Source organism: Oreochromis aureus, linkage group 4 (genome assembly GCF_013358895.1).
Source record: "Oreochromis aureus strain Israel breed Guangdong linkage group 4, ZZ_aureus, whole genome shotgun sequence".
NCBI classification, from domain to species: domain Eukaryota; kingdom Metazoa; phylum Chordata; class Actinopteri; order Cichliformes; family Cichlidae; genus Oreochromis; species Oreochromis aureus.
This window is the reverse complement of record NC_052945.1, coordinates 21,004,239-21,076,327: the sequence shown is the minus strand read 5'-3', so window position 1 is coordinate 21,076,327 and position 72,089 is coordinate 21,004,239. Positions and strand designations below refer to the sequence as shown.

Here is a 72,089-nt window from a genome sequence, read left to right as displayed (position 1 = left end):
GTATACATATTCCCAGAATTCTTTCACAGTTACACTGATGCTTTAGATGTTCCTGTTATTCATAAAGACATGACATCAGACTGTGGAGTGGAGATCGCACCACATCATATGAATTGAGAATTTATGACAAAACATTTTGTTTTTCAACATGTGTGAAGTGTGAATAGTTGACACAGCCAGTCTGTGTCTTAGTGCAGCCAGGTCATCATCTGACCATCACCTGTCAGGTCTCTTGTTCTGTTCTGAAGATTCTACACAGCTTGGATCAGACAGCCTGCAGGGAAAGGACTGGAGTGGATGAGTCAGGACTGTGTTCAGAGTTCAAAGTTCAGTTTTGAATTAGATTCTTCCAACAACACAATGACTTTAAAAGGACAAAATCTGTAGCCTGAAGACACAGCTGGGTATTACTGTGCCAGACAGCCACAGTAACACAAACCATCAGCAGATCTGTACAAAAACCTTTCAGAGTCTAAGCAGCAGCAACATGACACCTTTCTACATGTATCTGCTAATATATCTCACCAGTAGCACCTACACTTGTTCAAAGTCTACTATCTGTAATACTGATGATAAGTAGTTGTTAATCCTGTGTTCATCTCATTCAGTCCTCTAAGAAAACAATTATAATTAATTTTATCTTTGCCCCTGGAACAACATTTTAGTCCAAGTGAATCCTTGTGGAACGCTCACTACAAACAACAACTGCAAACAATATCCATGTGCATGATTTCAACATCCTTTGTGATCAATTAATTTGATTGCAGTTGCAGTTTATCTTGTTGAATAGTTATTCTCACACTGCAGCCACGACCAGACAGATTCACATCTGTACAAGCATTAAAGAGACATGTGTATGTGTAGTAAAGAACAAAAGTGCACCATCCTGTTTACATAAGAAACTGCAAATCAAATTTCCTTTTCCCAAACAGACACCAGGAACATGCTCATAACTGAAGTGTGTGACTGCGTCAATGACAGATAAACTCTGACACTTTAGAATTGTATATTTTGTGTCTTTTTGATTTCTCTTGTGGCTGACAAGAGTAACCAATTAACACAGTGTAATTTTTTTATCTGGATTCACCTTCAGCAGCTACTATATGGCCTCAGACAGGCTCCTGGAAAACGACTGGGGTGGCTTACAAGCCATTATGACAGTGGCAACATCTTTTATTCTCAGTCATTTCAAGGCCATTTTATCATCTCCAGAGACAACAGCAAACAGCAGCTGTATCTGCAGATGAACAGTCTGAGGACTGAAGATTCTGATGTTTATCATCTTTCTGCTCCCAATGCCAGACAAAAGTGAAACTGGAACAAAAGTGCATTTTTCTTCCCCATATGAAGATTGTGTAGTCATACAGAGTATGAATATAAAAAAAATATCAGAGTCAATAAACAGTTATTTCAAGACAAAACCTTAAATTTGAAGAACAGCTCATTTTCAAATCATTTGTTTAAAAGTTAATTCTGTACCAAGTGCACCTTTGCATTTTACAGTCCTGTTTCATTTCCCGAGTTTTTTTTTGCTCTTGGGGCTCCATATTTCTCTGTATGTCTGTGGTTTAAATGCATTTTGAATTCCAAATTTCTTATTCAAGATTAAATTAGATTAGACTGATTAGCCAGCGTGTCAGTTCAGCTTCAGCATAAACCATATTCTCTGTAGTTCTGGAGTGAGCTGGACCTTGGCTCATGTAATTAAATACATGGAATAGTGAAATTAATTACATAGACAAGTGTGATCTAATTCAGAATTAAATGGTCATGTATATTAGTTAGAGTAAGATGAGTGCAGTGTAATATTTATACATAGAATTAAACCATTTATCTTGAGTCAAAACATATAAACAGGTTTGCTGTTTTATGTCCTTGTTTGTTGACCACCTCATTTAAAACAGAGAATAATAAGCATAAATGATAATCAAGTACAGCCTAACTATATCCATTTTCTGAAAACTTATCTGCCCTGATTCTCTCTTGTGTATACATTGTCTTAAACCCACTTTTGGGACTCCAGGGTAAAGAAGAGGAGTCAACTCATAGCTTTAAATGGCATCAGGAGGTGACTGTTGCCTTGTAGTCATTTATTTATTTATTTTTTCTGGGAAAGCGAGGAGTTTCAATGATGTTGAGTCGTGCTTGTTTTCAGTGATTTACAAACATTTACAGCGGACTTACAAACTTACAATGATCAAAAATCCTTGAGTATCCCACACATTGTACTGTAGAGACTCTGAATTCACATTTAGCAGTTGCCATATAGAAAGGAGTTCTACTGTGATGTAGGGATAATAGTGCATAATAGACATCTATTATTCTCAATCAAAACAAGGCTGGATCACCATTTCCAAAGACAACAAAAAACAGCTGCTATATCTACAGGTGAATAGCATGAAAACTAAAAAAAAATAAAACAAAAAAAAAAAACAGTTCAATGATCAACGATCAATTAAGAATAACAAATACTGTAAATTAGAAAGAAACTGACAAAAAAAGCAACAAAATATGTCAAATCTTTCATCTGTCACTGAACCATTTGTGCAAATGCAAAGTTGCTTTATTCAAATGAGAAATGAGGATCAAGAATTTCCTCATAACTGAAGTGAGTGAGAGGAAAGAGGAGCTCCCTGATCCAACGCAGCTGATTTAAATGGCTAAATTACCTCCTCAACATGGCTTGAAGTTCTCCAGAGGCCGGGTAATGAACTAATCATTTGTTTCAGGTGTGTTGAAACAGGGTGACATCTAAAACCTGCAGGACACCGGCCCTCGAGGCCTGGAGTTTGACACCCCTGGGCTATGCCCTCTCTATTTTTGATAATTCCACGCCGGTGGAAACCCAAACAAAACACGCATTAAGAGGCTCTAATGCCTGTGTCTCAATCTCGCGGCCCATTTCACCCCTATTTGGGGCCCGCACAAGCAAGAAATATTTTTAAAAATTATTGTTTAAAAAATTATCTAATATGAAGGCAAAGGCAGAGTGTTACAGGCATAGCCCTAAAGAATGTAGCCTCATGGGCAGTGTAGTCCGTGCTGCAGGGAGACTGGACTGCCATACCCGTTATGTGTCTGTGAGCGAGGGAGGGAGAAAAAGGAGAGTTGAAAAGTATGAGTTGTCACCGAGCAGAAATGGGAGATGGAAGCATGTAAATATAATAACCACTGCAGCCAAAAAGAGTGCCTGATGAGCCCAGTTGCAAGTAAGCTATTAAGACTCAACTGTACACTGTGTTTGTGTTTTACTCCAAAACAATTAGCCAGAGGAATATTATGCACGCTATGGTTTTCTATAGGATATTGGTGCAAAAAGTGCAGCCTTACCTAATGTCCACCCTACTGTTCCTCATTTTATAATAAGATTGGAAAATCTAGTTGGTATTGGTATGGCGAGTATCCTTCAGTATTAGTAATAAATCACACAGCAATAGCACATTCATGTTGTTGTAAAAAGCATGATGATATATTAAGTAATCCAAAGTCTTCAGAATACGTTACTCTCATTGAATAACGTAATGGAATACGTTACAAAATACATTTTGGGGCATGTAATCTGTAATCTGTAGTGGAATACATTTTGATAATAATAATAAGAAGAAGAATAAAAAATAATCATGTCATAAATTCTGTTCAGACTCTTTACTCTTCCTTTTGTCAAAGAACTTTCATATCTCACCAGTGATTAAGAGATTCCTCTGGAATCACATTCAGCAGCTCCTGGATGGTCTGGATTAGACAGTAACCTGGTAAAGGACTGGAATGGATTGCAAGCCATTATGACAGTGCTAGGATCTTTTATTCTCATTCAGTCTGAGGACAGTTCACCATGTCCAGAGTCAACAGCAAACAGCAGCTGTATCTGCAGATAAACAATCTGAGAACTGAAGATTCTGCTGTTTATTATTGTTCTCTACACTCACAGTGACTGAAGTTGTCATGATCCTGGGTCCTTTTGACCCAGCGTTTTGTGTTTTCTATTATTGTAATATTGGTTCTGTTCCTCCTTGGTTAGTGTTCATTCTGTTCTGCCCATCTATCCCTGTGTTCAGTCTGCGTTTTTGAGTCTGTGTCATTACGTGTATGTAGTTCCTGTTTTTTGTGAAGGTCCACGTCTTATGTGAGTGTTTTCAGTTTGCCTCCCTAGTCTCGTCACGTTACCTCCCAGCTGTGTCCCCCACCTGTGTGTAATCCCCCTGTGTTCTCTGAGTGTTTTTAAGTCGGGTCTTCTGTCTTAGTCATTGCTGGTTCGTCTGTGTTGTTTCCCCTCGGTCTTCCTGCGTCTCTCCATGTATATTTCCCCGGACCTCCCTGCATCTACGTTTCTGGTTTGTTTTTTAGTTTGCCCAGTTTAGGTTTTCCTGTTTCACCTTCACCCACGTCAGTGCTGTTTGTATTTGCTTTTGTTAAATAAACACTCACCTGCACCTGAGCTGCCGCTCCCTGGTCCTAAATAATTCCCACACGGCTTGCCCCGGCAGACCGTGACAGAAGTTGTTTGAGCCACTGTACAAAATCCCACAGTCCTCTGCATATTTTATGTATCTGGCATTATAATTTAGTAAAATTAGCATTCCAAATATTAATATTACTGCTAATACTATTACTATTCCTAATAAGAAGTCATTTTTTGTACTTGTCTGAGAAGTAATGACACATTCTTTATCTTTCTTTCAGATATTCTCTACATTCTTGTCTCCTCAAGCAATCATGTACAGCAAGTGATGTCATCATACTATTTTCAGTTAACATGAATATATATATATATATATATATATATATATATATATATATATATATATATATATATATATATATATTGTATTGTCCACTATGTTAATTATTTCACGGTTCATGTTTATAGTGAGTAAGATAAAATAAGATAAGATAAGAAGAACTTTATTTATCCTGAGGGAAATTCTTTTGTCATACACATGCTCAATGCAGCAAGAGAGACAGAGGAGCAGAGGAATAAGATATACAATATGTACAATAGAATACAAGTATACAGTAATATACAGTAGGAATTAAGTTAAGTTAACCATCATGGTTACATTCAATAACACAACCTTTGTCATAAAAATGTTGGTCACGAAAAACATTTACTATTGGATTTAAATGTGACCTATTTAAAATATGCAAATGAAAAAGTTACTTAAAAGGGAGTGGTGTGTGTGGCTGTTCAGTGTGAGGACAAAGGCGCTCACATCATTTCAACATCAATCATGTTCGCTCTGATACTGCTGCTGGCTGCAGGATCCTGTGAGAAACTTTTCGTGGATTCACTCTAAAAACTCTTCTAACACCGGTTAATTAAATTAATAATGGCAATAATGTTAATATCTGTTTCCACAGGTGTGTACAGTATCGATCTTATCCAGCCAGAATCAAGGGTCGTGCAGCCTGGACAGCCTTTGACCATCACCTGTCAGGTCTCTGGTTATTCTCTGACTAGTTATGGAACATGTTGGATCAGACAGCGTGAAGGAAAGCAACTGGACTGGATTAACTGCATGTGGACTGGTGGGAGCACTGACAACAATGATGCTTTAAAGAACAAGTTCAGCGTCAGCAGAGACACTTCTGCTCAAACAGTGACAATAACAGGACAGAATCTGCAGCCTGAGGACACAGCTGTTTATTACTGTGCACGTGACCACACAGTGATACAAACCACTGACAGACCTGCACAAATAGTCTGTTTTGTTTGTTGATAGTGAAGATACTGAAAACCTTCCAAAATATGGGAAACAATAAACAGAAAATTGTTCAAGGTCAGTTTACCATGTCCCAAAACAACAGTAAATCTATATTTAAATAGTCATGCAAACACTGCTTTTTGCCAACAGAAAAAAACAAATTAAAAAAAAACAAAAAACTGACTCACATACTGTACATGTCTCTCTGTCTGCAGCGGTGCCACCTGAAGCTGTAAATCAGGTGGATGAGGGGAAAAGGGCACTGCTGGTAGTAATTCTGGTCCACTAGTATCTCATACTATTTTTTTAGAATCTAACATCAACACTCTAACATCAATTTAGCTGTTCTTAGCAGCTGGGTGTGACTCTAAAAATATCCTATACTAACTAGAAACTCTTGTTTCTTCTTCTTTCTTAATGTCACTTTTATAAAAACGTGTGTTGTGGAAGTTTTCCATTTAAATAAAGCCTGCAGACGAGCGGTGAGCGGTAGCTAACATTCTTTAATCAAAACACAAAGAACAGACAACCAAGCTTGGTGGAGAGCCTACATGACCGCGGGACAGACGGTCAGCAGAGTCTCACTGAGCCTAGAATGGCTCTCAGTTAAATACCTTCTTCAGGAACAAAAGGCAGTACACAGTTGTTTCACACCTTAAGGTTCACACTCCCTTGCTACCTCCCAGAGTCCTCGAAGAGACAAAAGATTCTTCCTGTGGAGTTGTCTGCTTCCCCCCAACTTCCTTACCAGACCTCCACCATATGTCTAACTGTATGAGTTTGAGTCATGTTAAGTCATGTTAAAATCCAGTGGCACCAAGGCATCATACTATAAAATAATGTGATTAATACATAAATAAAAGAAATTCCTACACACATGTCATTAAATTATTTTTTAAACTCTTTTTAAACTTTTCGTAGCAGCTACTTAAAGGCTTTTTTGAAATAGACTACACTATCAACAAGCTGACCTTTAAAAGGGCAGAATCTGCAACTTGCAGACACTGCTGTGTATAACTGTGCCAGACAGCCACAGTAACACAAAGTGCCTGTGTACTTGTAGCATGAAGTCACCAGAGGAGGTGCTCTCAGATCATGATAGATTTTAAAGAATAGTAATGAGAAACCAAATTTAACACAGTTTCAGATGTAAAGCTTTTGAAAGCCTCCATCAGATGGAAATGAGTTTCTTTGCCTTTCTCAAGGGCAGTGTTAATTTAAACATTCATATAGAGGACAAAAGCACAATTTAATATTGTGATATACTTTCTCCACATAAATATACTGGAATTTTTCCCCCTTTTTTTACATTAAGTTATTTACAGTCCTACACTTCAAAATTACATTTGTTGTATAGTGAACTTAATGCACCTCTTCCTTCAGCATCATGAACTCAGGTATGCTGTCAAATAAATGTGGAATCAATTGGCTTAGTCGGATTAGCAGTGCATCCAAAAGGGTGACACTGTGAGTTTTCATCACTTGGGTGGTGTCTAAGCATCTCGTGCCGACATTTAAGTCATATCAGGAAATAAGTTTAACTTTCATTTTGAAACTATTTTTCAATCATGACTAGCAGCCAATGGTTATCTGACGTTAACATGTTGGCTGTGAACAAAGTCAAACAGCCATTATTTCAGAGGTGTCTGCACAATCCGTTTACTTGTTCATGTACATTTAATGGAAGCCAGTACTTGGATGTAGACAGTCTAGTGTGTCTCTGGAAATTCTTGTGACTTCTTCATATATGTCTGAGGTGAAGGTGATCACATGAGCATCAGCACCCACACTTAATAAACTACTGTGGTTGGGTAGGCGGATGGTAATTAGATGTTTTTTTTATGTGAATCATTTGGGGTCACTCTTCTGACGAGTGAGTTTAGTACAGTGTAAAAATCACTGAACGACACAGAGATGCCAACAGTTTGAATTAATTTCTCCACATCTGTCGAGAACTTTTTTTCATCCTGTTGAATTCTTGAAGAAAGAGCAATGCAAATAGCTGTAAAAAGAATCACTTTACATCTGATGCAGGATTTAAAGTCCATTACAGCTTTGAAAAGCTTAAATTGTAGCTTCAGTTACCCTATTAGTGTAAAGTAGCAAACAAAAAGGGACCTGAGATCTATACTAATTTTTTAATTTCTCTAGATCTATGTAGTGTGGATCTGTACAGATCTATATAGTCTGCTCTAGTTTTTTCATCAGAATTGATGAGACTGAAAATGAGAGATCAAGTTTAAAAAGAAAAATCACACTTTTTACACCAGAGAAAATGTAGCATATAAAATAGTAACTGAAAAAATAGGAACAGTAGACAGTTTTCCATTTCCACTGAATCTTCACATTGAATTTTTCAAATGCAAATGCAAAGCCCCTTTATTTAAATAACCACCATGAACTTTCTCATAATTGTGACGCCTGTGACTGCTTCAATATTTGGACAGAAGAGCTTCATCTTCAACCATGTTCTCAGTAAGTCTGATCCTGCTGCTGCATCCTGTGAGAAGATTTCCTGAATTCACAACACTAAATACAATAGAAATGCTAAATACTTCAGTGAATAATAGTTTAAATGGTGATTTCTGTCTCCACAGGTGTGTACAGTATTGATCTCATCCAGCCAGATTCAATGATTGTGCAGCCTGGATGGTCTTTGACCATCACCTGTTGAGTCTCTGGTTATTCTTTGACTGATAGCAGCTATGCAACAAGCTGGATCAGACAGCGGGATGGAAAACAAATGGACTGGATTTTGACCATATGGTATGATGGGAGCACAAGCAAAAATGACGCTTTAAAGAACAAGTTCAGCATCAGCAGAGACACTTCTGCTCAAACAGTGACAATCTGCAGCCTGAGGACACAGCTGTTTATTACTGTGTGCGATACTGCACGGTGATGCAAACCACTGACAGACCTGCACAAATACTCAGCAACAAGCAACAAGCTCCTCTTCTTCATATTTAACCAAACCCTGTGGTCAGGTACACTGATAAGAAGCAGTTCTTCATCTTGCGTTCATCTCACTCGGGGCTCTAGGAAAACACACAACATTACGTATTTTGTAAATATGGATATAAATAGAGATACCATAAGATAGAATGTTTGTTTAGTATATAAACGTATTTAAATAACTTTGGTTCAAACTATCAATTGACCTGTAGCATGCACTGGCTTTTGCAGAAAAGCAAACAAAGACAACAAGCTCCCACCTCGCAGCGTCACTCTAAAAACAAAACAAAAAATAAATAAATACATAAATAAAATAAAATAAAATAAAATAAAATAAAATAAAATAAAATAAAATAATTAACAGTATGAACTGGGCCACATTAAAATATGCTGATCTGCCTGTTTATGCACTTTCCTCTGACCCTTGATTGCCTTTTTTTTTCATTTAGTAAAAGGAGCAATAAAGTACTATAAAACACTTCACTATACATAAAACTGTGTTGCACGTAACTTTTTTATTGTCATTGTATGACAAATAAACGTTCCGGAGAGAAATATCCTCCGTCAGTCTTGAATGGATCACTATCACTGCTGCAGATATTTAAGGTTGAGCTAGTTTTAAGCACTTTATATTGTCTGTAATCTACAGTTATGCACCATATTCTATAAAATCATAGCCTTGTAATATCTGTCCTGTGATTAACACAGCAGCTCAGAAACACACGTCTACATCTTGATTTGAAAACAAAATGTTTTCAATATAATCATAAAATATCACAACTGAATAAAAAGGTTTGAGCATGTGACATGGTTAACTGCCAACATCTAGAGCAGGATTAAAAATTAATGACAATTTAAATGTGTTTATTAGCAAAACAGATAGTTAAACTGTGTAGACTAGTTTGACCAAGTTATTTCTCAGATCGTTGGTGAAGCCTGAACGCGTTCAACTTCCTTGTTTTCTTGAACCAGACATAGCAGGAGTTTCGCTTTATATCATCAAAGCTACTAAGTTTCTAAATTAGTTATTAAATGTTTTGTGTATCACATAATTTGGCTGAGGTGGATACTAAGAGAAAACCCACCTGCAATGATAAATCATTGAGTTTGTATAATGCATGTATAGAACATGCTTTATTCAGCCATTCATTTCTACACTACAATGCATCTGATTAGTAGATGACCTGCTCTACCTTCTGAAATTCTTCTGGGCAGGAAAATGTTAAAAACTCACCTATTATAAAAAAATAACTGACATGTTGTATAAATTTTAGTGACAATTGGAATTTTCCTTTTGTCATAGTCAGTGACGTGGAGTAATCAGAGCAGTTTAATTGTGATCAGATACTGTTGTTGGCTGCTAGAATTACAGTAATTAGAAAAGACCAAGACCAATAATTCATTCATTAAATCCTCACAGAGGTTTCATTGCTGACTCACTGTAGGGGCAGCGATGATATGTCTTTTTTTTGTTTTAGTACAGTGTAAAAATCACTGTGTAGACTTCAACCAGGAAGATATTTTTGCCCATATTTTAAAATCATTTTTATGCCAATTTCTGTCAATAAACTTGTTAGTACAGAGTGTCCATGTTTAAGAAAACTCTGACACTCATTACATAACTCAAGAATTGTATATTTAGTGTGTTTTTGATTTTTCTGTTTCCTGTCTTTTTGCATGTACTTGACAGAAATGAGTACATTATGAAAACAGTTTGATTTTCAGCATATGCATTGCAAACGCAATGTACACTCATTTTTAGCTCAGTCTGTGCAGTGAAGAGGAGCCAATGCAAAACTGAGGTGTCTTTCACTTCTACTTATCTGCCTGTAAAGACAATGACAGATCAGTGGACTCACAATCTGAATGATGGACTGCAGGACAGGGTTGCTGCTTTTAACTCTCTGCTGGGCAGGTCGAGACTTCTTTTGTGTTAATACAGTCAGAGATTTTGAACTAAAAGCCTGTATTAAAAGATTATTTTCTTTTTGATTTTATAGGTATTGATGGTCAGACTCTGACTGAGTCTGAATCAGTGATTAAAAGGCCTGGAGAATCCCACACACTGACCTGTACAGGCTCTGGCTTCACATTCAGAGATTACTATATGGCTTGGGTCAGACAGGCTCGTGGTAAAGGGCTGGAGTGGATTGCAAGCAATTATGACAGTAGCAGCATCCATTATTCTCAGTCATTTTGAGGCCGGTTCACCATCTCCAGACACTCTCCTCTTGTGCCATCATTAAAGTGATATCATTATCAAAGATATCCAAAATTAATAAAACATGGCAGTCAGTTAAAATGATCACAAGCAGTTCCTCTATATTTGTGAGGATACTTTCAGGCCTCATCAGACATCCCAGCTGTTCAAATGGAAGCTCTAATAGCATTTAAACTATGATGAAAAGTGACCGAATCATAACAACAGATGATAGTTGATCATTACAGGTAACGAATAAAGTAAGGGATTACTATTGCAGAAAAAGTAATTAAATTACTGTTACTTTCCCATAAGCAAGCTGTGTTACTGGGTTACTAAACCGTGCTTTTGTTTGCGAGAGTGTCTCATGACAATGACGTGAGCTCGTACGACGTTTGTGGTAACAGACATGTGCAGATCAACAATGGATAATATATCACTTTTGGGAGAGAGTACGACCGTGCAGCGTTTAAAGCCTGGAAGTGACCTTACTTTGAGTTTGATTCCGTGGAAAGTGACAAAAACATTAGCGCCCTCTGTACACTGGGAAGAAAACTTAGTGCTGAAAAATACATTTCAGTGTCAGAAAAAATGACTGTAGTGGTTTACTGCTGTCACATGTGACAGGACGTACTAACATCCATTACTTTCCCAACACTGACACTTATCAAAATGACAGTTTGGTTGCTAAAATTACTGTTGAGATTTCACTATCAGAAATAATCACACATTTTGGGAGCTGGACTGAAAACTATTGTTGCCAATTATTGGAACACTAGAGGGCAGTCAGTGTCAAGTCTCACCCTTTAAATAACTGCTAAATCAACAAAGACTGACATTTAGCTGTGGTTCAAAATTTCAAAGAAAATCGGGAAGAATGAAGTGACAAAGTAGCTTCTGACTGGCTGTCATTTTGAGGCTTCAGAATTGAAGAGAATTTTAGATTTATCTGTTTAGGTAAAATTTAGTGATAGCACCTTTTGTCTGTATGACATTTATTTTATGCTGAAAATCTGATAGCTTTGTTGCCCTAATTAGTTCAAAAGGTTACCTTTAAAAAAAAGATTAGTACCCAAGATACAGTTAAATCTCCATTCATCCTATTAAAAAAAAAAAAAAAAACATACAGTGGGGCAGTTGATACTAATCTGGTCAGTGACACATTTTACCTTTGACAATAATGGCACAGACTTTCTGGTATTGCTGACTGATAAGTTTTGTTAGTTCAGTTTAATAGAATTTTTAATTTTTAGGTTTTTGTTAATAGACTCCAAGAAAACAAGAAGACAAGAAAACTCTATAAGTAGCTTTTCAGTTTTTTCAATATAATTTTATTTACCATTTTTAATATTAACTACTAACTGTGAAAGTAATAGCCACATTCATTTCTGCTCAGTCTGTCAAATGAGGAGGAGTTAATGCAAACTCAGATGTCTTTTACTTCTACTTATCTGACTGTAGTGACAATGACAGATCAGTTGAGTCACATGTTGATATGATGGACTGTAAGACAGGACTGCTGTTTTTAACTCTCTGCTGGGCAGGTGAAGATTTTCACTTATTTTTAACTGATTTGTCTTCATAAAATTGCTACTTATTATAATACACTGTTTGTTTGCTTTTGGTTTATTTGATAGGTGTTGATGGTCAGACTCTGACTGAGTCTGAACCAGTGGTTAAAAGGCCTGGAGAATCCCACACACTGACCTGTACAGCCTCTGGATTCACCTTCAGTAGCTACTGGATGGCCTGGGTCAGACAGGCACCTGGAAAAGCACTGGAGTGGGTTGCAAGCCATTATAACAGTGCTAACATCCACTACTCTCAGTCAGTCCAAGGCCGGTTCACCATCTCCAGAGACAACAGCAAACAGCAGGTGTATCTGCAGATGAACAGACTGAAGCCTGAAGATTCTGCTGTTTATTATTGTGCTCGAGAGTCACAGTGACTGAAGTTGTTTGAGCAGCTGTACAAAATCCTGCAATCATTATTCTACTTAATTTTTTTTTGCAGGGCAATTGTAGTATAACGAGGATTTTACTAATACTTCCAACAAGTTCATATTGCAGATGTCTGAGAACCTTCTTTATAGTACTTTCAGCCATGGTCTCCTCCAGTGGCATCATGTAAACGATCTCATTATCAGAGGTACCCACAGTTCAGACGGTGTGGTGATTAGATGGTGGTGAGTTAACAAGCAGTTGTTCATATGTGTGGAGATCGTTTCAGTTTGCAGTTTGTTCCTGTGTAGAACTTTGAAATGTTAAGACTTCTCAACATTTTACATTAAGCAATAAATCTAAATCATAAAAGTCTTGATATGGATATTTATGAGACAGACAACCAGTTCTTTGTATGACAAATTCTATACATTTCCTCACTAAATAAATTAAACAATGTTAAAAAGGAGAAAAACTGAATACTGTAACACAGCAAATGTCCGCACATTTACATTTTCCTTCTTCACCCCAACCGGTCGCAGCAGATGGCCGCCCCTCCCTGAGCCTGGTTCTGCCGGAGGTTTCTTCCTGTTAAAAGGGAGTTTTTCCTTCCCACTGTCGCCAAAGTGCTTGCTCATAGGGGGTCATATGATATGATTGTTGGGGTTTTCTCTGTATTTATTATTGTGCGATCTATTGTACAATATAAAGCGCCTTGAGACGACTTTTGTTGTGATTTGGCGCTATATAAATAAAATTGAATTGAATTGAATTGAATTGAACATTTTAATATATCCATACATCTGGCATCTGGAGTCAGATTCAGCGTTGTGATTCCATCCACTCTTCAATAAAAAGACAGATACAGTGGTTTCTGCCAGGTTGCCTGGCCCACACGGTAAGGATTAAATAACAAAACTGGCCCTTCCATGGCCCTACAGCACATTGCAGTCAGATTCACTGTAGCTGAATTTGTTTTTGGACTGCAGTGGCATAAATAGTACAGTGCTCTGCAAAGGTCTTCAGATACTTGTCATTTCTTCATGTTTTGCTTTCAAGGAGCCACATGTTCTTCCGTTTCCTTCTTAACTTTATTGATTTTCAAAATGTGTTTGCTTATCAAAGTTAAGGAGTTTATGAAAAAGAAGAAAAGAAAAAAAATCGTTTTAAACCCGAGAATATTATGAATACAACAAAGTAGTAGAGAACATTCACATATTTCCAGTCTGTATTCAGTCAGTAGATTTCATTATTACATTTTTAAATTGCAGATGTACAGTCCCTTTATTCAAATGGACATAATGCATTTCCTCATAACTGTGATGTATAAGAGGGCAGAAGAGCTCACATTGGTTCAATTCAACTTCATAATCAACCATGTTCTCTGTAGCTCTGACACTGCTCCTGACTGCTGCGTTATGTAAGACGCTTTGGTCAATTGACGCTACTGAACACAATAGAAATCCTAAATAATTACATAAATCATTTAGATAATATTAATTTCTGTTTCCACATGTGTGTATTGTCTTGATCACATCCAGCCAAACTCACTGGTTATACAGACTGAACAGCCTTTAACCATCACCTGTCAGGTCTCTGGTTACCACACAGTGATACAAACCACTGACAGACCTGTGCAAATACTCAGCAACAACGCTTGTGCTTTAATTGTCTATAGAAATAAAAACAGTGTGAGATAGAAAGCTTACGGTGTGGCACAGGGTGGGTATAGCTCAGGAGGGAGAGCACATTGGTTGCTAATTGGAAGGTTGGTGGTTCAATCTCTGACTGCTTCAGGCTGTGAGACAAAGTATCCCTGGGCAAGATACTGAATCCCAAATTGGTTCTGATTCTTTCATTGGAGTATGAATGTTCAATAGAAAGCACTTATATTTAGAAAACATGCTTGGGTAAATGAGAAATGTCATACAAAGTAAAAAAAAGTGCTATATAAGAAACAGCTTGTTTATATGTGGTTAACTTTGTAAAATAAACTACTGTGTAATACTGTGCAAAAGTTGGCTAAAGGAAATTCTATCAATATGCCTGATGAAATAAAACTCTTCCTACTTAACCACCGATAATAAATGGAAATACAAATAATTATCTTTGTGTTTATAGAATTGTATATATATATATATATAAAAAAAACACCCAGCATGCCCCTGCGGGCGGTTTATCCTTCAAGCTCGAGATATTGCTGATATCCTTCAGCAATATCAGGAAGAAGGAACACGAGAAGCTGGAGAAATACCAAGGGCTCAGAGAAGAGCTCGAGAGGATGTGGAGGGTGAAGGTAACGGTGGTCCCCGTGGTAATCGGAGCACTAGGTGCGGTGACTCCCAAGCTAGGCGAGTGGCTCCAGCAGATCCCGGGAACAACATCGGACATCTCTGTCCAGAAGAGCGCAGTCCTGGGAACAGCTAAGATACTGTGCAGGACCCTCAAGCTCCCAGGCCTCTGGTAGAAGACCCGAGCTTGAAGGATAAACCGCCCACAGGAGCGTGCTGGGTGTTTTTTTTATATTTTATTTATTTTTTTACTTTTGTTTTTCAGTCTGTATCAGGACTTTCAGAATGCCGCTGACTGAACTGTATGACCTTTGGATTCACAGTCAGTAAATCCTAGATGTCTAATAATACATGACCATAATAAAACAAAAAATGCACATTATTTTCGTAACAAATACATAAATAAATAATAGTAATTTATATAGTCAGTACAATCAGGACAATCAATGTATGCAGCATTGTTTGATGCAAAAATCCATTTGCAAATAACATATTTCTGAATACAGCTGACAATTTACTTTTTTCTATAAACTCTCTAAATGTGTTTCTGTGAAGAAATCAATGAAAAGACGATGGACTTCATGTAAGTGAATGTAAAGAAAAAAAATCATCATTAATGATTCAACACTACGTTCCTAGTTTTAAGGAGGAGCCAATGCAAATATTTTAATGTCTTTCATTTATACTTAACTGACTGCTTAGAGCATGACAAAACAATGAGCAGTTGTAGTTAAACAAGATGGACTATTGGACAGCACTGCTACTTTTAACTGTCTGCTGGACAGGTGAAACTCTTCACTGATGTTCTTCTGTTTCTTTAATTTACAATGATAGTTTATTTTGTTATAGGGTCCATTTTTATTTCTGTTGACAGGTGTTGTTGGTCAGACTCTGACACAATCTGAAGCAGCTCTTAAAAGACCAGGAGAATCCCACAGACTGACCTGTACAGCATCTGGATATAACTTCGGTGGCTCCAGCCTTGTCTGGGTCAGACAGGCTTCTGGAAAAGGACTTGAGTGGATTGCTTACATTTATTATGGTGGAAGCACTACTTCCTATTCTCAGTCAGTTCAAGGCCGGTTCACCATCTCTAAAGACAACAGCAGACAGCAGCTGTATCTGCAGATGAACAGTCTGAAGACTGAAGATTCTGCTGTTTATTATTGTGCTCGAGACTTACAGTGACTGAAGTTGTTGAGGCAGCTGTACAAAATCCTACATTCCTCATTATGCCACATTTATCTTGCATGAAAAGTGAACTATAATGGCAATACTATCACTTTAAGAAAGTTACTTTTGGACAAGTTCTTTATAAATCACCAACTCTCCATTGGTGTCTTCTCTGCCATCATGTCAATGACTTCTTTATTAAAGTTAATCAAACTTTTAAACAGGTGCAATAATAATCTTTCTAGCTGTTTAAGTGCACAGTCCAAGCTGTAACAGTGTTTTGCCCAGATAAAAAGAAAAAGAATATAAATGCATTTTTAAGAGGACACAATAAATGCAAGTTTTCAGAATCCTTGCTTCATCAGTTCATCAGGCTTATTAACTTTTACTTTATTCTACTGATTATAATCACATAGGAGTCATAGATGAGAAGAGACTGTTTATCTAACACCTAAATAAGCATAATTGTGTGACTGCACACACAAACACACACAGTTTTTATTTTATTTTAAAATTAAAATTAAATAAAATAAAATAAAAAATTACTCATGTAGCTGCCTTAAGACCTCCCTTTTATCATAGCTTGGCACCTCTGTCATCTCAGAGAGGGGCAGAAAGAGAAGGTCAAATCTCAGCTAATAAAGTAATCACTGCTGACCTCATTCTTTGAAAACTTTGCTAAGTTACTCCTATAAAATCACTACATCGCTTGTCACTGCATACTAACTTTTTGTTTCACGAGTAAAAAGTTTTCCCAAAAAGATAGCACATTAATCTTTAGCCTTGGCCGAGGGTGATGCAGAGGTTTTGGGATGACAGCCAAGACCACTGGTGCAGCCTCCTCAAGTCCAAAGCAAGCAACTTGACATGAACTTAAGTTTGAACTCAGTTCATGCTGCTTTTAACTCATTTTTATCTTCATATAATTACCAACTTACAGCAAATTAGTTTTCTTTAACATGCAATGACAGCTGACAGTCAACCTTGGTTTTCCTGGGTCTGACAGGTTCCTGAAATATGATGCTGCAATCTAACCTGACTATCACAGCCAGTGGATTCACATTAAGTAAATCCTGGATGGTAAATGGTAAATAGACTGGTTCTTATATAGTGCTTTTCTACTCCATCTGAGCACTCAAATCGCTTAACACAACTTGCCTCAGTCACCCATTCACACCCATTTGCACAAGCCCTTTTCTCAATGTTCGTTCTAAGTGCTTTCTATCTGACATTCACACGCATTCATACTCCGATGGATGCAGCCACATCCCACTGTTGGGGGGTGGTTTGGGGTCAGGTTACTGTAAAAGGACTAAAATAGTTTGCTGCTGTCCCATGTGACAGTGATTACATCCATTACACTCTCTCAGTGCTGAGCCTTGTTCACAAAAATGATGCAAGTCATTTTGGAACACTAGAGAGCAGTCAGTGTGAAGTCACCCTTTACATAACAGCTAGATGAGCAGACTGTGAATTTAGCTGTGATTGCAAAAGTGTCTTCCTACAGAGCCCCTCAACGGACATTGTAGAAAAAAACTGAAGATGTAGTTTTGCGAGTTCATCCTGAGGAAGACTTTTTTCTCTCTTTTTATTGTACTTCCATTGGTATCTGTGGAGATGTCCAGAGTACTGCAGGATACTGCAGTACTGACCCAGGATAAAGAGACCCTCCTCTAAAACACTCCCAAGGCCAGCAAGCCACTGCTGCAGCAATGAAAAAAGGCCAGCTAGCCTGGAACAGCCAAGCCACAGGTGCTGCAGTGTTTCCTCTATCAGACAGAAGAAACAGTGGCTTCCTGTTCTTGGATCTATATGTGCCACTGTTCGTAGCCACGGCCCCATGCACTATTCTCCACTGGAGATCAGCACTGCGTTTCTCTATGGGAGGTTTGTACAGGGACCTCCAGCTCCCCCTTGGAGATGACCCCGGAGCCAACACACCTGACCACCTCGACTCCAGAACACCAGCCAATAATCCCCTGTTCGACACTTTTACAGCCACCTCATATATAGCCTTCTTTGAAACCTTTGACAGGTCACCCAGAACAGATGTTCGAAAGGAAAGAAGAGATCTTCCCTCCTCGTCATGCTCCCCAACTGCGGCACAAACAGACAGCGAAAGAAAGGCAGCTGCACTTGGTTGACCATCTGCAGAGTGAGTCCCCAGCGCAGCCCTTACAAGTCCAGGAAGACCACCCATGACCTCTTCCACCAGCTTCTCCAGAAAGTGCAGAGATCTGATTCCAGTCTCCTGAGTCAGCTTGGCAGCCATTTTCCACTGCCCTGCTGTCCTCAGGCCCGCCAGCTTGGTTAGACCAGCATTTATGAGGAACCTCTGCACACTAGCAGTGCTGAGCATCCTACTTGGTACCAAGGGATTGTAAAAAAGAGGCTCCTCACCAACATCACCATAAAATTGAGAACAGTCTCTCTGTACTTTAAAAAGTACAGAGAGACTGTTCCAAGCAGTTAAAACAGACTGGTAAAAAACGGAGGTCTGCAAAGGTCTATGCCAGTTAAGTCTATAAGAAACAGGTGCTTGTCATATGCAAGGTCCTTTATTCTGTGAAGCAGCATAGATGCAGTCTTGAACCAGGGTGGTTGTTGTTTTTGTTCAAACACTTTCTAGTACAAATAATGTCCAATTTTAAGAGTACTTCGAAACTGATAAAGTAACTTTCAAATGTTAGAACTGTTGTTTTTCACTCCCTGCTGGGCAGATGAAGGTTTTAACTATTTGGTGGGTTTTTTGTGCCCTTAAACAGGTGAAATATTGAGGGAAGATGAATGAAGACACTGAAACGCAGCTCTCACCTTCACTTGTCTGTACAGATTGACTGAGGGAAGAGAGGCGTGAATCCCCATATTTGAGCCCAAAGACATTACCAATAGATTAACTCACAATCATCCAAGGCCAAACTCTTGACACTCATTTCCTTTTAGATTCCCACTGCATTTTCCCTACAGCAACACAGTCAAAACAACAATGAAGTTATTTTATTCGATATAAAGAATTGAATTTCTTACTCAGAAAGGAATTACATTTCTAACCCACCAAATTCTGTCTTGAAAAAATTAAAACTTGCTTTGTAACTCTGTTATTTCCATTTTCTTTGCTTTTTTCTTTTTCTTAATTTATCTGATAGGTGCCGATGTTTAGACTCTGACTGAGTCTGAACCAGTGTTTAAAAGGCCTGAAGAATCCCACAGACTGATTTGTAAAGCCTCTGGATTCACATTTAGTGACTACCAGATCATTACTGTGCTTGAGCCACAGTGACTGAGGCTGCTTGGGCATCTTTGCATAATTCTAATTACAGTTTATTTATTTTACATCTTAATTTTAATGCAATGGGGATATTACTAAAAATAATGTTATTGTTACTAATACTACTAAGAAGTCTCTTTTGGACTTGTCTGAGAAGTTCTGGAAGCTTTTTTTTTTTTTTTTTTTAGTTCTTTCAGCTATGCTCTTCATTCTTGTCTCCTTCAATGTCATCAAGAAGATGATTTCATTATGAGCAGTATCCATCCTTCATAAAACATGGTGATCAGTTAATAATAAACTTTTCATATCTGTGCAGATTTCAGGCCTCATTAGACATTCCAGCTATTTAAATGGATTTTCCAGGTCCAGCTGTAACAACTTTTCCAACCAAATGAAAAGAAACAAAACTACAACACACTTATCAGACTTATCATTGCATCTGTAGTAATCTTGAAAGAGGGGGTTTTATGGAAATCTTCTCACTGACACTCTCACACATCCCAGAGTGAAGCACCTTTAAGAAGCATAATGGCACAGAACTCAGACGGTCATTAAACTGTTAGTCTGAACAACAACTGCTATCTGACATAATTTCCTTAGGGAGTAGTATTAAATTCACTTCAATTCAATTCAATTTTCTGATTACAATTCTGTTTATTTGTGATCATGATACAAGATTATTCATTATTATTATTAGCAGTAGTAGTAGTAGTACTTGTACTTGTACTTTGGATTTTATTTGAGAGCCACAGTGACTGGAGCTAATTTAACAGTTACACAAATCCCATCAAAATCAATGCTGATTATGTGGGTTTTATTGAAACTGATAATATTTAATCTTAGAAAGATGAGGCAAAAAGAAAAAGGAAACAAAAACATCCAACTTTTGTACAGTAAATTGAATTGCTTAATGCATTGTCCAAGTATGAGAAAAAAAACCAACAAAAACAAAACAAACAAACAAAAATGAAAACCCCACTAGAGGGCAGTCAATGTCAAGTTTCTCCCTTTAGAGAACAGTGTGTAGCTCAGAAAGCCGGTTTATTAAACCACAATGACTGCGACATTTACAAAGATGCAATAGCCTATATGAGAATGGAGTGTCGAATGAAATGTGTAATAGGCTGTTTGTTTTCTTTTTTATAGAAAAAAAAAATCTGTATCAAATCAAAATAAAAATGATTTAAAAAACAAATATGAACCATAATAAATGCATGTGCTCTAACAGAAGTTTGGAGAGTTAAATGAAATGTTGAAAAGACCCCAAAATATCATATCTGTGTTTGCTACAACAGAAAAATTCAGTGTATGGCCGAGGCCAGGAAAGTGTTTTGAATGGATACAGGTGGACCAGCATTCCCCTCACTGTCAAATCTACTCCCTCCACTGAATCTTTTAAAACAAGGCTCACAAAACTTTTTTTCATTGGCATTTGAGACTGTCCTATTTGCTCACCGTCTCTTTTGCGGCTTTATTGCCACTATATGTTTCATTTCGTCAGAACTAAAGATGTCCTCAGAAGCACCCAGTACCTGAAAGTCAAACATGTTACAGCAGATTCTTCAGTTTAACTCAAATAAGCTCAAACAATTTTTATAAAAAATTACAAATAACATATTTCTGAATCTAATTGATAGCTTTACGTTGTAATTGTGTTTTTGAGTTGAAAAACTTTAAAAACTGCTGGTTTCACACTGAAGTTTTTGAAACTTCATAATATTATTATAAAATTATTAATGACTCACCAGTTCTTTCCAGTTTTTAAGGAGGAGTCAATGCAAATGTTTCATTGTCTTCTACATTTATTTGTCTGACTGCTTAGAATATGACAGCATAGTGGGCAGAAGCAGTTGTACAAGATGGACTATTGGACAGCACTGCTACTTTTAACTGTCTGCTGGGCAGGTGACTCTCCCTTTACTGATGTCCTTATGTTTCCTTTCTCTTTCCATTTTTAAATATTTCTCTATTTTTTTCTTGTTGCCAGGTGTTGATGGTCAGACTCTGACAGAATCTGAACCTGCAGTTAAAAGACCAGAAGAATCCCACAGACTGACCTGTACAGCATCTGGATTTAACTTTGGAGACTACTGGATGCACTGGATTAGACAGGCCCCTGGCAAAGGGCTGGAGTGGATTGCTTGCATTTCTTATTGGGCTGGTAGCACTATTAACTATTCTCAGTCAGTCAGAGGCCGTTTTACCATCTCCAGGGACAACAGCAAACAGCAGGTGTATCTCCAGATGAACAGTCTGAAGACTGAAGATTCTGCTGTTTATTATTGTGCTCGAGACGCACAGTAACTGAAGTTGTTTAAGCAGCTGTACAAAATCCTGCAGTCCTCATTATGATACTTTTATCTTGCATCATAAATGTAGTATAATGCAAACATCATCCATACTAATACTGATACAATTAATACTATTTCTGCTGTAAGTCTATTGCACTTGTCTGAGAAGTTCATTACATTCCTCTCACTTCACCATTCAGGTCTTCTGTAATTCCGTGAAGACATCAATGGAAAGTTTAGCTGAGAGAAATGTAATTTTGATAATGGAAGGTGATTCCATTATTAAAGGTGTGGCGTTTGGTTAAAAATGATTTCAACTGCAGCAGCTGGAAAGTCTGGAATATGCTCTCTGTTTAAAAAGTCTGAGTCTCTGATCCTATGGGTATCACACAGTAGGAAATGAGTAGTTTGGATGGATCCTTCAGTCACATCCTTTATCAGTAGCTCGCACCTATATCAGTGCACTTGGTAACTGTGTTAAGATTTAGTATAAAAATAAGGCCCAAGAATCTGCTAACCTTCAAGGCTAGAGTATCCTGTAAGAGCCCTCTGAGTAATAATATACGGGGTTTCACCTGGTTGTAAAGGAATGTTAACAATTTGGTACAATTTTACTAAATTATTTATTAAAACAATTTTTAGGGAGCCAAATCCTTGGAAGCTATAATGTAGCAGGAGGCTATAGTCCAAGATGGGAAAGAAGAGCAGAGAAAAAGACAAAATATATAAATCCAGTATGTGAGTCCACAGTGCTTGTCAGTGGTTGATCCTCTCGTGTTTCTTGGTTTAATCTAAGAGATGGATCTTAGGAAGCTATTGTCTGCCCATCGAGGGAAATTAGAGGAAGAATAACATATTCCTCTAGTCAGCAATCCACAGTCATGTCACTCTCTGTCCCTCTCAACACTCATATTGTTGAATATGTAAGGATCTGACGTCTTCAAATGTCTGACTTGCTCCAGTTAAACTGCAAGATCAGAAACTAACTTAAACGGGGCTTCACCAAAGAGGTCAGGGCAAACTCTGGATTGAACTGGGAAGATTAATCAGGGGTCAAACTTTGTGAGTGATGCGAATTTTCTGCAGAGCTTTGACTTAACATGTGTCAACCAGTACTTTTTACCTTCAGGTCAAACACTGGAAGAAGAACTTGCTGCTATTCCTCTGTACAAACCTCCAGAGCACCGCCATATTCTAGATTCATTTTTAAACAGCTCCTGATTACTAATGTTATTATCAGCAAATATTACTCTCAGTAGCAGTCACTCACTTCAACAGCTCCACCTCCAGAGTTGACAGCAGATAGCAGCTGTTTTTGCAGGTGCAGTGGAGAAAAGTGAGATTAACAAATTTAACAGTTTCACTTCTGCAAAATCCAAAGAGCAAATTAGAGTATTAAACACTCTTGCAATAATAAGTCAGTTAGCATTTTTAACATAAAGCCATAAGCTTAAAAAAGCAGTATTTTTATTTTTATTGTTATATTTTTGCACTCAGTCACACCTGTTTCATTTCCTGAGTTATTATTTTCTGTGGTGCAGTATTTCCTGGTATTTCTGTGACTGAAAACACAATTTCAATACTGAAGCATTCTTGACTTTTGGTGTCATGAAGTTTTAACTTTCAGTAGCACAAAGGTATGAAAAAAGAACTAACTGGCTTACTAACTAGTTAGCTCCATAGTTGGTCAGAATTAGTTAGAATTAGTTAAAGTTTCAACAAATTAATCAAATTTCATTAGAAGACATTTCTAAAGACATTCTTTAAAAATATATATTTATACATTTATACATTTCTTTTTTTTTCGTTTTTCTCTCTGCTGTACTTTTGAGTTTCAGTTTAATAAATGTATGTAGGAGGAGCAAACTAGGAACACATTCTCACAGGAATCCAGTTTGAATCCAGTTTATATCTTACTTAAAGGGAATTCACGGATTTGAAAACATACCAGGCACTCTCTTATCACGAGTTACACAAAGTTAACACTCCTGTTGTTTATTCTCTTTGTTTTCCATGTTGCTGAAAGTGGGACCATAACAGAGTCTGAACCAACTGTTAAAAGACCTGGAGAGTCACATAGACTCACCTGTACAACATCTGGATTTAACTTTGGAAGCTCAGAGTGGAGCTGGATCAGACAGACTCCAGGAAAAGAGCTGGAGTGGATTGCTTATATAGATATACCTAGTACTATTTCTTGTTACAGCAATGCAAATTTGACTTTTATTGTATAAAATTTATAGCTGTGTTTATTTCAGTGAACATATTTAGTTATTAAAATAATAATCCCTACTATTCCTAAAAAGCTTCACTGACAAAGTCTGGTTGTTAAGTTGAAAATTATTTCGAACTCCGTTAATCATGAAACTCAAAACTAATGTATCCCTGCTGGGCAAATGAAGGGCGAGTTTGAAAATAACCAACTTCATTAGCTGCTCTTTGTTTGTTCACATCCTCACTGTATAACAAGGAGCATGACACTCTTCAGTTACAGGCATACAGCTGACTGAATGTCTTATATTAAGAATTCCTTTACAGCAAAAAATATTCAAGGGATGTTCGGGCTAACCACACGAGAGGCAAAAACAGCTGACAGGTTCATTCCAAGTGAATCCTTTGGCTGGGAGGTGTAAATCCTTTTCTTTCTTTTTTTTTCTACACCTTATAGGAAAAATCTGCACAGTTATTTGATTTGGTAGACTGTAGGACAATGTTTCTACTTTTGACTGTCTGCTGTACAGATAAAACCCTTTACTGAAACTTTTAGTTTTTTTAAATTTATGACGAAAAACATTTCACTTCTGTTTATTTTCTGTCTTCTATTGAAAGGCGTAAAAAGTCAGAATCCAAACCAGTAGTTAAAAACCCAGGAGATTCGCACAGATTGACCTTTACAGGATCTGGATAAAACTGGGTCACACAGGCTACTGGAAAAGGGCTGGAGTGGATTGCTCACATCTGGAACAGTGCTGGCACCCTGGCACTCTCAGTCAGTTCAAGGCCGGTTTACCATCTCCAGAGACAACAGCAGACAGCAGGTGTATCTGAAGATGAACAGCCTGAAGATTCTGCTGTTAACACTCACAGTAACTAAAGTTCTTTAAGCATCTGCAGAAAGTCCTACTATTCTCACCTCCACTGTCAGTCTTAATAATAATAATAATAAAGGTTAAAATCATTGGGAGGGGAAGATTGCCAGCACAAAGATATCTCCATTATCAATAACCACTAGAAAATCTGTGGAGAGCGTGTGCTATAGTTTGCTCTGAAATCTGATGGGAACCTTACAAAAACTTCACTTCTGTTCAAAAATAAAAAAAAAAAATAAAAAGAAACAATCAACTGTTCAGCCACACCCTCTTCTAAACCCTTTGGAGACAATAGCAAGATTTTTGAGCTGGAAAAGCAACATTTTTTTCTAAATTCTTGTTGTTAATCTGATTTCACAACTTCAAATTTGATTTTAGAAACAGAATTTGAATGTGATAGGTGATGTGACATTGTGTTTAGCTTAATGTAAACACAATGTCAGTGATGTAGTGAGAATCGCATTACATGATCATATTTAAAGGAGTTCTGCAGAGTTGTAAACATACCCAACACACTGCCAGTATGGCTTACAGAAAGCTAACACTCCTGTTGGTTTCTCTCTTTGTTTTGAGCTGTATTAAAGGTCAGACCATAACAGAGTCTGAACCAGTTGTTAACTTTGGAAGCTCAGTGTGGAGCTTGATCAGACAGGTTCCTGGAAAAGGACTGGAGTGGATTGCATTTATACACACAGATAGTACTCCTATCTATTACTCCCAGTCAGTCAGGGGTAGATTCACCATCTCCAGAGATGACGCCAGCAGTAAAGTCTATCTACAGATGAACAATCTGAAGACCGAGGACACAGCAGTGTATTACTGTGCCAGATAGTACACAGTGAAGTGAGTACTCAAGGAGTCAAACAAAAAATACTTCCTCAATTTATCACAGTGACACAGAGCATTTGGCTTTTTCTGTGTAATCCTCATTTCAGTGAATATGCCATATCATATTTTAATGTTTAGTCCAAAAGACATTTTCTCCACAACTATTTATGCATTTGTTGTGTTATTTCTTGTGAAATAACATTAATATATAAATATATATAACCTTATTATGTTATAGTCATTACCTTCAATGGTAATTTCCCATACATTCTTATACAGCACAAACCTAAAAGACAAAGCTTTTAGAATAATTTGTCCAGGTTAAAGACAATAAAGATGACTGCCAAGTTCATTCCAATTTATCTGACAGCATAATAGAAAGCAGAGAAGAATACATTTCTCTACAATTCATTCATAGTTTTAGTACCAACTACAAGATAGTGCTTTGAAATCTCTACTTGCAAGGGGAAGATTTTCACTTATATTTTGTGTAAGAAAAACTACCAGCTTACCTAAAGGACAGGAGCAGGTTGTGAGAACTTATGACATTGTTAACGTCTATTATTCTAAGTAAAACAAAACTGAATTAAACATAGAAAGTCAAAATGGAATAAAATTAAAAAACTAATTAGAAAATGCAAACCTATAAGAACTCTAGTTGCAAGCATCAGATGTAACAGTGTTTGTGTTTATTTTTCTTCTCATGCAGCCGTAGCCAGAGACAACAAGAGAAAGCAGTTGTATCAGCAGACGAAGATTCTGCAGACTGTTTTTGATCTCGACACCCACAGTTTAGCAGCTGTAATTATCTCAGACAATATTTTAGTTTTATTGGTTGTGATGAAAACCACTAAGGTAAGGAGAATAAACAGAAATTTAAAAACAAGCTGACACATGGATTTTATAAGGACCAGTTTTGTAGTTTATACTCATCAGAGCATTAGAGGGCAGTCGCTGCAGTCTAGAAAACAGGCAGATCAATGATGACTCGACCTTTGTGTGTGATTTAAGGTGGCATCCATTTCAAACTTGTAGTTTTAGGAGACAACTGTGTGCTTTTGTTAAAAAAAAGGGTTAATAAAGCAAAGAGCAACAAAGAAGGCCAAACAAAATTAAAAATTAAACTAAAGCAAAACAGAAGTGGAAAACAAAGCAAAAAATTAATCAGTGTCTCCCCACTGAAAACAAACATATGTCAGTGTTTGACCAAACTCACTGTCTTTAGTGTACATCAGTGTACAGAAACACAAAGCAAAACACCTAGTCATATAAAAAGTTAAAAGAAGAAAATTTTCAAATTTTAGTCCAATTTTAACAAAATCTTTCAATAACATCATTTTGGATGATAATTTATCTTTCTACGTCTTTTGTTGTTTCGTTGACTCACACAAAGATTTGTTTATTTATCACAATGACAAAGTACATTTGGCTTTATCTGCACTGTATCAGGTAGAGTGCTTGTAATTTTTTATATATCTTATTATATTTTGATTTTTTTAAATCGTTATTTAATTATTTGTTGACAAGTGGAACTCAGATAAGTAAAAAAAACAGGCACTTTACAACTGTGAAAGTAAGCAAAATTAACCACAAGAATGTAATATTTAATATATTATATTATGTGCTGACACAAGTAAAAACTCTTTTAACTGTCAGCTTCATTTAGTCAGAGTTGATTTGTTAATTCATATTTCTTGGCTGTTTTTCACTTGTAATGGCCAAGTTCTTAATTTACCCATGTCTGTTTTTTACTTTAGATTTTTCTCTTTTACATTTAAAGGCAATTTCCTGTACACTGCTGCCTCAGAGACAAAACATAGTTTCAGAAAAGTTCATAGTAAATTACATTAATTCATAGCTGTAATCCAACATTAAAATGCAGCTTAACTGTCCAGGTTCAACACAATAGAGATGACTGCTAATTCCATTCTAGTTCTACTTGTGTGAAAAGAGAGAAGAATGTGCACAAATTAACAGTTCACAGTTTTTGGCAGAGTATTTTTTTCTTTTTTTGTGGGGCGGGGTAATTTATTCTGAGCAAAAACTTTTTAATCATTCAACTTTTCTGTCATGGGTTTGAAGAGGTGCAAATGCAAATATTCTTTCTTCTCCTTCCTCTACTTATGAGACTGCTGAAACCATCCAGAGCTGGTGGACCAACAATACAGTTAAACAAGATGGACTGTAGGACAGTGCTGCTGCTTTTGACTGTCTGCTGTGCAGGTAAAACTTTTTACAAAATAAATAAATACAAAAAAGAAAAAACTATTTTTATGTTCTTTTAATTTATGATTAAGATCTTTTTCTTCTTTTATTATCTGCCTGTTTATTTCTTGACAGGTGTTGATGGTCAGACTCTGACTCAGTCTGAACCTGTGGTTAAAAGGCCCAGAGAATCCCACAGACTGACCTGTACAACCTCTGGATTCACATTCAGCAGCCACTGGATGCATTGGATCAGACAGGCTCCTGGAAAAGGGCTGGAGTGGATTGCCCTCATTTATACTGATAGTAGTGGCATGTTCTACTCTGATTCTGTCAGAGGCCGGTTTACCATCTCCAGAGACAACAGCAAACAGCAGCTGTATCTGCAGATGAACAGTCTGAAGACTGAAGATTCTGCCGTTTATTATTGTGCTCGAGACTCACAGTGACTGGAGCTGGTTTGGCAGCTGTACAAAATCCTACATCTGTCAGGAGAAATAAGAATACACAATTTTTAGAGCAAAATACCAACAGAATTTGGAATTAAAAGCATACATTACAGCTGTCATCAGATGACCGTTGTCAGGCTTCAGGGTCAAAGGGGGGACTGCAGCTTATCCCACCTGCCATAGGGTGAGAGATTGGGTACACCCTGGACAGTTCATGAGGCTGTTGCAGGGGTAACATACAAGAATGAAAACCATTTACACCTATGGGCAATTTAAAATCACCAACTGACCTAACTCCACTAACTGCATGTCATTGGGTTGTGGGAGGAAGCCTGAATACCCAAAGAGAACATGATGAAAGAGAACATTGATGCCATCTGAGGCATCAATACTCAACTCAAGGGTTGTGCAGCCTGGACAGTCTTTGACCATCACCTTTCAGGTCTCTTGTTATTCTTTGACTGATAGCAGCTTTGCAACAGGTTGGCTCAGACAGGAAAATCAATGGACTTGGACTTTTAATGGAATTCTTTTCACTTACCCTTACACACACATAAAAATAAAAACTAACTAAATAAATGAATGAATGACTAAATGCATTAAAAAATAAACACACAAATGAAAAACAGTCTCACACAGCCTTTACAATGTGATTGTTAAAATCACTGTCCAGATAAAATAGAAATAACCATGTGCTAGAATTTAGACTTAAAACTCCTGTGGCAGATCTTCTCAGGACACTAGAGGGCAGTCAGTGTTAAGTCTCTGTCTTTAGGACACTAGATCAACAATCACTCCACCATCGTATGTGAGTGACTGTGCTTTTGTCACAGGGTGCTTTCTTACAAAAAAACAAAAAAACAAACAAAAAAAAAAATAGACTGAATGAGCTGATCTTTTTCCAGCTCAACAACTCTGAAGGAATGGGATTGTTTATCAGTCAGAATAAAATGTATTTTCAGGCTACTCATATTAACAGATGTTAAAAAGGAGAAACACTGAATGCAACTTTATACTAATGCATTGATTCTAGCAGCTAGTGCATACACCTGTAAACTTGATCACGGAGTCAAATGTGCAACATGTCTTCCTGTTATTTCGAGCAAGTGAGTTTAGATTTCAGCAGAATAAGAAAAACAGATCTTTGTTGTCTCTTTTTTCACTCTCATCTTAAACTCTGTCTGTTATAGCTAGTGGTCACTATAGCAGGAGAAACAGTCATGATGTTGAATATTTAAGAGCCTGAAGCATCTGAAGTACAAAGACTAGCTCCAATTAAGTTGTGCCAAACTGACCAGAAATTAACTTCAACAGGGCAGAGAAAATGAAGTATCCATCTGTAGTGGATTACAGTAAAAACATCCTTTAAAACATTATTTATCATAAAACATTTAGTTTACCGCAAAAATATACTAACTACATATGATTTAAGACAGATTTCTAAAGTACATTTAATAGATGAATGCCTTAGAAGAAAAATAAAACATGTTGCAAAAAATGCAAATAAAAGTTTAAAAAATGGCCCCTGGGTTTGGAATTTTTCTGTGATTTTGATGTATTCTTTTGGATTCATGTGCTTTATGTTCAAGCCTTACAGTTAGTCCACTGAATATACTCTTATTGCTCAATGATACTGAATTTGTTTTCTTTGCTTCTAGTCCTTGTTTCCTCATTCTGAGTTCTGCATGTGGGCCTGACTCCTGCCTGCTACACAGCAAATCTTTATGGTCAGTAGTAATCTTTTAATTACATACTTTTTATAAATCTCATCAGCAGGATATCAAGGCAATAAAAGGAGGGCTTCATTTTTTTAATTACATTGGTGACTCTCCACAGATACTGCTCCAGAACTTGAAGTCAACATTAAAAAAACAACATTTAACATAAAGTTAAAGTTAGACAAAACATCATTTGAATCAATGAAAGAAAAGAAATATTCATCAGTTCCCGCTCTACTGAGAACAAATATATTTCAGTGCTGTGATAAAACTTACTGCCTTTAGGTACTTGGTAACAGCACAGCATCGCAAGACAGAAGATAGCTGTAATCAAAAGTAAAAGAAAAAACACCAAAGAATTTCTAGTGAGGGCCTTTTGACACCTTTTAAAACCCTCAGATTTGAATTTAAACACAGAATTTGAATGTAACAGGAGGAGCTTGATGTAAACAAATTATCAATGATCTTTTCCATGATCATATTTAAAGGAGTGAAAACATACCCGAATACCCGACACACTGTCAACATGGCTTACAGAAAGTTAACACTCCTGTTGGTTGTTCTCTTTGTTTCAAGTTGTGTTAAAGGTTGGACCATAACAGAGTCTGAACCAGCTGTCAAAAGACCTGGAGAGTCACACAGACTCACATGTACAACATCTGGATTTAGCTTTAGTAGCTCAGCGTGGAACTGGATCAGACAGGCTCCTGGAAAAGGACTGGAGTGGATTGCTTATATAGATACAGCTAGTACTCCTATCTATTACTCCCAGTCAGTCCAGGGTAGATTCACCATCTCCAGAGATGACTCCAGCAGTAAAGTCTATCTACAGATGAACAATCTGAAGACTGAGGACACAGCAGTTTATTACTGTGCCAGTGATACACAGTGAGAGACAGTAACAGAGCACTCACACAAAAACTACTTCCTCTATTTATTATAACTACATAGAACATCTGACTTTGTATGTATTATATCTGGTTACGTCTGGTTTAATGAAGAAGTCTTTTCACATTTAAATGGTTAAAACAAAGTATATTTATATTTATATATTTATTGCTTAGCATCCAAATAAACATAAAATAATCATTTTAAAACTTTGAAAGCAGGTTAAAATTCAGTACATTACAACCAGGAATATATACAATAAAGCTTATGAGGTGTTGATCCTACACCGAAGATACAATTTCAACAGTGAAATCCATTTAGTTTTTTGCAATAAGTGTTAAAATCTTTGTCAGGCGTCGCTGTGTGGATGTGAGGAAGCGAGAACCCAAATGCAGGTCTCACGGCTTGGTGAAGGCTGGTGTTTATTATAATGAACGGAACAGAACATGGGAGATGTGGCTGACTGGCTGAAAAGACTGGCTGACTGAACTGAAGCACACATGCAGAGTAGATGATGACAAGACAGTGAAGAGGGAGAAACTAAGGACTTAAATACACAGGCTGATGATAATGATGATGAGAGATCGGTGAGTACTCAGCTGAACATAATCTGACTAACGATACACAGGAAGCGAACTAGAACATAATGCACATAGGCAGACGGCTGGCACAGGAAAACAGGAAACATGAAAACTATGTCCAAAACTGAAAACACTGGGACAACGACCCAGGAACCCTGACAATCTTCAGTTAGTATGCCTTGTGGTTTGAGCCCATGTGTATTTAAATGCGTACACACATGCAAAAACACAATACAGTTTGTTTTTTCTTGAAAAAACACTAAGGATGTGTAAAAAACAGCATTGCACTTCATATTATCAGAACTGTCAAGGGCAGTCACTGTGAAGTCTCTACTTTTAAAAACAAGGTTAATAATGACTCTTCCTTTATGTGTGAAATAATCTGTGGTTTACCTTTAAATTCGAAAAGAGCCAAAAGACTAGAGGACCTTGCTTTTTTAAATCTTAGTTTCTTAAATTCATACATTTGTCATTTATTTGTGAACTTTAGTTAAACAACTACATAGTACTCCCCAATACTTCACGGGAGTTTGAAGAGAGATAAAATTGGAGTCTTCTTCTATAATGGAAATACAGTAAATCATTGAATATATTGGATTTTTATGCCTGGATTCAGAAAAGTCAATATTTATTTGGTATGACATAAGCAGGCAGATGGGTAGAGGATTGACTCAGGCAGCTTCTCTGTCAGCTGTGCTCAAGAACCTCACATGTTTATTTTCATCATATCAGGGATAATTTAATGGCAAAGGGTCTGTAAATTGTTTTAATGTATGTTTGGGAAAATATTTAAATGTTTGAACCCAGATTTTTAGAAAAATGAACTTTTTAAAAAAATTACCTGTTCTTTTCTACTGTTCAGGAGAAGTTAATGATAATATTTCAGATGCCTTCCACCTGTGTTTAATTGACAGCTGAAGTGTGGAAAAAATAGTCGACAGACACACAAAATTAAGCAAGCTGGACTGTAGGGTGATGTTGCTACTTTTGACTGTGTTCTATAGATAAAAATCCTCAATGAAAATCTTGGCGAGACCAGTGAACTTCACTGGAAGCCACTGAAGGGATGCAAGAATAGTTGTAATATGTCACTGCGACACAAATGGACAGAAGGTGCTGAGAAAGAATATTTAAAGCAAAAAAGAAGTTACAAATACCTGACATGAATCAACCCTTACATACTGTTACTCTTTCTGTGTCACAAAATAAACTTTTATGATATTTTAGGGCGAGAATGTAGCTGTGTAAACTTCAAATATCTGCTCGGTTGATCAAGACATGTATATTTGCAAAAGTGCTCCGACGTTTTCAGAGACATCTGTTAGCCACCAGTTTGAAGTTTTGCGAGATCCTGAGTTACTTTTGCGAGATGTCGCAAAACTTCATCTTCTTTTTTTTTTCTCCCATGTCCCTTGTGGGGCTCCGTAAAAAATAAATTGTGCAGTTGCTACAAATGTACATTGTACATCAGTGTACATCAATTTACATTGTCAATATACATTGAGGCAGTTCTGGGTAAGAATTCATTTATAATTCATTTTGTATCTATTGTATCTATTGAAATAGATTTTAGATGCCAGGAGAGAAAGGGATCATGAGTCCACAATTCAGGCAGCAGTTGATCCCTCTGGTATCTCTGCTGTGATTTCCAAGTGTGAACTTGTTAATCTTCTGTACTGCTTATCTCACAGGAGATCAAGGGATGAAAAACTTTTCTCTTCTGCACAAACCGTTTATGCATTCTTTTAGATTAGGCACTCCTTAGTGTCTCATTCATTCCCCCTCCCATCATTGTCGCACAAATACACACAGCGTCCAATGCTAGCTTTACCTGAACAGGGCACACCATACAGAATCTCAGTGTATCTCTGTCTTATGTTGGTTAAACCTATATACTTAATTAAATTCTGATTAGTATTAAAAGCAATTGAGCAATTGATTAACCGTGAACAAAATTAAAAAGATTTCTCTTATTAAAATTCATGCATAATGATGAGCTGCAGAGACACATTTTTTATCTTTCACCTTCCTGCTGCCAGTATCAAACACAGAGAGACACTAATCTGCCAAGGTAAAACCTGAATCATGTCTTCAGACACAGAATTAAAGGAGACATTTTCATAAGTGCAACTGATTCAACATATTATTAAGACTTTGATTATACTACTACTACTACTACTACTTTGATTATATGTTTGAGAATAAAGTTGATTTACTATTAGCAAAAGCACATATAGATAAACTCAGTATCATTTTACACATAAAAGTCTAGATATCAAGTCCATTTACCCTCTCACAGATATGAAAGGTAAGTCCACCTGGATACAGTATAATTTATAACTCCTGTATAAACAGTTACTCTCCATTTGATGCTACATCACATCACCTTTTTCAGATGTTAAGGGATAATTTAATGCAAAATTTTCTGTAAATTTTATAAATATGTTTTTGATGAGAAATTGGCAAAAATGTTGCATTGGATGATTTCAGATTAATTTGAAATGTAAAGTATTTGAATACTCCTTTGCTTGAGGTCCTCACAATATGCAAATATTTACATGTCTTCCACCTACTTATCTGACTTCTTAGAGTCTGGAGAGAATAGTGGACTGACTAAGTTAAACAAGATGGACGGTAGCATAGTGCTACTAATTCTGACTGTCTGCTGTACAGGTAAAACTCTTCACAAATTCTTATGTTATTATTGAAAATTATTTATTTTCCTAATGGCCTATTTATATCTGTTGTTAGGTGTTGATGCTCAGACTCTGAGAGAATCTGAACCTGCTGTTAAAAGGTCTGGAGAATCCCATAAATTGACATGTACAGCCTCTGGATTCACATTCAGCAGCTACGGTATGGACTGGATCAGACAGGCCCCTGGAAAAGGGCTCGAGTGGATAGCTCATATATGGGACAATGGTAACAGAGCATTCTACTCTCAGTCAGTCCAAGGACGTTTTACCACCTCTAGAGACAACGGCAAACAGCAGCTGTATCTGCAGATGAACAGTCTGAAGACTGAAGATTCTGCTGTTTATTATTGTGCTCGATACTCACAGTGACTGGAACTGTTTAAGCAGCTGTACGAAATCCTACACTCTTACATTATGTTACATTTATCTTTCATCATAAATGTAGTATAATGAAAGTATTACTAATACTAAATCTATTAAGGCTAATACTGTAAGAAAGTCTTTTTTGCACGTTTCTGAAAGGTTCATTACATTTCACACTAGTTGAGAGTTAAACTCTCAACTAGTGTCTCCTCCAGTGTCACCATGAAGGTCACTTCAATATCAAAGGTATTCAAAGGTAATAAAATATTATGGTAAGTTAAAATGGTCACAGGAAGTTGTTCATATATGAGAGGATCATTTAAGGCCTCAACAGACATCCCAGCTGTATAAAAAGATTAAATGGAAGAGAAACCACCGCCTATACCTACTGCAAAAACATTTAAACTGCTTTAAAAAGGGAAAGAAAAACAGAGAGAAAATGAACACTCTACTCAATCACCATTTTAAATTGAAATAATTAGATGCAAAAATATTAAAATTAGCATCAAGCCTTTCCTCATATTTAAAATCAGGCATGAACAGGCTCACATCTCTTGAGCTTAAAGAGCAACCATGCCCTCTGTAGCTCTGCTACTAATGCTGGCTGCTGCATCTTTTGTGGTGCTTTTTTGTATTCACTCTAACAAACACCCTAGAAACAGCATGGTATACACCCTGGTATACAGATGGCTCTTTTCTGGTTATGACATGTTCTTCTGCTACTACCACTTTGCCATAAATAGAACAATGTTAAAGACGAAAAAGACTAAATAGGAATGCACATTTATGTGAATGCACATTTATATTTTAACAAATAAAGGAAGTTTTTTTTTTTTTTTTAAATTATTAAATGTGCCTTCCTGTGTCTTCCTGTACTTTTAAGTGAATGGATATGGTTTCCAAAAAAGTTAAGAGACTCAAACACACACACACATATATATATAAATAATAAACTTTATTTATAAAGCACACTTAAAACCAAGGGTATACCAAGGTGCTTAACAAGTAACATAGAGAATAAAAGAAAGATAATAGAAATAGAAATAGGACCAAAGCAAGAACCAGGTATGCAAGCAGATAACTGTCACTGATACATAGGAGAAGCAGCAAATACAGAACAAACAAGGAATTAAATGAGCATAAAAGTGCATAATGTAAAATCATAAGTGAAATGTTAACTAGAAGGAAAGGCAAGATTGAATAAGTGGGTCTTTAGTCGTGATTTAAACAGTGCAAAGGTGCAGACAGCAAGAGGGAGGTTACTCTACAGTACCGGGGCAGCCAAAACAAACATACAGTCACCCCGAGACTTCAGCCTCGGGGTGACCGTGGTTCAGCCAGAACCTGTGCAGGTCAATTATATATAATTGACCTGCAAAGGTTCTGGATTCACTTTCAGCAGCTACTGGATACACTGGATCAGACAGGCTCCTGGAAAAGGACTGGAGAGGTGGAGTGGATTGCTCTAATTCATACTGATAGTAGCAAAGCTTTCTACTGTCCCTCAGTCCAAGGCCAGTTTATAATCTCCAGAGACAACAGCAAACAGCAGCTGTATCTGAAGATGAACAGTCTGAAGACTGAAGACTCTGCTGTTTATTATTGTGCTCGACACTCACAGTGATAGGAGTTGGTTCAACAGATGTACAATATCTTCAATGGGTCAGGACAAGTATGAAATAAATTGTTGAGGAAAATATGAGTTGATCTTGGAATGAAAACTTTTGCGGTGCTCATGAGAACACTGTCATGTTTAGATGATAATGGATGATGATGAAGACTAAGTATTCTTATTTTATTTTGTGTTTGTCACACACAGTGACTGAAGTACTTCAGAATTTAGCAAATTTGACCTATTTTGGCATTTGATGACAGCTAAAATATATCCCAAAATATGATCATTTTATGTCTTGAAATTCTGAAATGACTTTTTCTTAAAATGACCCAATATGCACAAGTCTCAGTTTATCCATTTTACAATTTTATACTGTTGAAAAGGTGCTAAAGGTCTTTGTACATTGAGCCTGTTCCAATGGTGGGTTTATTAGTTTGAAACTATGAAACTGTAACTTCTCATGTCTAACTGTATTATTTATGCAACAGTGGTGACAGAGTTAAGGGAGGGGGTCTTGACACTGTCATGAGAACTGTCCATGTTCCCACTATACTTCCTCAGGGCAGGAGTAATTACATATTAGGTATATAAGAAACAGAGGTAATACATAGGTCACTGAGGACAGTCTTAGACACTTTTAGTGGTTATACATATCCAAACACTTACAGGATTTTCTTTTGTTTTTTCAATTTTATTATTATGATCAAAGTTAGAAAAAAAAAACAGAAAACAAAGAAAATTTTAAGTTTACTTAATCATCATCAAGCATATCTACAGTACAATAAATGCACAAACAAACAAACAACAAACTGTATATTTAAATGTAATTAATCAAATGCAAGTATAATGAGGATTTAGAGCTTCCTGTCAATTGAAATGAAGGTTATGCGTATAAGGGAGCTCTGTGATCACTCATCTGCCTGCTTTCCTGGGTGTTTGGCTTCTCTTCTGTTTACATGTCTACTGCTTTCCCTGACATCACTCAGTACTGATCATCACTACTCTGGTCCAGTCACGTTTTTGCCCTGTCCTAAATTCTATCACTGCTGTGATTCCTTTCTGCCATGATGGGTCATTAGAGTCTAATTCCCAAATACATTGATTTCTCTATCTCAATAAATTATGTTAAATTCTTCCAAATGATCTCTCCTTATTGAAATGAAGTGTGTGACTGCATCAGTGGGGGAACAGAAGAGCCCACATTAGTTCAGCTTGAAAAACCTAACATGTTTTCTGTAGCTCTGATCTTACAGCTGCATCCAATCTCACTGGATTCACTCAAATAAACATGTTAGAATCACTAAGTGACCAGATGAATGATGGATACAATATTGATTTATGCTTTCACAGGTGTGTACAGTATTGATTTCATCAGCCAGACTCAATACTTGTGCAGCCATGACAAGTCTTTGCCCATCATCTCTCAGGTCTCTGGTTATTCTTTGACTGATGGCAGCTATGCAACAGATTGGATTTGAAAGACAAACCATTGGACTGGAATTTTGATCAGGGTTAGAAGTGCACTTTACATACATACTCCAACAGATCTGCACAAATGCTTAGCAACAAGGATGGTTCACCATCTCTAGAGACAACATTTATAGTCTGGTTTTAATGGAATTTGTTTCACTGACCCTTACATGCCAAGAAAAATAAAAACAAATACATTTAAAAAGAAAACACAAATTAAAAAAACAGTCTCAGACAGCAGTCTTTACAATTTGATGATTAAAATTATGGTTAAAAATTTAGACTCAAACTGATGTGACAGATCTTATCAGTACACTAGAGGGCAGTCAGTGTTAAGTCTGTTCATTTAGGATCAGCAAGGAAATGACTGCAGCTTCATGTGTGAACCAGGACCGTTTCACATTAGTTTTTTTAAGAAAAAAAAAAGTTAGTAGACCGAAGAAGCAGTTTTTCTTCTGTGCATTAAGAAGAAAGTGTGTTGTTTATGAATCAGATTATGATTTATTTTCTACCTGGTCATGTTACATGCTTTGCTCCGCTTTTAAATAAAAATAGGTTTTAAAAGGGAACAAGATTTATTTTTTTTTTTTTTCTGAAGCAATCTTGATATTTAATGGAGCCATTCTGCCAACTAATGCATACATAGTTACAAACTTGGTCTCAAAGTCAAATATGCAATATGTCTCCCTGTAGCGTGTCATTTCAAGCAAGTAAGTTTGCTTTCCAGCACAGGAAGAAAAACTAATCTTTGGACGCCTGCTTTTTCACTCAACCAAATAACAACTGTGCAACAGGATGGGTTAAAATAGCATTAAGGACAACCAATGGATTTGATTTTTCATCAATAAGGAGACGTGTACTGCCTGTGCTCTTGTTTTTTATCTCAAATTGCTTGTCTCTAATATTGTCTCAAATTCAGTAGAATGAAAGTGATGGAGTATGAAGGCATATGTGTGGTAGACACATTGAAACCAGACGATATTGATCTTATCCAATCAGACTCAATGGCTGTGCAGCCTGGAAAGACTTTTAGCTGCCAGGTCTCTGGTCATTCTATGACTGATGACAGCTATGCAACACATTGGGTCAGACAGCATGTTTGACAGCTGTTCATTACTGTGTGCTTGTTAGTGACACAGTAATACAAACCAATTAAAAAACTCTGCAAAATCACTCAGCTACCAGTAACTAAATATTGTAAATGTGAATGATGACAGTGTGAATTAACATATATGCGGTCAGTTCAATTCGGTTTAATCACCCTTGATGATTGATGGTCATCTTGATGGTCATCCTTGATAGGAGGTGTGTGAATAAATGCATCTTTTAGTAAAAACACAACTGCATCTTCTTGTCTGCTAGTTACGTAGGACCACAGTGATTCAAACCAATAGATAAATAAAATGTTTGCCTGTTGTTGTGTCTCAGCAGCAAAACATTCATGCACCAGTGATCTCTTGCTTCGTGATAGGAATTTTATTTTCTGCAGAGAAAAGACAGTGACAAATATGACAATTTTTTTTATTATGCTTTGATGCATGCTCAATGATCCAGGTAAGGATATCCCCAAAAATTGATTCTGTTCATCTAGACATTTGAACAGAATCAGGCATTTTCAGTGGGAGAGAAGTTTTTTCACTCACTTGGTCACTTGGATGGCTGAAGAAAACTTAAAACGTTACATTTAGATGAACAGATTCAACTTTTTGGGATGTTCTGAACAGTTTCTCTGTAAGGATAAAAATCGCTAACAAATCATAAGTAGCTCTTAAAAGAAAGAAAGTGGTGATGATAATATAAAAAAATATGTATGTTTAAAAATAAAACACCAACAATAATAATAATAATAATAAAAAAGAAGAAGTAGAGGAAGAAGAAAAAAATTCATGGATAAGAAGTGACATTTCAGAGGTGGTCTTTGAAATTTAACTCTCACATGGTCTTTTGTCTAACAATGGTGCAGGCGGGGGTGGGGGGGATCTATGCAAATTCTTCTTCTTTTATAAGCATATCCCAAGTCATGCTCATACAGTTTACAACATTTATGAAAAAATGGGAAACACAGTAGTCTGGACTTTGCTTTTTGTTGTCACTGTACAGGGTAATAATTTATTTATTTTTTTAATTACAATTTTAATTTTATTTTTTCTCTTTGTGAATACTGATGATGATCTGTTTGCTTACAGGAGTATGGAGTGATGTTAATCTGGATCAGTCTTCCAATGAGCTGAAAAGACCCGGAGAGACAGTAAAGATGTCATGTATCGTATCTGGTGCATGACAAGCGGATATTTCAGCTGGATACGACAGCGGGCCGGGAAAGCTCTGGAGTGGATTGGTAGAATGAATTCAGGTTCAAACTCTGCTATCTATGGCAGCTCCTTTCAAAGTCGTTTCCTGATGACTGAAGACGTTCCCAGCAGCACTCAGTACCTCGAGATCAAGAGCCTGACAGCAGAAGATTCTGCTGTTTACTTCTGTGCCCGAGGAAGCACAGTGAGTGAAACCAGAGGAGCAGGTGCACAAAAACCTTACTGATTTCAAGCACCATGGCAAGTTGAGCATTTAAGATTTTACTTAAAGTCACAATGTGATGTAATATGAGAAGACATGAAGGTTTTTTTTGTTTGTTTTTCGGGGGGGGGGTTATCACACACACAAATGATGAATTGCAGAAAACTTGAACACATAGTTTATCACTGTAAATAAACTGAAACAAGTCACACAAAGGACTAGTGATTTGAAGAGTCCCCCACCCGCCAAGTTTGTTATTTCCAGCATTGTGCCACGCCTCTTTCATAGATTAAAGTTAATAATCCAAAAAACATTTACCTGTACATCCTCTATAATAACCAATACAACAGGCCCTGTATGCTATCAGGCTTCCAGATGCCCTTTAATAATTCTGATCTCATTCTAATTGGCATACTTGAAGAATGATTCCTGAAAGAAGGAATTTCATTTGTTCTCTTCATGGTCACCTAAATGATCAGTTTTCATCTGTTTCTCCATACTGATTACTTACTATTAGCACCTTTCCACAGAGTCAGACGTCTTATATTTCTTGAGTAATTCATTTGCAACATTCTATTCATAATTGTAGCTTAACACTAAATTTTAAAAGCGCAACCTTTAAATGTGTCATATAAACCAGCAGCTTCCAGCAGTCTTCAGCTTACTTGTCTTCTATAATAATAATAATCAGACTAGTATAATAATATAAGAAAATATATAAATATATAAAATAAATAATATAATAATATTTTCATTTCATATAAATCATAATATAATAATAATGATACATATATACATAAACAGATTTTTGTAAAAAAAAAAAAAAAGAAAGAAAGAAAAAGAGAGAAAGACAAGTGACTTTATAGTATCTTTCTAACATTTATTGAATGAAATAAATTTATAGCTTCAATCAAACATTATAATGCAATTAAATTGTCCAGGTTTAATGCATAAGGACACTGCAGCAGGAGGAGTCAATGCAAACTCAGATCTTTTTCATTTCTACTTATAACAGAGGGGATGACAGAGAGCAGTGGACTCACAGTTTAACAGTATGGACTTCAGAGCACAACTGCTGCTTTTAACTCTCTGTTGGACAGATTTGTTTATTTCTTTATTTTACTTAGTTGTTTTGACTTCATCAATTTACCAGTTTATAACATATGACAACTTTCCTTTCTTTTGTTAGGCATTTATGGACAGACTTTGACTGAGTCTGAACCTGTGGTTAAAAGGCCTGAAGATTCCCACAGGCTGACCTGTACAGCCTCTGGATTCACATTCAGCAGCTCCTGGATGGGCTGGATCAGACAGGCTCCTGGAAAAGGACTGGAGTGGGTTGCCACTATCAGATATGACAGTGGTGAAATCTATTACTCTCAGTCAGTCAGAGGCCGGTTTACCATCTCCAGAGACAACAACAGACAGCAGGTGTATCTGCAGATGAACAGTCTGAAGACTGAAGATTCTGTTGTTTATTATAGATCACTAACAAAAATAATCACATTTTATTGTTGTGAATGAAAAATGTTCCACTTCTTCTCTTTTCATTATTAGTAACAAATCTCTCTTTTTAGAAAACAGTTAGCTCAGTGATGACTGCACCTTCTTATATGAATTAAGTTGTATTTCTCAATTTTAAGAAGAAACAACAAAGTAGAAACACTAGCATTGCTCAAGTTTTATTCGTCTCTTACTTTTTATGGAGCAACCTCATCCTGTCCTGTACTCTCTTTCTTCTAATGCAAATTCACATTTTACTAACCCAACCGTTCTACAAGTTGCCACCATCACAAACCTTCGTCATCGTGGGTATTATTTCAAGGGAGGAGGAAGAGATGAAGAGAAACTGAGATTTGATTTGATTATTATCTGTCAGCTAAACTTCTTGTGATCAGTTTCTGACTTCTTTGGATCCCAAAAGACAGCATCTTTAGAAGCTCACACTCAAAGACTCACATGGGATTAAATTATTCCAAAATTTGAAAAACAAAAAACAAAAATTAAAACACGTTTATCCTATGATAGCACCAATGCAACCGGTGGGGTCGGAATGTGTGAAGGGAAAGCACTGAACTGGAAGTTTTGTGTCTTTCCTTTTTTTTTTTTTTCAAATCTATTAAATGTAGGTGCTTCTTACACTTGAATCAGACAATTCCAAAACTAAAGAAAAACGTTTGAAAACAGGTTTTGTTTCAACAATTTGTTTTCTTTATTTATGGTAGTAGGATCGTCCATCATAACTCAGTCCAGTGCCAACATGTGCACTAATAAAAATATAGGTTTTAAATAAAAAACACTTAAAATGCTTGTTATTAAACAGTTTAAGAGTGGGCTGGTCTTTGGCAAAATGATGCTTTAAAGAACAAGTTCAGCTACAACAGAGACACTTCTGCCAGAACAGTGACAATAACAGGACAGAATCTGCAGACGGAGGACACAGCTGTTTATTACTGTGTGCGATATCGCACAGTGGTACAAACTACTGACAGACCTGCACCAATACTCAGATACCTGCACAACAAAAATGATGGAAATGTGAATATAAATAATGTCATGAATTAGCATATATGTGCTCACTTCTTCCCTGAAAAAGAAAACCCCAATAAGAATATAAATGCATGTGCCTAACACTTAAGGTATATCTTTAGTGTGCTATTTAGGACCAAATAGATTCAAAACATCAATAGCCATTAAACTGAAAATTGACACTGAACCACACTAAACAGAAGTGTGTTTGTTCTATATACTAGAGGTAGTGTCCTGATTGATGCAAAATAAAACAAACACACACAAGACCCAGAACTTATGATAAATGAATTGCTTTATTTAAAAAAAAATATATATATATATATATTGCATAAATATGATTGCAAGGTAAGTTATTGAGGTAAATAGGTAAGAAATAAGGAATAAAGTAACTTCTACATAAATTCCCAATTCTAAAGTAAATGCAGATGAATAGTCTGAGGACTACAGTTTATTATTATGCTCATCAGCCACGGTGACTGGAGTTTAATAAGAAGCTGCTAAATATCCTGCGCTACTTAAAATGATCATCTTAATAGTTTTTGTATTTGATCATTGATCATGATCATCGCTACCAACAAAAAAGGAACACTTAAATATAAAAAAGTAAATAAATAGATAAAAACTTTCTCCAGTGTTCACTTTTACAATCAGTATTCACAACAGACAAGGTTCACAAAAGATGGCTCTTTAGTAAAATTATTGTTTTGTAGCAGAAATATTGCATGTGCAAATTTCAGATATAAAAATAGCCATTTGGAGGGAAATCTGTATTGAAAAATAGTTTTGAACATTAGAGGACATCCAATGACAAATCTCTTTCATTGCTTCACAAAAGTGAAGTCTGTAAAAGGAAAGAAGCAGAATGTTTGGATGCCTGCTTCTCTCGCCATTTACATTCTGTATCTCTTTCAGCTGCTCGCTCGTCAGTCTCTGTCAGTCTCTCATCTCGTCAGGGCCAGTGGTTAGCAGACCAGGAGAATCAATCACTGTGTCCTGTAAAGTTCAAGGACTCCATCTGGCTTGGTTTTCTCAAAGTCTTCAAGGCCAGTTTTCCATCACCAAAGATGTATCCAAATATATTGCGCCTTTAGTGCCTTTGCTATGTGTCTTCACCCATTCTCTTTGCCTTCTTTCCCGTCTGCTCTCCACTACCACACTATCTAAAAAACACCCAGAAACCATCTTAAAACAAAATAAACATCTGGACGGTAACATTAAGACCTGGAAATATCTTTTCTTTCTTTAGTATTTTTGTTTTTTATGCAAGTCTTCTTTGGAATTTGGGGAGAATAGAAACAAAATTCAAACAAAAAACTGTAATTAAAAAAAATACTACAATAATAAAGCCATTAGTCATAAATATGCTGATTTACTGGTGTAAATCACATTCATGAAACATAATGAAATTATTCTGTACACAGGTGGGACAGTGAGGTATAAGCTCTTCTCTGCAGTCCTGAGATGAATAAGAAATGTAACAATGAGAATAATATTTTAAGATGAAACATACTCAGTGTATGCAAATATAAATTAACAGATATTTTCAGACAATTTATAATTTGAATGTAAAAACTAGCACCACCACAAGTTTACTGAATTACTCAGTCTCAATGGTCAAACTCTTTCAATGGCGAAGGAAAATAAAACCAGAATGATAAATATGTCTATATTAAAGTTCAACTTAAAAAAAATAGTTTCATCTTGATCAGCAAGAAGTTAGTATATTGTTATCTTGTTTGTATATTGTTGTTTAGGATATTGTTCATGTTTATTGTTGTTTATTTTTGCCAAAAAGATAATCTTCTTATGGATGTGATGTTTATTAAAGCTGTATAGAAAGATCTATGCAAAGCCTCCATTCTTATAATGATTAGCCAACTTCCCAAATTTGTAAATTGTCCTCATCTTGGGTATCATTTCTGAAGAGAAAAAAAGAGGAAGAGAAACTCAGTTTTATTTATCTGCTTATTTACTATTAGTTAAATGCTGCTCTGCTTTCAGCTACTTGTGATCAGTTTCTAACTTTCACGGCACCGATATGACATTATGACTCTGTTAAGAGCAAAGACTCACACTGTGTCAGACTATTCAAAAACAACAAACCAAAAAAAAAAAATATTTCAACACAAACTTATTTTAACTAAAATAATTGTGTGTTTTTGTATGAGATAATGTTTAAGTACAGTAATTATAAAAAGTAAATGAAAGTTAGTACTTCTCCAGGTTTAATAAATTAACCATTTCAATCATGACAATACAGCAATGAAAATTATCATTGGCGAAAACGAGGAAAAAACAAGAATCAAACCAAAAATATAATGTTTCCAAGAATATGCAAATATTCTTACTTAAAAGGAAGCAGTGTTTCTGTGTGTCAGTGAGAGGACAGATGAGCACAGATGATTTCATCTTCAACTTCAAACATGTTAGCTCTGATGCTCTTGCTGGCTGCTGGATCATGTGAGGAGCTTTTAGTGAATTCACTCGTATAAATATATTAGAAATACTTAATTGTCAGATGAATGATTGAGATAATGTTAATTTCTGTTTCCACAGGTGTGTACAGTATTGATCTCATCCAGCCAGACACAAGGTCTGTGCAGCCTGGACAGTCTTTGACCATCACCTGTCAGGTCTCTGGTTATTCTGTGACTGATGGCAGCTATGCAACAGGTTGGATCAGACAGCGTGAAGGAAAAGCAATGGACTGGATTTCTCATCAGTGGGGTGGAGGCAGCCTTTTGCAAAATGATGCTTTAAAGAACAAGTTCAGCCACAGCAGAGACACTTCTGCTGGAACAGCAACAATAACAGGACAGAATCTGCAGACGGAGGACACAGCTGTTTATTACTGTGTGAGATACCGCACAATGATACAAAACACCAAGAGACCTGCACAAATACTCAGAAGTTTTTATACTCCCAGCAGTTCACTTAATAGAGAGCTCCTGAGGACATAAATATATTTATGTTTAACACACAGGTGTCATGTGTCTGACTGCTTTTTCTTGCTCCTTGTGAATAACAAATTCACACTGTTAATCCGCCTCGCATTTTTAAAGACACTTTTGACTCAGTGAGACAAACTATTTTTGCGCACTCTCATCTAGTACATGAAGTTGGAAATAAAAAGTATGATTCTGATATAAATCAAATCATATCTGACCAATAGAAGATTCTCTGCAACAGCACCCTGTACTTGTAGAGTTTCTGGCACCAATTTCTTATTTTATTTTTATTGTATATGTTGCCTCTAAAAAGCATAATATTTCTTTCCACTGCTTCACTGATGACATCCAGTTGCCAAAAAAACTGAAAAGCAGAGATCCACGGTAGCCTGTGCTGTGGATGAAGATCAGGCTCCTCAGTTTCAGTCAAAGATGTTCATGGTATCATTGACTGGTAGAAGTGTCCAACTGTATGTCACCCCTAAAGAATCTCTTCTGAAACTCTGAGTTATATGATTTTTTATTGTCATGCTTCTGCACAAAATCTGGGCATGATTTTTGATCTAACTCCTGCAAAAGGGACTGTAAGAAGTCATTCTTGCTTTTATCACTTCCTACCTTGATTACTGTACTTTACTTTAGAACGAAAACTTACAGAACCTCTAATTTAGTATAGAAAAATCATCTGTGTGTTGCCTGAAGTTCATATTGAATGAGCTAGCACTTTTGTGTCTGTCTTAGCTGCTTCACATCATATCAAAAATTAGTAGAGATCTCTTCTAGCATCTTTCTATAGTGATGGTCTGGGTGGGTGGAGCTCACACCCACACGTGAGCAGGCCAGGCTCAGGTGCACAATAAAGCAGATTTGCCAGAGCCTCTGGTGGTTCCTGTCCTTCATGTATGCTTGGCTATGAAAGCATTTAGTTTTTGTGTTTTGCACATGCTTACTCTTGCATCCTCTGTGCATTCAGCCATTGCATGCATGTTACTTTTAGTTTCTTTATGTTATTTCACTGAAGTATGTAACAGCCTCTCTTATTGTTTGTACCAGAACAATTAAGTCTTCACTATTAGCTAATTAGGCAGTGAATAAAGTGACAAAGGAGTACAAATCTCACAAGAAATACTACCACTATTTTAACTATGATAAACAGCATTTTATTTTTTCTGTCTTGCACCTACAGTCATGATAATTTCATTGTCATGGTAATGACTAATATCTTTCCTATTTTCATATTTATTTATAAGAATGCATGAAAACAAACTTGAATTTTAAATTGATTTCAAAAAGCATTTTTGCTGAAATATAGAAATGTTTGAAATGATATGAGGTTCAAAATGCAAAACAGACTAAAACTTGTATTTAAGTAATTTCTGGCACAAATCAAACATTATAATGTGGTTTAAATTTGTGTGGACTCTAAACATGTTGAGAAAATGATTAATTCTGACTGAGTTCTTCCAGCGAGGAGGAGTTAATGCAAAACAGCAATGTCTTTCATGTGTACTTATCTGACAGCAGAAAGGATGACAGAGAGCAGTGGACTCACAGTTTAACAATATGGACTTCAGGGCAGGACTGCTGCTTTTAACTGTGTTCTCGGCAGGTGAAGATTTTTCATTTACAGATATAAATATTTTGTTGTTTGGTCCTACTCCTGTAATAGTAAATGACCACTAATCTTTGTTCTTTTTTTAATCCGACAGGTGTTGATAGTCAGACTATAACACAGTCTGAATCAGTGGTTAAAAGGCCAGCAGAATCCCACAAGCTGACCTGTACAGGCTCTGACATTGACTTCAGCAGCTACTGGATGGCCTGGATCAGACAGGCTCCTGGAAAAGGACTGGAGTGGATTGCAATCATCGAAGATGACAGTGATAGCATCTATTATTCTCAGTCAGTTCAGGGCAGGTTTACCATCTCCAGAGACAACAGCAAAGAGCAGCTGTATCTGCAGATGAACAGCCTGAAGACTGAAGACACTGCTGTTTATTATTGTGCTCGAGAGCCACAGTGACTGGAGCTGGTTGAATGGCTGTACAAAATCCACCATAATGTATGTTTGTTAAAAATACAACTTAAGATTATTCTCTCATACCTCAGAGACAATGCTTGTATGATTTTGTTGTTAAAATCATTGCCAGAAACAGAAACAACCTCAAATTTTAGTATTCTGAACAAAAAGTAGTGCTTATCAGAACATTGGAGGTCAGTCAGTGACACATCTGTCCATGACTTTTCAATTAGGCTATTTTGTCTATTTTAAGAACAGAAAAAAACAAAGGAGAAACTCTGATTCTGATGCTCATTCTTTACCTTTGCTCAACCTTTAGCCTTCACTTACTCCCTGTGTCATTAATTCATACTGTCCAGTAGTCTCCTTCTTCTAATGCCAAGTCACATCCTCCTTAACCTCCAACCATACTGCAAGCTGCACCCATACAAATATGCAAAATGTCTTCATCTTGTGTATCATTTTAGGAGGTGAGGGTGAGGAAGAGAAACTGAGCTTTGCATTTCTGCTTATTCACTGTCAACTAAACTCTGTGTCTGTTTCAGCTGCTTGCGATAACACTGACTCTTCTGTTATCAAAAACTACTAGTATAGAAGGAACAAATAAATTGATAATAAATTTGATATTAAACCATGTTCACTAAATAGGTTTGTTTTTATAACACAAATGTAGGTTTTAGACTGATAGGGTATGAGACAAACACACAGCTCATCCTGTCCTGTACTCTTCTTCATCAATGCCAGTGCTCATCCTTCTGATTCCCACCCATTCTGCAAATCGTCACTATCACAAATGCACAAACTATCTTTATCTTGGGAATCTTTTTGCTGGGAGGAAGAGAGGAAGCAAAATGTATTATTCATAGGTTCTTTTTGATTATTGATCAGTGATCATTATTACCAACAATAATGTGCACTAAAACATAAAAAAGGTGGCTCTACTAACATCACACACAAGGAAAGCTTCACAAAAGACAACTCCTCACTAAGATCACTGTGTTATAGCAGAAAAAAAACTACATGTACAAATTTTAGGGCTACCCCTTTGGAAGGAGAATGTGTGTTGAACAGTTGTGTTAAACACATTAAAGAGCATGCAATGACAAGCCTCTTTCAGCTCCTTCCCTTTAAAAAAAACAAAACACTGTTTTTTTCTTAACAGGTAGGTCAGCAGTGACATCACAAATATGTTGGCCCTATGTGATAAACCAGTTGTGAATAACCACATTTTTTTGGAAAATGAGTTCAATTTCTTAAAATCATTTAAAAATGACCTGCAAAGTGCAGTGGGCTACAAAAAAAATGTAAAAAGCAACACATCATGCCACGATCTAAAGACAGTTAGGAACAGCTAAGAACCAAAGTCATTGACATCTGTCAGTCTGGGACTGTGTGTTCTAGACATAACAGATTTACTCAATTGAAAATAGAATTGTAACAATACATTACATTTAAAACAAATTGTCTATATACTGCTAATACCCTAAATGGATTAAAACATAATATATTCAAGAATATGCAAATAATAGTTACTTAAAAGGGAGTGATGTCTGCCTGTCAGTCAAAAGACAGATCAGCTCCAAAGATTTCCTCTTCAGCATCAGTCATGTTCGCTCTGATACTGCTGCTGGCTGCTGGATCATGTGAGGAACTTTTAGTGAATTCACTCGTATAAATATATTAGAAATACTTAATTGTCAGATGAATGGTGGATGTAATGTTAATTTCTGTTTCCACAGGTGTGTACAGTATTGATCTCATTCAGCCAGAATCAAGGTCTGTGCAGCCTGGACAGTCTTTGACCATCACCTGTCAGGTCTCTGGTTATTCTATGACTGATAACAGCTATGCAACAGGTTGGATCAGACAGCATGAAGGAAAAGCAATGGACTGGATTTCTCATCAGTGGGGTACTAGTGGTCTTCGCCAAAATGATGCTTTAAAGAACAAGTTCAGCTACAGCAGAGACACTTCAGCCAGAACAGCAACAATAACAGGACAGAATATGCAGACGGAGGACACAGCTGTTTATTACTGTGTGCGTGTTAGTGACACAGTGATCCAAAACACCAAGAGACCTGCACAAATACTCAGACACCTGCATGACATACATGGCGTAAATTTGAATATCAGCAATGACATAAAAAAATGACATGAATTAACACTCACTGCTCACTTCTTCCCTAACACACAACTTCCAAGTATATTCATTTGATTAAATTTAACACACAGCTGTGTGTGATTTATTCTTACTTCCAGTTATTAACAAATTGTCAGGGTTCCTGGGTCGGTGACTCAGTGTTTTCAGTTCTGTTCATGTTCAGTTTAGTTTGCCACACTAATGTTCCCACTTCCTGTTTTTTCCCATGTCAGCTTGTGTCATTAGTCAGATTATGTTCAGCGCTGTACTCACCCGTTTCCAATCATTCTCATCATTCAACCTGTGTATTTAAGCTCCTCGGTTTCACCAGTTCTTTGTTGTGTCATTGATGTTAATGTCGTCTCTCCGCATGTATGTTCAGATCAGTCAGCCAGCCATTCAGTTCTTCAGTCAGTCAGTCGTCCACCCAGTCAGCCATTTCAGTTCATGTTCTGTTCATCCAGCCTACCTACAATAAACCCCATTATCCTGCACCGTGAGTCCAGCGTTTGGGTCATCTCTTCCTCGCCTCCACACACGACACGCCTGACACAAATTCACACATGTTGAAAGACTTTCAGAAATGAATAGTGTTATTGATTGTGTAGCCGCAACATCTCTCAGTATTTTGTAAACCACAGGTTGTGTCCCTCTCAAGCTTCACCTCAGACTCATAAATAAGCACATTCAAACATCCATTCTACGCCTGTCTGCAGGTTGAAAATATCTATCATACATTTCAGGCTTCACAGCTGAAGTCTCAGCCAAGTACAACAACAATGAACAGAGCGTGCTGCTTAGGCTCTCATTTCAGGTGACCAAAGTGTGTATCAGTGGTCATCACTTTGTGTCATTATGGATTCTTTCATCGATGTATGGATGGAATACATACCAGGGATACTGTTAACATGGCTTACACTCTGGTGGTTGCTGTCATTGTTCCAAGGTGTGTTGATTGTCAGATCATAGCAGAGTCATCCATGTAACATCTGGTTTTAATGTAGTATCTATTACCCACAGTCAGTCCAGGGTAGATCCAGTACAGTACTGTCTTCCATCTTATTGAAAATCTCATTGGATGTATTATTATATGTCCCCATGATAAAGAACATTTTTCTTTTTATATCTAATTTCAATGTCTTGAAATTAGACCAGAATCACCCTTATTTTAATGTTTATTTATAAGGATATTTCCTCCACAAACTTTTTACAATTTGTTGTAAACTTGAGAAATTGAAAAAAAAAGACTTGTAGATGTAGATTTTGGCTGATGCAGTATGAAACAAACACACAAAACAGAACATAGAGTAAATGGGTTGCTTTATTTACAGAAGTCAGCAAAAACAAGAATGAGTTAAATAAAGATATGTTATGCATTTAAAAAAAACAGGTAGATAAACAGTGTTAAACAGTTAGTGGTTTTAATTTAGAATCTCACCATATCAAGTAATTCTCATCATAAACAAGCAGAAAACCAGAAGCTGCTGTTGATTCTGGTATTGTGGTTCATTCTTGCTGTTTGGACTTTCAATAGATCTGCAAATTTCAGTATTTGAAGCTTTTATGGAATTGTGAATTTGTATGAGCCTGTTGTATGTACAAAAGAACTCGACATATTAACTCTAATAATTACTTAAAACCTACAACCTCCACTGTTCATAAAAGATATGCCCGCCACTGGAATAACTGTCTGAGTATAAATAGCAAAAATAAGACAGTGGAAGGGCACCGGGGAGGGGGTTGTACTGAAAAACAATGTTGAACACTAGAGGGCAAAGAATGACAAGTTTCTCACCTCTGTCAGTTTGCTCTTAAACCTGACTGGAACCTTACAAAGAGTTCACTTAAGTTTAAAAAGAAAAAAAAGGCAATCAACTGTTCAGCCACAACCTTTACTAAAACCTTTGGAGACAATTTGAAGCTTGTAAATGAGCCTAACATTATCATGAAAGTCAGGGATTTTTTTTTTTTCATAAGGTTTTACCAGTGTTTTTTTGGTTTGTTTTAATAATGGAGAACCAGTCACTACTGGCATAATAATTATGGATAAATAACTAATTTCAAATTATCAAATGATTTCAAATAATTCTCTTCCAATTTTAACAAAATCTCTTATTGGAAGAGAATTATTTTATTTTTATTGTTAATCTGAATTCACAACTTCAAATTTGATTTTAGAAACAGAATTTGAATGTGATAGGAGGAGCTTAATGTAAACACAGTGTCAGTGATGTAGTGAGAATCTCATAACATGATCATATTTAAAGGAGTTCTGCAGAGTTGTAAACATACCCAACACACTGTCAGTATGGCTTACAGAAAGCTAACACTCCTGTTAGTTGCTCTCTTTGTTTCAAGTTGTGTTAAAGGTCAGACCATAACAGAGTCTGAACCAGCTGTCAAAAGACCTGGAGAGTTGCACAGACTCACGTGTACAACATCTGGATTTAGCTTTGGAAGCTCAGTGTGGAGCTGGATCAGACAGGCTCCTGGAAAAGGGCTGGAGTGGATCGCATTTATACACACAGCTAGTACTCCTATCCATTACTCCCAGTCAGTCAGGGGTAGATTCACCATCTCCAGAGATGACTCCAGCAGTAAAGTCTATCTACAGATGAACAATCTGAAGACCGAGGACACAGCAGTGTATTACTGTGCCAGAGTGTACACAGTGAGTTAAATACTACAGGAGTCATTCAAAAAATACTTCCTCTATTTATCACATTGACACAGAGCATTTGGCTTTGTCTGTAATACATACAGTGTAGTCCTCATTTCAATGAATATGCCATATCATGTTTGGAAAACTGAATCCAACTTTAAAATGCATCTCAACTGTCCAAGTTTAACACACATTAACAGTGACTTCCAAATTCATTCCAATTTATCTGACAACATAATGGAAGGCAGAGAAGAATATACTTCTCTAATATCATTCATAGTTTTAGTCTCTACTTGGAAAGGGAAGATTTTTACTTATATTTTGTGTAAGAAAAACTACCAGCTTACCAAAAGGACAGGAGCAGGTTGTGAGAAGTTACAACATTGCTAAAGTCTGTTATTCTCAGGCAATTCAAGGCTGGTTGTCCAGAGACAACAGCAGACAGAAGTTGTATGAACAGGCTGATTCATCCACACTGACAGTGACAAGAGCCAATTTTAACAACTACACAAAATACTTTAAAATTTATGTTAGTTATATTGTTTTTCTTTTTTTTTTTCTTAAGAAAATGCAAATGCTGATCCTGAGACAGATCATTAGCAATAAAGACAAAGATAAAGTTAACAGACAACCACAAAAAACACAAAAAATCAAAACTTATCATTATTAATTTTTGGAATCACTTCTTGATGTATAAAAAAAATAAATGAAGGGAAAACAGAAAACAAATAGTCTCCATCTTTAGAAATCAGTGATGACTCCAGCTTAGTGTGTAAACTAAGCTGTAGCTCAGATTTAAACAGCCATAAAACAATCTAGAGGAGCTTGTGTTTTTAAAAGCATTGTTCTTCATTGCTGTTAATTATAATTTTAAATGAATAAAATGTTATATATATATTCTTGAGTGAAGTACAGTGTCTTTGAGTAAAACCTTTTTTCATTATTCACCTTTTCTCTCTTAATGTTGAGGAGGAGCTGATGCAGTAATGTATATTCTGTTTAAATTCTCTCTCTTTATTTCTGTTGAAAGGTGTTGATGGTCAGACTCTTACAGAGTCTGAACCAGTGGTTAAAGTTCCTGGAGATTCACACAGGTTGACCTGTACAGCCTCTGGATTCACATTCAGCAGCTACTATATGGGCTGGATCAGACAGGCTCCTGGAAAAGGACTGGAGTGGATTGCTTTCATTTATACTGACAGTAGTGACAGCTTCTACTCTCAGTCAGTCAGAGGCCGCATTAATTATTCAACTTTTCTGTCATAGGTTTGAGGAGGTACAAATGCAAATATTCTTTCTTCCATCTCTACTTATCCGAATGCTGAAACCGTCCAGAGACAGACACACAGTTAAACAAGATGGACTGTAGGACAGTGCTGCTGCTTTTGACTATTTGCTGTGCAGGTAAAACTTTTTACATAAATAAATACAACAACAACAACAAAAAAAATTGTGGTTTTTAATTCCTGGTTAGGATAATTCTATAAAATGTATTAAAATGGCATTTATGGGATGTAATTTTCGAAGAAAAGGGTGACTAATTTCAGGAATCTGACATTTAAAACATATTTTGAATTCATCATTTTTTTCTTTGCTACATAATTTTGCTTCGTATATTTGATGTGTACAGTATGTGTCTACTACAATGTAGAAAGTAGTAAAAATAAAGAAAAACAAGTAAATGAGAAGGTGTGTCCAAACTTTTCCATACATACATTTATGCCCATTTTTGTTTTTCAGAGGTGTTTGAGCAGAATCCAACTGTTATCTCTTCTCACAGCGCCAATATCACCCAATGTGTTGCGAAAGAGTTTGTACCAAAGAAACATGACCTCAAATGGCTGAAAAACGGAAAAGACATTACCAGCGAAATAGATCTGCCATTTAAAGTTTTGACTACAGTTTCTGAATCAAGAAAGGATGGAAAGAAGGTGTACAATGCAGAAAGTCTTCTCATAGTAAATTCCAATGATGTGAATGAAGACACTGAATTCAACTGTGTGCTGACGGGAGGAGGTGAGTCCTGATACTTTCCTTGAGAAAAATGGACTTTGTAACAGTTGCTGTTGTAATGCAGTGTATCACCACATGGCGGCGCCTTCTGTCTCATGACTGGTGTGTCACCCCCTTTTTGTTCTTCTTCGTACTCTCCCTGTAATGGATGCTCCCGTGTGTACGCGGACTAGTGTGCTCGTTAGTAATGTGTGGTAGAGGTGACACTTTTATTTTTGATATTGTAAATAAATGAGTACTTTTGGAAAGTCAGAAGCTGTTGCTCATTCGCTATCCACCTGCACACCTCCGCGGCTGGCTTCATCTCCACCGCACGTTAGCACGCAAACTGTCTCGGAAATCTTCTCACTTTTGCGGATGCTCGGACGTTTTCCCCAGCCATGGCCGCAGCCTCAGCTCAGGTGGGACCCGACTAATTTCTGGATACCGCGGTGTGCCGCTGCTCCGCTTGAAAAAAAAAGAAAAAGAGAGAAGCTGACTCCGCAACGCGAATGGACTCTGTGGATCTGTTATTCGGACATGCTGTTGGTTTCGTCTTCTAAGGATTAATTCTTCTGTGGGGAGCCTGGAAATGAACATTTCTGCTGGCTTTTCATTCCCCTTTCCCTCTGCTGAGACTAGACGGACTGTAGCACATGTAAGTGATAACTTGGCCGACTACAGCTGTTAGTGCTGGTCTTCGGCTCAGTATAACGAAACGATTTAAAACTAATCTTACATTGAGCTCTAGTGTTGCAGACATGCTATTGTAATAACATGGTTGTGATCACTTCAGTCTAATTTTAGTTGTTGGGTGACGTTTTCATATGTGGCTTTTCCAAATTTAGTCTTGAACGGCATTTTTGCAGTTTTGTCTTTCTAGTCTGACCTAACTGACTCTTTTACTGTGATATAAATGACTGTGCTGTGCGCTGGAGCGGCTTAATTTTTTTGAAATCGCAATGGCACACTACCCAGATGACTCTGACTCAGACATGGAACTTACCTCATTACCAATGTGCCAGATAGTTGACAATGTAACTCCTAGCCTTAGCCAACAAGTGGTGGAATTAAGAACTGAGGTGAATAGGCTTAGTGACTGTTTACGTGACTCACTGAACATACAACAGAGTTTACTGAAGCAGTGGGACCAACTCACAACGGGGAACTCTCCCCCTCCTGCAGTCCCACAGTCTCCTGTTTTCCCGATGGCCACATCGACACCTCATGTTCCTGCGAGGGACAAAACTGAACCCACCAACAGTACCAATCCGTTCCTGCCCAGCAACCCATTTCAACCTACAAATCCTTTCCTCCCATCTCACTCACTCGAGCTCAGCAGCACTTCCAGAGTGATTGCGGCAGCTTTACATCACGCCAAACTGGAGCCTCCTGTGTATGCTGGGGATGACAAAGTGCAACCTGAGGACTGGTTAAATACAGTTGGCACATACAAAGTCTCATTGAACCTAACTGATGGGCAATTGCTAAACGAACTGCCACACTTTCTTGCAAAAGAGCTCGGGAAATGGCTCAAGGCATTGAACTCCCACATCACGTCATGGGCTCAATTCTGTCAGCTAGCCCTAAAAAAATGCACCCTTTAAAGGCCCTAAGGACCGAAAATGGTCCCGTCCCAAAAAGTGTAATAAAAATATTATATATTCATATTTTTTTCCACTTTAAATTGGTCAGTCTTTTAAAACTACTTCTCCCTGAAATATTCTTATAAAGTTTTAATTATATTTTCGTTGTTTTAACCCTTTAAATCCCAGTTTTATTACATGAGCGCACTTTTTTTTTAGCCCCAAAAAACAAAAAAACTAAATGTTTTCCAAAAAAGACATTTGAAGTAATATTAGTTTGTTATTATAATTAGGCCTTTAGATGGACCAAAGATTGGCACCAACATTCATTTCAATCCACTTTTATTTTTTTTGCAGGAGCAGATTTAAAAAAATGCACCCTCTAAAGGCCCTAAGGACCGAAAATGGTCCCGCACCAAAAAGTGCAATAAAAAGATTATATATTCATACTTTTTTCCACTTTAAATTGGTCAGTCTTTTAAAACTACTTCTCCCTGAAATATTCATATAAAGTTTTAATTGTATTTTTGTTGTTTTAACCCTTTAAATCCCAGTTTTATTACATGAGCGCCCTGTTTTTTTTAGCCCAAAAAAACAAAAAAAACTAAATATTTTCCATAAAAAACATTTGAAGTAATATTCGTTTGTTATTATAATTAGGCCTTTCGATGGACCAAAGATTGGCACCAACATTCATTTCGATCCACTTTTATTTTTTTTTGCAGGAGCAGATTTAAAAAAAATGCACCCTCTAAAAGCCCTAAGGGCAGAAAATGGTGCTGCTACTGCACCCCGGGAGGAGTCTGCCTCTCCCGCGGGTCTGTCTCGAGCAGCCGCGGGGCATAGTGGTTGGGTCCCCGTGTCCCCAGCGCACACGTCCGATACCACGTGAAAACAAATATATAATTTTCTGTTGATTTAAAAAAATGCACCCTCTAAAAGCCGTAAGGGCAGAAAATGGTCCCACCCGAGCAGCCGGCCAAGCTGCTGCTGCACCCCGCGGGTCTGTCTCGAGCAGCCGCGGGGCATAGTAGTTGGGTCCCCGCTATTACTATTTTTTTCTAGGAGCACAGTAAATGTAATATAATGGTGATCATGTTTTTACTTTTTGATTATGTTAACTGCTTATTAGCACTTATTATTTACTTATTGCTTATTACCACTAAATACTATTACCTTGTTGTGTTCTAAAATAAAATAAAAAATATGAAAATAAAAATACAAGATCACTTTGAACAAGAAAACATTTATTTTTGGAACTTTATAACAATGAACATATACTGTTTGGAATGGGGAAAGGTATAAGAGATATGAGTGAGAGTGGGGGCTGGGGGGGCAGTCCTGCTCAGGTGGAGCAGTTGCTGCAGATGGTCAGGCTGTGGTCCTTGCATGTGCCGTTCCCACATTTGCAGCCGGGAGAAGGATCTGCAGCAACAGGAGAAGCAGCGGCCTGCGCCTGTTTCACAAACTCTGCTGTATGGACAGAGCGGGGAAGTCGCTCTCTCCTGGCAATGTGTGGTTGCACTAAGGCTTCTCCAACCTCCTCAATGTAGAGCCTCCTCCTGTAAGCTTTACTTCACTGCCAGGCTGGGTCCACCGCGGTCCACAGGACGTAGCCATTGTGGAGCGAAATGTCAAGCAGATGGTGGAAAAGGGCTAACGGCCACCGCCTCGTCCGCCTCCTACAGGTGTAGGTGCCAACAGCCTAATAAAAAAACAAAACACACAAAAAAAACCCATTAAACCTACGTATATTTTACACAAGAATATATGAGCAAGAATGAATAAATTTGTGCGCAACTGATGCGTAATGACACCTACCTGATCGAGTTTGTCCACACCTCCCTTGGATTTGTTGTAATCCTTTATTGTGTGCGGCTTTCTCTTGGGTTCGTCGCAGATTCCTGGAGTGCGGTGTTTGGAGCTCAACAGGAGCACATTTCTGCCGCGGCGAGGGACGTATGACACGGCCGTGTGCGTCGAGGTGAAAGCAAACACGGAGGAAAACACTTCTCTCCCCCTTGTCTGCAGCAGTTCTGGCGGAAGCTCAGGCTTGTTCTTCCTAATGGTGCCAACCAGGGTATTTTTTCTCCTCAGCAGCTCCTCTGACAGAGGGAAGGAAGTAAAAAAATTGTCACAGGTGACGCTGTGTCCCTGGAGCCCCTCCATCAGCTCCAGAACCACTCGCATACCCTGGTTGGTCTCAGTGCGCCCAGCGGCTGCTTTGCCCGTGTAGAGCTGCAGCCTCCAGGCATAAGACGTCTCTACGTCGCAGACCGCCCATACCTTCAGCCCATACTTCGCCGGCTTTTTGGGCATATACTGCCTGAAGGCGCACCTCCCTTTGAAAGGGACAAGCTGTTCATCCACACAAATTTCTTTGTTTGGGCAGAACATCATCTGGAGGCGATGGGTCCACATATCCCAGATCTTGCGAAATGGACCCAGTTTGTCGTCACAGTGTCTTGGTCTCGCAAGTCTGTCGTCGAATCGCACAGCTCTGGTGATGTAGCGAAACCTTTTCTCCGACATGGTAGCACGAAAAATCACCCGGCCGGATTTCTCGCTCCAGAGGCTGAGTATGGCTTCGTTTCGGGAACGGTAAACACCGGCCAGAATTAGTAGCCCCACATAGGCACGCAGTTCATCGCTGTCCACGTCCTTCCAGTCAGCGATAGCACGTCTCCCCTGGAGATTGGTCATTGACACGATGTGCTGGATAATGTCATCCGTGACGAAAAGGGAAAAACTGGATAGTGGGTCACTGATCCGGGCGGTGGCGTAAAAAGTGGGTCCAGTGTGTCCCGTGGCCGCTGGAACGTAGCGGAGCGTCTCAGCATTTGTAGGGGTGACCACTTTGTTCCATTTTTGGAAATCCACCCTGCTGATTCTTCCTCTCCGCTCTCATTTTCAGTTTTCATTTGGCTATATTCCATTCAAAACAGTGCAAATGGCTTGTAACCGAAAAAAAAAAAAAGTCTCAAAAAAGAGCCCAGGGCCTCACAACAGTTTTTCTGCCCTCCGACAGCCAAGAACAGATCCTGAGAGGGATATTGGATCGTGTTCAGGCTCAGGACGAACCACTCCCAACCTTTGTTGCCCACATGTTGAGTGAGTTTGATAAACTGAAGAGCCCTCCACCTGAAGAAGACAGAATCGACCTAATTAGTAAACATGCTCTTGAAAAATACAGAGTTGCCCTGTATGGCGCTAATGTCACTTCTGTAATGGACCTGCTGCTGCGTGCTCATGAGCTTCACTCAGTGCTTGGACCGCATAGACCACAGCCTCCTTCGTGTAGCAAAGAAAACTATAAGCCTGAACCTTACTGCTTCAAATGCTCTCAGCCAGGGTTCACTACACGCACCTGCCCAAACTGTAACACCCAACCTCATTTGCCACAACGACCCTCAAACTCCGCTAGGCATGGCGCGGTCCAGCCATTGCCGGCGCCTGGCCCCTCTGACCCAGGCCACGAAAGGTTGGAATTAAGCAGCACTGCATCCCAGCCGCAATACAAGCAGTCGGGAAACTCCGGGGGGGGGGGGCATTTCACAGAGGCCAGCCTTCCCCCAGTTACTAACGGAGCCTCACATGCCCCATTCACTGCAGGGTGGACACAGTCTTGGACACTTGGAAGACAATTTTTCACAAGTCCACTGGAATACCCCACTAAGAACGAAAGTGAACTTCAATGCTTCATCTGTGGATGCTACCCTCGACACGGGCGCTTCCCTCTCAGCTGTACGACCAGATCTCATTCAAGTAAATGACTCTTACCCTAGAAACACAACTGAGTGGAATGGTCCTGCAGTTAACCTCGCCAATAATGCTCCCTGCATCCCTGAGGGTGTTATTTTGCTCAATATTGGATTCATGAACAAGAACTTTTACCAGTGTTTTGCAATAATACCAGATTTGTCTTCTCCTTTCATTCTGGGAATGGATTTTATGGCAAGAGCTTCTGTTTCTATTCACATTCCCACTAGAACAGTCTGCATTGAGGACATCCCCTGCCCACTCGCAGACGATGAAGAGGACCTTCCGAATGATTACTCGCATTCGCCTGGAACACTGATGTCTTTGGACTTGATTCGCTCAGACTTAACAGCCAAACTGTCTGAAGCAAGTCTCTCAGAGAGCAACAAGGATGCTTTACTCAATCTGCTCAGCAAGTTTAGCTCCTTGTTTGATGGTCATCTTGGTCGAACGGCTCTCACTGAGCACGCCATAGAGACTGGCAATGCAACACCTGTCAATCTCCCACCCTATCGCACGTCACCTGCTAAGAAACGTGTGATTGAAGAACAAGTGCAACAAATGTTGAAGGACAACATCATTGAACCTTCCACAAGCCCTTGGGCAGCTCCTGTGGTCATTGTCAATAGAGCGGCATGGAACCAAGGTTTTGTGTGGACTTTCGAGGGCTCAACCAAGTTACCCGAAAAGACTCTTATCCCCTGCCTCGTGTGGATGAGTCTTTGGACTTTCTGGCACGGGGAAAGTTTGTCACAACATTGGACTTAGCACAAGGCTACTGGCAGGTTGCTGTAGCAGAAGACTCCAAGCCTAAAACTGCCTTCATCTCTCACTGTGGTCTCTTCCAGTTCCGGGTGCTGCCCTTTGGGCTCTGCAACGCACCTGCAACTTTTCAGAGGCTCATGAACTCTGTGCTTGCTGGCCTCATTTACAAAACGTGCGCAGTCTACCTGGATGACATTGTTATCGCCTCACCTACCTTTGAACAGCACTTTGTGGATCTTGAGGAGGTGCTGGGCAGACTCCAGGCTGCTGGCTTGTCCTTGAAGCTCAAAAAGTATCAATTCTGCCACGATGAATTCACCTTTCTCGGGTACCGCATCACATCATCAGGTGTTAAACCCGATCCAGACAAAGTAAAGGCAGTCAAGGAGTTTGATACCCCAACCTCGGTGAAACACGTCCGTCAGTTCCTTGGCTTGTCTGGCTATTATCGGCGCTTCATTCAGAATTATGCCCGCCATGCTGAACCTCTTCACGCCATCACCAGAAAGGACAATGCTTTCCACTGGGGCGACAGCTGTCAAAGAGCCATGGACACTTTGAAAGACCATGTCACATCAGCCCCGATCCTGTCATTTCCGGACTTCGACCGTCCCTTTTCCATTCACGCTGATGCATGTGACATTGGTCTTGGGGCAGCGTTGATGCAAAAGGATGACATGGGTCGTGAGTATGTTGTGGCTTTTGCTAGTCGCTCCATTCACAAAGCTGAACTCCCTTACTGCACTTCAGAGAAGGAGTGCCTTGCTGTGATATGGGCCCTGGAACACTTCCGCCCATACGTTGAAGGTGTTCATGTTACTATCTTCACTGACCACAACAGTCTCAGGTGGCTCATGTCTCGTCAAAACCCAACGGGCCGACTCGCCCGCTGGTCACTTCGTTTGCAGGACTTTGATTTCACAATAGTGCACAAACCTGGTGCACAAAACAAAGTTCCCGACGCACTGTCACGCCACCCATTGCCTCTGACCTCTGACAGGCCGACGGATCTTTTACCAGATCATGCTGTCATGGGCAGCCTGGACATTCGTACTCTGCCCCCCGTCATTCTGGCTGACCGTTCACAATTGAGACAGCTGCAGCTGGATGATCACGTCACAGGTCCACTCCTCAGAGACATTGAAGCAGACTCTCTGAACAGCTCAGACAGTGCCACCTTGTTGCAGTATGTTGTGTATGACTCTCTTTTGTATTACAGAGACCCCAAGTCCACATGTGCTTTGCACCCTTTGAAAGAGCTGAAACTGTTCGCCCCTACTTCCATGAGAGGCACCTTGCTGGACTATTACCACGACCACCCCACAGCAGGTCACTTGGGTGTTTCTAAGACACTGGCTAGACTGCGCTTTAGGTTCTTTTGGCCCAAGATGGCTGCTGATGTGAAGTGCTATGTGACTTCATGCTCAGTGTGCCAACTCACCAAGCCAAGTCAGAAAAAAAGCAGCGGTCTTATGGTTCCCATTGTCCCCAGAAACCCTGGGAGTATGTTGGTGTGGATTTTGTTGGACCACTGCCCCGCACCCCCGCTGGTAATGCATATTTGATCGTGTTTGTTGACTATTTGACTAAATGGGTCGAAGCCAGTGCTGTCAAAGAGGCTACATCTCAGGTAGCAGCTGGTAAATTTGTCACTGACATTTTTGCTAGACATGGTACACCCACTTATCTGATTTCTGACAGAGGGTCTCCTTTTGTGAGTGAGCTTTTTGAACATGTTGTTTCTGTCTTAGGGTCGGTGCACAGACTAACTACGGCTTATCACCCTCAGACGAATGCTACTCAACGTGTCAACCGGACTCTGAAAACTGCAATTCGCGCTTATGTAGGTGATAAACACACATCATGGGACAAGTTTCTCCCTCAGATTTGCTTTGCTCTGCGTACCGCCCCCCATGACAGTACAGGTATGACTCCTGCCATGATGCTTTATGGTCGTGAGTTAGACACCCCGCTTGACCTTATCACTCAGCCTTCTACAGCAGGTGTTGATGAATCGGGTGTACCTTACCCTGAGACTCTGAGAGCCTCCCTACAGGAAGCTCACGACCACGCCAAAGCAGCTCTGGACTATAGCCATGACAGTCAAAAACATTACTATGACTTGAGACATCGACATGCCACGTTTCGTGTTGGTGACCTTGTGAGAGTTAAGACGCACCCCAGGTCAGATGCTCAGTCTAACTTTACTGCTAAACTTGCACTACTGTTTGAGGGACCATTGTGTGTATCTCAGAGACTCAGTGATGTTAATTACAGGCTCGCTTGGGTGGACTCCGGTGTGGATGCAGGTGTTTATCATGTTGTGAACATGCAACCGTTCCATACCTGGGACTCTCACTTCCAACAAACATTCTGTTTCATCTCCTGCTGGGAGAGAGATCACAGGGAACTCTGAATCTCAGGCCCACCCTGGCCCCCCTGCAGTCACTGACATTGACTCTGAGCCATTCCCCTTTGATTTACCGGACATTGACTCTTCTTCTGGTGTGGGCGCTGTTTCAGACAGTCTTTCACCCAGATCTGTTCAGCACCCAGCTGCTGGTGGACATTACAATCTCAGGCCCAGACGTTGCCCCAGAATTACGTCTGGCTGGAACAACAAAAGATGGACTAATGATTTTCACACAACCAGGCTTGATCTGAAGTGAAATGTTTTGGTTAAACCTGTTTGATGCTATCTTGTTGCATTGCTATTTTGAGTCATGATATGTAGATGTTTCTGTTTGCTCTACTTAATCCAGTTTTATGGCTCTTTAGTGCGTTAAGGTTCATTCTTGACATTTACTAAAAAAAAAGAAAACTGATTTTCCATTGTACATATTCATCCTATTTTCACCAGATTCATTTTTAAATGGTCTTTTGCCCTGTGTGTGCCGATCTTAACTGTAACCTCTATGTATAGGGTTCTGTTAGGTGTGGTTTGTGCTTTTTCAGCTGTGTACGGCTGAGGACAGCCTTTTTCTCACCGGGGGGACTATGTAACAGTTGCTGTTGTAATGCAGTGTATCACCACATGGCGGCGCCTTCTGTCTCGTGACTGGTGTGTCACCCCCTTTTTGTTCTTCTTCGTACTCTCCCTGTAATGGATGCTCCCGTGTGTGCAGCGGACTAGTGTGCTCGTTAGTAATGTGTGGTAGAGGTGACACTTTTATTTTTGATATTGTAAATAAATGAGTACTTTTGGAAAGTCAGAAGCTGTTCTTCATTCGCTATCCACCTGCACACCTCCGCGGCAGGCTTCATCTCCACCGCACGTTACAACTTACACAAAACCATGTAAGCCTTATGCTAAGTAATTTTTAATCTGTTTATGTCATTCTGTTTGGCTTATAACAACTTTGCATGAAAGCACTACTGCAAAGCCAAAGAAATTGAAGGAATTTAAAAGTTTGACAAGACCTGATAACCATAATGCAGTGAAATGCATTATCAAATGCAGTAGCCGTACAATTATCACTAAAACATTACTGGCTACATAAAGTGATTGCAACCTCCGATAAGAATACAAATTAGTCCTCTTTATTTTATTTTTTTGTTTTGTTGTTTTTGTTGATTTCTGGAGTCTGCAAACTAAAATAAGTAAAAGTAACTGCTTGAAGATTATAATAAACATGTTGATTTGGTAAATCTATATAGTATGAAAACAGTTATACATTTTTGCCTCAGTTTCTCTTGTTTTATTTTTCATACACACATGTGTGTACATTTTGTATTTCAGAGGAGTTTGAACAGAATCCAACTCTCAAAGTTCTTTCCTCCTTTCTTGAGGACGGCACCTATACCATCTCCTGCTTTGCCAAAGAGTTTGCACCAAAGAAACATGACATCAAATGGCTGAAAAATGGAGCAGACATCACCAGCAAAATAGATCTGATCAGTACAGTTTCTGAATCTAAAAAGGCAGCTGGAAAGAAAGTGTACAACGCAGCAAGTTTTCTCACAGTAAATTCCAGTGAAGTGAATGAAGATACTGAATTCACTTGTGTGTTTAGGGGAGGGCAAAATGCATCTTTGAATAAAACTGACAGAGACAACACACTAGGTGGGTAACTGATACTTTTCTTTAAAAAAAACAAAATACTTGTAATAAAACAAGGTATAACCATAAAACCAGGTGAGCCTTATACTAAGCAACATGCAATTGATTGTATTTGTTTATTTCAGTTCTCTTTTACTGACATTAAAGTGTTATAAAGTAATATATTTTAAAATTTAACCAAGCTTTTGAAGGGATTTAAAAACATGCAAAAAATGTAGAATCAGTTAGATGGGAATTAATAGCCAATAAGTTGAGAAATGACATATTATTGAATACAGTAGTTTCATCTAAATAAAATTGTTTTGGTTTTCTCCTCAGCAGATGTTTCCACAAAAGGTATGTTACAATTACACACACATACACACACACATCAATCTATCTGTCTACATATATACATACCTCTTCTATTTAAACTTGTACATAAATGTCTCTGTTTCACTGAGTATCTCTTTCTGATGGGACAGAGCCAACAGTGACAGTCCACATCCTCCCACAGCTGCACACTGACCAGTTAAATCCTCAGGATGAAATCACTCTGGTGTGTCTGGTCACCAGTGCTGTGAATAAGATGTATAAAATTGAATGGACAGAATTGTTTGGAAGTAAACGTTATTTCACAGGCACCAACGTCCCTCCACAGCAGAGCAAAAATGACAAGAAATGGCGAAGCATGAGTCTTTACACCACCACCAATGAAAACTGGTACAAAAAAGGTCTAACCAAAATATTCACCTGCCATGTCCGATATGAACAAACTCACCTTCACAAATCAGTGTCCAGCAGCCCTGGTAATTCCGTTGAATGTGAAAATAACTACTAAGCTTTAAATGTGATATTTTGTGCTTGTGTCATTCTTTGTGTGTGAGAGGTTTTTGTATGAAAACCTGTGCACTTGTGATGTCAGTCACTGTGAGACAAAATCTGTGCTTTTTGTTGTCATCATCTTGTTTTTCAGCCTGTGTGAGTCACAGTTTCCAGTTGCTTGACATGTGTGCTGTCCGTTTTACTCTTTGGTATATGTGTAGATGAATGAAATGAGAGTAAAAGCAGACATACACATAAACTGCTCCATTTTTCACTATTTCATTAAGACTATTAAAAAAAGAGGAAAAATGTATTACTGGGATGACTAGAAAACTTTGGTTTACAAAACCTTCACTGGCAAACGGTATGGGGACTGTAATTAATTTTAGATCACGTTGATAGCTAATTGCACTGCTGATGACTCCAAATAAAATGAATAGAAAAGCTCTTAATTCGCATGATTTGAGAGTTGTTTGTGAGACTTAGTGGAAGGCTTTGTGCAAGAATGCAGGAGTGAACCAGGGCAAGGTCAAATAAAAGCTTTCACAGAAAGATGCTGCCTCGGGCGTATGAAACTAGATAACAGGTTAGGAAGAGACAGGCCAGTGTGTGTGTGAGAAGAGATAGTTTGACAGTGGCAGGTTTCCACCACTAGGTGAAGCTCCAGACGATGGAGGAAATGAGGAGCGCCAAGAGGTTGAGACCAACCTGTGTGCCTACCGAGGGGGCTACATCTAAACCATGGTCGTCCCCAATGTTTTTTAACCAGGTAGTGTCACATTTTTCATAGTTAAAATGGTGTATGGTTAAGTGAGGGCGCTCTACTTGCAGACTGTGGGGGGGATCCATAAACATTATTTTAATAAATGAGTAAAAACTTGGTCGAGCTGAGACCTTAGATAACCTTAGATAAAAAGAACACTCAGCATTACCCTAATAAAGAAAAAAGAAAACAGGTGCACATAGATCTCCTCTAACCAAGTATACTGTACCATCCACTTCTTGGTTTATCTTAGCGATCTGAGCTGTGGTCCTTCCTCCTTCATATTCTCTCTCTTCTGTAGAATGATTATCAGTCTTCTTAAGGTAAACATGCAGATTGTGTTTTCTGCATTTCAGTTTTATTGAAGACTAAAGTCTGTGGGTTATATTAAATGGCTGGCATACACAAATACACTATTCACACATTTGTGAACTGTTGAAAATAAATTAATAAAATGAAACTGCATTGCTTAAAATTAATATGACATCATTTTCCTACATTTTACTTTAAGTTATAGTAAATAACCAAATGAAATTACTGTTTGTTCCCTTTAACTGATTCATTAAATTTAGTAAATAATATTTGGCACTTTAAAACTTGAAGCGAGTATGAATGTGAGCATTTTCAACTTTTCTGAGAGTATAACAACATTCAAGATCATTATACCGTAAACTTTTCTTGTCAGTTAGTGTCTGGAGTTTTTGAGTGTCTTTGTGGACCCCACAAGCCACACCTGCACAAGTAAAACTCTGCAGAAACCATTACAGCTGTGGATTTATTTCCATGAAACAAGATACTCATCTGGCAGCATACTTAATATTTACATATTACATTTGATTCACACTTACAAACTTATCTTTGTATCAGTTAAGGCCTGATGGCCTTCAGTTTCTAAACATGTCATCTTTAGAGAGCTGCTTCTCTGTATCTTTGGGGCCACATCTGCACAAGTGGATTTCTTCAAACCAGGAAAAATAAAAATAAATCTTTACTGAAAACTTTGAAACACATGGTTTTAGAAAACATAAATGTTTGCAGAAAAAAGCCACAACATATGCTTAAAAATGTGAATGCAGCCTCACTAACTGCATCCAAGAGACAGAAGACAAAATTATAAAATGTAATTTATAAATGATATTTAACCCTTTAAGTATAGTAACGTGGGTTGTAATCAGTGGTTGAGAGGAGGTGGTAGAAACACTTAGCATGACAGTAAGAAAAACTCATGACCGCACTGGTACTGGGAATTCCACAGTGCTTGTCTTTTAAATTACACTCACTTTATCAACCTTAAAAGGCCTAGTTGAACGACTGCTCCTTTAACATGCATGAAGCACAGTGTTCCTGGAACCTGTAACGCTGCAATTAGTTAGACAGGTAAAAAGACATATGGTCCGTCCGAGTCCTCTCACAATGGTTACTAAAATAGCACTATATTTTGTCCCCTTTTAACAATTTAATTGACAAATTTTTTGTCGTTCATAATGGGTGATGGCTGCACAGTGACATAGGGTTTTGAATAAACATGTGTCACAATGTGGAGTGGCCAAATTTACAACAACATCTTTGAGAGATATTTGTACTTGTTGGCTCCCTATCGAAATTTAAAGTGAATGTCCTGATATATGGATCTTATTCTTCTCAGAAACAAAAATCAGGTTGAAAAAAAATGCATGCCATGAAGCAGTTCGGGTCTTAGGAGGTTAAAGGAGTTCTGCAGAGCTGTAAACAAACTCGACACACTTTCAATTTGGCTTACAGAACGCTAACACTCCTGTTTCTTGCTGTCTTTGTTTCAAGTTGTGTTAAAGGTCAGACCATAACAGAGTCTGAACCAGGTGTCAAAAGACCTGGAGAGTCACACAGACTCACATGTACAACATCTGGATTTAGCTTTAGTAGCGAAGTGTGGAACTGGATCCGACAGGCTCCTGGTAAAGGGCTGGAGTGGATTGCTTTGGTACACACAGCTAGTACTCCTATCTATTACTCCCAATCTGTCCAGGGTAGATTCACCATCTCCAGAGATGACTCCAGCAGTAAAGTCTATCTACAGATGAACAATCTGAAGACTGAGGACACAGCAGTTTATTACTGTGCCAAGAGATACACAGTGAGAGACAGTAACAGAGCAGTCACACAAAAAATACTTCCTCTTTTTTTTACAACTACCTAGAACATCTGACTTTGTATGTATTACATCTGGTTATATCTGGTTAATTAAGAGATCTTATCATATTTGTATATTTATCACTAAGTACATTTATATTTATGTGTTGCCTGGTAATACCCAAATCAATTTAAAATAACCACTTGAAAACTTTGAAAGCAGGTTTCAGTCCATTACAGTCAGGAATGTAATGTAAAGCTTCTAAGGTGCTCATCCTACATTTAATGAAGATACAATTTCAACAGTGAAATCCATTTTGTCAAAATCACTTACAATAAGTCTCAAAATCTTCACTTAATATGGCTTGTGGTTTCAGCCCATGTGTGTTAATTTAAACGTGTGCACACAAAAACACAGTACAGTTTGGGTTTTTATGAAAAACACTAAGCATGTCTAAAAAATAGTTTTGCACTTCATATTATCAGAGCTGTAAATGGTTTTTCAGATGTTAAGGCATAATGTAATACTAAATTTTCTGTAAATTTTGTAAATGTGTTTTTGACAAGAAATAGATGAAAATGTTACATTGGATAATTTCAGATTCATTTGAAATGTAAAGTATTTGAGTACTCCTGTGTTTGAGGTCCCCAACATATGCAAATATTTACATGTCTTCCACCTACTTATCTGGCTGCTTAGAGTCTGGAGAGAATAGTGGACTGACTAAGTTAAACAAGATGATCTGCAGCACAGTGCTACTAATTCTGTCTGTCTGCTGTGCAGGTAAAACTCTTGACAAAAACTCTTTTCAGGTACTTATGTTTGTTTATGTTGAAAATCATTTATTTTCTTAACTGCCTGTTTATGTCTATTGATAGGTCTTGATGGGCAGACTCTGACAGAATCTGGACCAGTGGTTAAAAGGCCTGGAGAATCTCATAGATTGACCTGTACAGCCTCTGGATTCACATTCAGCAGCTATGAAATGAGCTGGATCAGACAGGTCCCAGGAAAAGGGCTGGAGTGGATTGCTCACATTTACGCTGGTGGCAGTGGAACTTTCTACTCTCAGTCAGTCCAAGGCCGGTTTACCATCTCCAGAGACAACAACAGACAGCAGCTGTATCTGCAGATGAACAGTCTGAAGACTGAAGATTCTGCTGTTTATTATTGTGCTCGAGAAGCACAGTGACTGAAAGCCTTTGAGCAGCTGTACAAAATCCTACAGCCCTTTATGATATATTTATCTTGCATCATAACTGTGGTATTATGACAATATTCTAATACTTAATCTATTAAGACTATTACTGTAATAGTGACTGTAATAATGTCTTAATGGAACTTGTTTGAGAAGTTCATTACTTTTCATACAATTAAGCTCTCCACTGGTGTCTCCTGTGGTGCCATCATGAATGTGATCTCACTATCAACCAAAGTTGAAATGATAAGTTGAAATGGTCACAGGCAGCTGTTCTTCTATCAGGGGGTCATTTAAAGCGTCACCAGGCATCCCAGCTGTTTAAATAGATTAAAAGCAATAAATGCCGTGTTTAAGTGACATAATATATTCAGTTTTCTTTGTTTTGCTAAAAACATTTTATTCCACTGATTATGTCCAAGAGCAACTATGGAAGAGAAAATGAACAGTCTACTCAATCATAATTTAAATTGAAAAAATTAGATGCAAAAATATTCAAATTAGCATCAAACCTTTCTTCATATTTACCATCAGGCATGGACAGGCTCACATCTCTTCAGCTTAAAGAGCAACCTTGTTCTTCATGGCTCTACTATTAATGCTGGCTGCTGCATCTTTTGCCGTACTTTGCTGTATTAACAAACACCTTAGAAACACTATTAATCAGATGAATGGTGAATATAGTGCTGACTTCTGTTTTTACAGGTGTGTCCAGTATGCATACAAACAAAGAAACAAAAACAAAAAGACTGAATAACATTAGAGGACTCCTCTTTTTCTATAGTCTATTTTGTGAATGTGCATTTATATTTTAAAAAATAAAGAAAATTATTTTTTATTTTATTATTAAATGTGCAATGTCTTCCTGTACTTTCAAGTGAATGGATATGGTTTCAAAAAAGAAACATATTATAAAGCACGTGGTGCCTGTGTGTCAGTGCGAGGACAAATGAGCTTACATCATTTCAACCTTAACATCAATCATGTTATCTCTGATACTGCTGGCGGCTGCTGGATCCTGTGAGGAGCTTTCAATTGATTCATGCTAATAAACACATTAGAAATTACAAATACTCAGACAAATGATGGATATAATGATGATTTATGTTTTCACAGGTGTGTTCAGTATTGATTTCATATTTATATTTGAAAAAAGTTCTGCAGTCTTTATTAAAATGATAAAATATTAAGTTTATCACACTGAAATAACGATATTGTGAACAATAATGAATGAATGATCAATGAAGAATTGTCCAGCTTCAACACAATAGAGATGACTGTCAATTCCATTCTAGCTCTACTTGTGTGACAATAGAGACGAACGTTCATAAATTAATAATTCATAGTTTGTAGCACACGTTTTTGTGGGGTGGATAATTTATTCTGAGTAAAAACGCTTTACTTACTTTTTCTCGCCTATTTTTGAGGAGGAGCTGATGCACATATTCTTTCTTCCACCTTTACTTCTTAAAGTGCTAAAAGCCTGCGGAGAATAGTAGACAGACACAGTTAAATACGATGATTTGTAAAACAGCACTGCAACTTTTGTCTGTCTGCTGTGCAGGTAAAACCTTTTACAAATAAGTAAATAAATACAAGAAATACAGTTCTTTTAATTTATGTTTAAAATAATTTATTATCTGCTATTTCATTGCTGTTGACAGGTCTTGATTGTCAGACCCTAACAATTCAATTCAATTCAATTCAGTTTTATTTATATAGCTCCAAATCACAACAACAGTCCCCTCAAGTCGCTTTATATTATAAGGTAGATCTTACAATAATAACACAGTCTGAACCCAGAGAACCTCACAGATTGACCTGCCCAGCCTCTGGATTCACATTCAGCAGCTACTGGATACACGGGATCAGACAGGATCCTAGATAAGGACTGAAGTGGATTGCTCTCATTTTTACTGATAGTAGCAGAGCTTTCTACTCTCCCTCAGTCCAGGGCTGGTTTACTATCTCCAGAGACAACAACAGACAGCAGCAGCTGTATCTGCAGATGAACAGTGTTGGGAAGGTTACTTTTAAAAATGTATTCCACTACAGATTACAGATTACATGCCCCAAAATGTATTCTGTAATGTATTCTGTTACGTTACTCAATGAGAGTAACGTGTTCTGAATACTTTGGATTACTTAATATATTATCATGCTTTTTACAACTACATGAGTGTACTATTGCTGTGTGATTTATTAGTATTACTGAAGGTTACTCACCATAACAATATGAACTAGATTTTTAAATCTTAATATAAAATAAGTAACAGTACGGTGGACATTAGGTAAGGCTGCAATCTATAGAAAACTATTCCTATTATAAACAGGTCCGCGGCACCGAACCCTAGAAAGGGACCTCTGGCTAATATGTCAGGTTCAGTGTCGGGCTCGTAGCCGAAAACTAGCTTTACTTTGTTGTCTGGGTCAACTTTGCTGATGAGAGACAGGCATTAGAGCCTCATAATGAGTGTTTTATTTGTGTTTCCACTGGTGTGGAATTACCAAAAA

General features: G+C 37.8%; 1 protein-coding gene and 3 gene segments (V, D, J or C); 3 read left to right on the top strand and 1 right to left on the bottom strand.

The window, feature by feature from the left end:
• The first annotated feature begins 27,888 nt into the window (after positions 1–27,888).
• On the top strand, positions 27,889–28,866 carry LOC120439897. The segment is given in 2 exon segments: positions 27,889–27,960; positions 28,078–28,866. Coding segments are annotated over 2 exon segments (360 nt in total).
• A 10,908-nt stretch (positions 28,867–39,774) lies between these two features.
• Positions 39,775–41,712, top strand: LOC120439905 (the record flags this gene model as incomplete). The annotated part of the segment is given in 2 exon segments: positions 39,775–39,823; positions 41,426–41,712. Coding segments are annotated over 2 exon segments (336 nt in total), but the record flags the coding sequence as incomplete, so codon positions are not given.
• Positions 41,713–47,264: 5,552 nt separating this feature from the next.
• LOC120439850 lies at positions 47,265–47,739 on the top strand. The segment is given in 2 exon segments: positions 47,265–47,325; positions 47,426–47,739. Coding segments are annotated over 2 exon segments (360 nt in total).
• A 9,843-nt stretch (positions 47,740–57,582) lies between these two features.
• On the bottom strand, positions 57,583–59,501 carry LOC120439870 (piggyBac transposable element-derived protein 4-like). Its single transcript, XM_039611190.1, has 2 exons — positions 57,938–59,501; positions 57,583–57,821 (listed from the first exon to the last, which is right to left on the bottom strand). The coding sequence occupies exons 1-2, from the start codon at positions 58,817–58,819 to the stop codon at positions 57,693–57,695; spliced, it is 1,011 nt and encodes a 336-aa protein (XP_039467124.1). The 5' UTR covers positions 58,820–59,501; the 3' UTR covers positions 57,583–57,692.
• Positions 59,502–72,089: the final 12,588 nt, after the last annotated feature.

Bases quoted from the DNA above. Each gene is read 5' to 3' on its own strand.
- LOC120439870 (XM_039611190.1), bottom strand. From the start codon at position 58,819: ATGACCAATCTCCAGGGGAGACGTGCTATCGCTGACTGGAAGGACGTG. The intron at 57,822-57,937 runs GTAGGTGTCATT...TTTTTTTATTAG, and splicing joins GTGTGGACAAACTCGATCAG to GCTGTTGGCACCTACACCTG.